Genomic DNA, 72089 nt, shown 5'->3' with positions numbered 1-72089 from the left:
ACAGCAGGAATTTCTCTGTTCCCTTACCTCACACAAGGAGAAAAAACTGTCCTGTTTCTGTCCTGGCTCTGATGGCTCAGGAAACTCAGGATTTATAACCAGAGGCTGGTTTTATGTGGGATTGCAGCCACACTCACACTCTCAGCACGAGTTACCAAAACCCAGCTGATAATTCGTCTTAAAACATGACCCGACATAAGGAGTGCTCTCAGTCTAGAAACAAATGGGAGTTCCCTGAAGGGACCACTGTTTCCACAGAACCAGAGACTCCTAGGTAGACTCTTCCTTTGGACCAGAGCTGACTATAAATGAAAATGAAGAACCGCAACACACTTGAGGAAGAAAGGCAACCTGAGGAAGAGTCAGTCCAAACAGCAGGTGAGAAATGGAGGCTGATGAGCATTTCCCATAGAGGGTGACTGATTAGGAAACAGACTCAAGCATTGCATTTTTTTTGCATTTACAGGAATTATTTACATATGTTATTTAATTTTCATGTGTGTGCCACAGTGCACTTGTGGAGATCAGAAGACTTTTGGGAGCGATTGTTTCTCTTCTGCCACGTGAGACTTGAGGATCCAAGTGCTTAGGAAGCCTAGAGCATTTATCAGAAATAAACAGCTGGCAATGTCTGTTGCAGAAGGACCTACATAGAAGCCTCTAGTCAGCCTGGGCTTGAAATTCAGGAAAGAACCACACATCAAATTGACCCTTGTGCAGCAGGAGGAACTGGACAGGGGAGAGTGAGGAGTCAGGAGAGAGGGCTTGGTGAAAGAAAGGAGGGACTATTTATGTATTATGTATAGTTAGGTGTAAAGGGAAACCTTCCTTGAGAGAAGCCTTCCCGCCAGCCTGGTTCCAGAGCCTCATCAGTCCCAAATAAACACACAGGAGGCTATATTAATTATGAAGCTGTTGGCCTTGCTTGTTTCTTACTGGCTAGCTCTGACCTAAGTATTTACCCCATAATTGTTAATCTAAGTATTTCTCTTACCAGAGAGGTTTCCGGGCTTCCTACCCCATGGTGTTACACCTTGACCTCCTGTGTTTCTCCTGTGTTTCTCCTACCCAGAGTCCTCTTGGATTCCTAGTCCCACCTATCTTGGTTCCCTATTGGCCAACAGTGCTTTATTGACATATACACAGGACTTCCCCCATCAGTTAGGGACCTGAAATAGCCCCAACTTTCTTCTGAGTATTGAGTGTTTAAAGTATGAGTGTAAAGAGTAAGCGGAGGAAATATGGTCCAAGCATGCAGTTACTATTAATTCTGAATGGAGTTCGGCAAACTAAGAATGAAGAGGAATGGAGAAAGGATATTTCATTTTGAATAATCGCTCTTTTCTACATGTACCCAGGTGCTCTGATCCCCAAATACATGACAGCTGTTTTGTGACCCTGGCTGTGCCAGCATGGGCTCCCACACTGCTTCTGAGCACCAAGTGCTAACACGCCCCCCTGGGAGCAGAGGGGAGGGTTGGAGATGGTGGCAGTGAGCTGCCGTGACTGTCCCAGGCTGGTGACAGCAGTACAAGCCAGTTAGGGGAGTGATCTGGAGAAAGGAAGGCAATTGGCACACGGAGCCTCAGGGCTCTTGTTTGAAGATGGAAGACACATCTGGCTTTCCCCGCACTCCCTGAGGTATGTGCACCTCCCTTCTGCTGCTCTCCTGAATGAGTCAGTGAGGACTGGGTTGTAAAATAAGGGGCTGGGTGATGAGCAACCAAATTCCTGAGCCTCTGTTTTGCACTTGTCTTTGCACACTTACCATGGTCCTTGTATCACCGTCACAGAGCAGATATTGACCTCTTGTTCTGCAAATAGGGAGACTGAGGCCCAGAGAAGTCTTAAGACTACTCAGGGAGGTGTCACTCCAAAACCCCGTTCTTTCTTCCTCTCTAAGCAGTTCTGGCGAAGACCCACATGGGAGAGCTCAGTCCTGCTAAGGACAGGAAGGGTTCATGACTTCCCCATCCTTTCCTGAGCATCTTCCCCATCCCTTCCTGAGCATTTGTAGGCTGCTAACTGTTGTTGGGGGGACTGGCTCATGAGGCCTGGACATTCCTGAGAATCTACAGGCGGTTAGTGGTAGCTAGGGGAGGAAAGAGATATTTTCTTCAGTTGCGTGACCACTGGTACGGTCCCCATGCTCCTCTGAACAGCCCCTCCCCACCGTAAAGTTGCTTCTGTAGCAGCCCTAATGAAACTCATGAGCAACACACATCGGGCCAGGTGCGGGGAGAGGATATGGGGGAGGGGGAGGGACAGGAAGGGCTAGCTGAGTAAAAGGAGGGGCTCAAGAGTGGGAGGGGGACAAGAAAGGACAATAATGGGTTAATATGAAGAAAATACATCACACAAATGTCTGAATATACATTATATACATGCCTGAATATACATTATATACACATCTGAAAATGTCTTAATAAGCCCACTATCATATATAACTAATAAATGCTTTTACAAAAAACAGAACAGGAAGAAAAACTGAAAAGGAAGTCCTGCTGCCCTGACTCAGAATCACAAATGGGTAAAATAACAACAGCATAAATCTCTTTCTCAGAAAGTTGCCATGGAAATAGTCACATGTTGGGAGTGGAGACCTGAGGTTTTTCCACTGGGCTATGCGCATTGAGTAGTCACAGTCAGGGAAAGCCAGGGAGCCGAACCCATGTGCTGGGGAGAGCAGAGGGCTGGAGTGAGTGACAACGTCTCAGTAAGGGCAGGCTGGAAGCAGTGTGTGGACACAGACTTCACTCCTGAGCCTCACAGCTGCCTTGCTGAGTTCACTTTCTGCCAGTTGGAGGAAAGTGCCATGAGACACCAGAGATGGGGACAGTAAAGAGAGAGGAGCACTGTCAACCTGATTGGGCCACAGGGTGCACAGATACTTAGTGGAGCATTGCTAATGGCTGTGTCTGCAAGAGTGCCTTGATGTGAGTTACCTGTGAACCCGCAGACAGAGGGGAGTAGATTGCTCCCCCAGCAGGGGCAGACCTCACACAAACCACTGGAAGCCTGTGTTGTGCAAAATGGCAAGGGTAGGGAAATGTTTTCTCTCTGCCCTTCTTTGAGCTGGAATGGGAATGCCCTCCCTTTGGAATAAGACGTGGGATGGAACTTTCGTGCGTTGGACTTCCTGCTTCTTGGGTTAGGATTCGGCCTGGAATTTATCGGCTGTTCTGAGTTTTCAGTTCTGACCTGCAGGTCACCATGCTTCTCAGCCTCTGTAACTCTGGGAGCCAGTTCGTTATAACAAGTCCTGGTGCTGGAGACTGTGGCTCAGCAATGAAGACTGCTAACTGCTCTCACAGAGTACCGGAGCTCAGCTCCCAGCATCGACATCAGGTGACTCCCAAACACCTGTATCTCCAGCTCCAAGGGCTCAGATGTCTCCTTCTTGCCTCTGCAGGCACCCAGACATGTGCACAGATACGCACATAAATAAAATAAATCTTAACAAAAGAAACCCAGTCAACCATCTGTCACCTGTCCTGCAGCCATTTGGCTCTGGCTCTCTGCAGCACCCAGACTGCCCTAGTCCAAGCCTCCTCACCTTGCTGTCTTCTCTGCGCTCTGAAAGTCAATGTGAAAGTTCTGGGTAGGGACAAACCTGAGGCAGACCAAGCAGGAGGAAGGAGAGACTCGGGGGGCTTCGGGGGAAAGTAAATGTTGGCAATTTGGTGACGTAGCAGACGGAGGTGGTGGATGCAGGGCCGGACTCCTTGGCATGTGCCTGTGTGTAGACAACACCATGGACTCAGCAGGGTCCAGCCATACTTACCTAACGCTCTGGTGCTACAGAGCTGGAGTTTTTAGGAAGTTTAAGGGAAGGGGAATTTATTTTCGCATTACACTGGTCCCGACAGAGGGGGTATAGTCTGTGATGCATGTAGGGTTGCATCCCTGAGAGAAACAGAGACTAAGGTGGGAAACGGCAGTAATAGCTGTTGGCGTATCAAGGCTGGGAAGCTGTTCCACCAGATTGATAGGCCTAGCACGAACCTCAGCAGCCAGGAGCTCTGGTTTTTGTGTCTAACAATTCGATGAAGGAAAGATGGAAAGTGTTGATTATACAAACTGCAAAGGTTTCCCTGTGAAACAAGCGCCAGGCCCCCACCAGGCCCGAGGCTGAGTTTCACTTACCCTTTGTAACACAGACCTTTGTCACTAGATCTGACTAAGAAGTTAAGCAACTCTCCCTGGAAGAAATCAGACTTCCCTAAGGCAATAGATGTGAGTCAAGCGTACTGAAGGAGAGAGGGGCGTTAGAGTAGAGGCGGGGAAAGGTTCTGAGTCAGTTCTTACCGCTGTGGGGCTGGGCTCCATCCAATTGCTAAGTACCAAACCAAGCCTCATTCACAATCCCACCTTCCTCCAGGGAGAATTTAGAGGTGGGTGCTCATGAAGCCCCCACTCCTCATGAGTATCTATTGGTAGTAATTAATGGTTGCTGGGGAAGAGAGATGTTTTCCTCAATGGTGTAGCCACTGGTAAGTTACCCGTGTTTTTGTAAATAACCCCTCACGCCTGTCTCCTGCTCCTGCTCCTGTGATTAATTCACTGGGACACATAACACACACACACACACACACACACACACACACACACACACACATACACATACACACACACAGAGAGAGAGAGAGAGAGAGAGAGAATAATAACAAAGTCAAAATTTTAAAAATCCCCTAGTCTTTGTTTAGTCAGAAAGATATGTACTGTGTGGTATACTTCAAATTGTTGGCAAAAATCAAGCCAGTCAGTAGAGAAAACTGAAGGGTCCACAGTCTGAGGGCTCTCTGATGGCTTGTGAAAGTATCTAGACCCTGAAGTTACAGGCGGCCACAAGAGTCCTGACATCAGTGCTAGCCAAGCACAGCCAAGTCAGGGGAGAGTTGCTGGGTGTGTAGGGACAGGTGAAGGTTCAAACACAAATGGTGTCTCTTTGCTATTGACTTGACGACAATTCTAATCTCTATCACCATTAGTAGAAAAAACTGAAAAGGACATTAATCAAGTAAGGGCTAAGCGAGATGGTGTGCCTAACATTCAGGAAGACCAGGGTCAAGTTAAACATTGCCTGGAATAATTGGTTGTGTGTATGTGTGTCTTCGTGTGTCTTGATGTGATATGATACCTGCATATTCATGTCTGAATGGTCTTCAGAAATGAGGTGATTTTCCGGCATATCAATTCTTCCTTTCAAAAACTTAAGAATATTTCAAGGAAAATAGTCATGATTTAGGGAAGATGGCAGGTCACACATCAGGAAAGAGAGGTTTTGGCACCAGGTAGACTTTATGCAAATATGATTTGGGACCAGATGTGGTGTTGCACACCTTTAATCCCAGCCCTTGGGAAGCAGAGGCAAAGCAGAAGACACCGCGTTCCAACCTCACCTACACACACATACACACACACAGCATGCACACCCCTTCACGTGCAGGCATGTTCATATGTACTGCATGCACGCCCTCCCCAGACATGATCACAGTGAGAATAGAGAAAAGTAGAAAGAAAAGAAATTGTCTATTATCGCTCGTGGAAAACCTCCACTAAGGAGTGTAAAAACTACTGTACGGTGTGTCAGGTACAGCAACGCACACCTAAACTCTCAGCACTTGTGTACAGTGGTATGCAAAGCCAGGAAGATTGCCTACGAGCGTGAGCAGCATCGGCTACAGAATGAATCCCATGCCAACCAAGGCTGCACAGTGAGATCCCATGTAAAAACAAACAAACAAGCAAATAAACAAGAAAGCAAGCAAAAAGCTAGAATGGGAGGAAGGATTTTGGCCAAGGAAATAATATTATTTTCTATGATCATTTGTACCATATTTCAGCATTATCTTTAATCCTCAATGTTGCTGGTATTTTCTTGTGATACGATTAACCACTTGACCTGAGCCAAAAGCTTTTGTTACTTCCTTTCAGGTTTTTCACTTCTCGTGTTATTTTCTCTCCTCTCCCTGACTTACAAACGAATAATCTAGAAAGAAAGCATGTCCGCGTAGAAAGGACTTCCCTGACGATCGTAGGCTCTTAGATGAGGACCCTCGCCTCCGTTGTAGGAGTCTTCCTCGATGTAAATTGAGCCGGGTAAACGAGACGCATCCTAAGGTCACCCTCAGTTCTGAAACTCGATGGTTCTAAAGCCTGCAGGGACCAGCACATGACCCTTCTCCAACCTCTGGTGTCAGATTCTGACCCTACTCTCCTTACTCGGTCCCCCACTTCAGCGCTATTGTGAGGTGCCCCGAGTCTTACTCTAAGCTCACTCAGGGAAACCCCTGGACAGCACAGCGAGACTTCCCAAGAATGCCAGCTTGACCCAGGCCTTGGAAGTTGCTTTGTTCCTTTGACTTCTGCCTGGTGGAGACAAAGACGAAAAGCCTATAGTTAAGGGCGCATGTGACCAGTGTGACATTCACTCAGTCTTTACTCCCATCTCTGCTACATCCTTGCTGCGTGGGAGGGAGCACTGGCCGGTGAGCGCCTGAGTCCGCTGCATGAGCTTTCAGACCCCCAGCAGTAAGGCCTAATGCATGTTTGATGCTGGCCGGTGAAGGAAGTTTCCAGCCATTTTCCGATCTCTATAAAATCGATGGCAAAAGCCAGCTTTGGTGACTGGGGCAGCTATAGAAGAAGGTGGGAGAGATATTGCTGTGAGATTCGAGGAGCAGAATAATAAGCTCAGCGGGGCTGTTCCGAGCACCGATGGATGGATGCCTTAGCATCTTGTGTTGCTAACAGAATAGCATGCCCTGGGCAGTTTCTAATGAACACACTGAATGGTTTGTGATTACAGAAGCCAAATCCAATACTGAGATACTCAACACCTAGTGGAGGCCTTCTCGCTGTGTCTAGTGTGGTAGAATACGTCAGGCGGCGGAAGGGCAGATGGAGATGGAAAATTAAAAGGGGTCCACGATCACGCCTCGTTGGGAGCCCACTCCAGCGGTGGCAGTCTTCATCTTCAGCAGGCTCTGCCTCCTGACGCTCGCGCAGGAAGGACTTCCAATGTGCTTATGAGAGCACATTATCGCTGCCATGGGAGGTGGCAGCCTTCGAGGAGACAGTATGATTGAAGGGAAGGCTGCAGAAGTAATTAAAAGGCAGCAGGCGTGGTTAGTCGATGAAGCCAGATGCTGGGGGGAGGGGGAGGCAGAGGTGGAGGAGGGGTGCTTCCTAACTAAAGCAAACACGGGAACATGGGAGGGCTCCCCTCAGGATGAAGCTCAGAGCTCTTAGTGCTGAAGTAGCCATACACAAACAGCATGTTGATACCCTCCTCCAGGTACAGAAAGGGAGCTGGGACTAATCTGAAGGAAGAGCGGTGTGAGTAGACCTAGAACTCACTGCACTTGACTTTTCACTATTGGGGGTTAGTATAACATAAAACTACAGTTTAAAAAAATGTGTATTAGGGACTATAGTGATGCTTAGCTGTCAAGGCCCCTTGCTGTTCTTCCAGAGGACCCAAGTTCAGTTCCCAGGACCCAAGTTCAGTTCCCAGCACCCACATCAGGCAGCTCACAGCAACCACCGGTTATTGTTACTGTTGTTTCAAATAAACTGATGCTGTCTCCCAGCCCCTCTCCCTCTTTGCCTCTCTCCTTCCTTTCTCTTGTAAAAATAAACTTTTAAAAATCATATTAGGAAAGGAGATATTTAAGCCTGGAGTCAACATGGAAGACACGGAAGGGAGTACACACATGCAGTCAGGAAAGGAACCAAGATCACGGACTTCTGTGTGGGAGAGTCACATTTTCCTCACAAAGCTACTAGGGAGACACAGCAAAACCAAACACAGCTCCCACTTAGCACTAGACACGGTTAGGGACATTTCACATTCGTCTGCTTACTCAGTTCTTATAACGGATGCCATGTCAAGAGAACGCTTGCATATTACATATATCAGCCATTTGGGAACTGAAGCTGATTTCCCGGCAGGCTGTGAGACAGAGAGAGGGAAATGGGCTGGCCTTCACAAACCATGAATGCAGAAAAGTCACCACCAGACACTGAGAGACAAAACTGAGAAGAGATGGGAAGTTGCCTGGCCAGCTGACTGGGTTCATTCAATTATTCTCCCTGCATTTATTGCGATGTGTTATGGGGTATGTCCTAGCTCGACCTAGTGACTAGCTGTTTTAAATGGTGCTTATGCTTGCTTAAACTCCCAGCAGTAATGCATCCAATATCTTATTAGCGCTCATCATTTTAACATCTGACACCGAGAGGCTTTGATTTTTGACCTTGTACATCCGTTTTAAAGATTTTTATTTCCTTTCATTTTACCACATGAGTGCCGTGACCACTGGAGCCAGTAGAGAGCGCCATATCTTTTGGAACTGGAGTTACAGATGCCTGCCAGCCCTGTGTGGGTGCTAGAAACCAAACCCGGGACTTCTGCAAGAGCAGCAAGTGCCCTAAATGCTAAACTATCTCTCCAGCTCCCTCATAAATATTTTGATAACCTTTGTTTATATATTTTAATTGTTCCTAGAGATGTCCATTAGTGGATATGCACAGTAATATGGACAGTTGCAGATTTCATGGTGACTAGAAAGCTCAAGATAATTCAGCCTTCTACTGAACGGGCAAACTGCTGGGACCTTCGTACCACGCAATGAGGTATAGCAGAGAATAAGGATGAATTATCACTATACACAATAACATGAATGGGGGAACTGGAGAAATGGCTCAGGGATTAAGAATATATACTGCTCTTGCAGAGGATCCAAGTGTGGTTCCTGACACCATGTCAGGCAGCTCACAATTGCCTGTAGCTCTAACTCCAGGGGGAATCCAATGCCTCCGGCCTCTGAGAGCAACTACATATGCCTCTGCCCATATACACACATACACATAATTAAAAAGTAAAAATAAGTTTATGGAAGAATACAAAAATAACAGGGTAAATAAAGACAGAGCAACAACATCAAAGGATGTTCCAGGACACATTGACCTTATAGTTTAACTCTTATAAGGCTCTCTTGTCAAAACAATAATGCTTAGGGATAAGCAATCTGCTGTTGTTTTAAGCAAAATTTCATCAGTTTTATACGGGTGCTAAAATCAATGTTTTTACAGCAAGAAACAGAAAATCCAAGGTGGAAGATGACTCGGGAGGCGAATGTAAAGAAAGCACACAGGAGTGAAATTATCAGCCGTGTTCTCACTGGGCTGGGCAGAAGAGACGTAGATACTCATCAGAAAATAATTAAACTCAAGGGAATACGTGAAACAAGAGAGTCGTGCATGGGTGACTGCCTAAGCCATTCTGGGACCTGCTGAGCTCCTAGCGAGATGGGTCACCCAAACTCTAGACTCATTCTGAACTAACAGGTGCTCTACCCTCTCAGTGGTGAGAGGCCTCCCATGGGTGCTGGGACCCACACCCAGATCCTCCCGTGGAAAAGCAGCAGGTGCTCTAGACTGCTAAGCCACCCTCCAGTCCCAAGATACAGAACTTATATGATCTTCTTCCGGGCATTAAGGCTGTAATTTCTATAGCCTATTCAGAGGTTGGATGGACATGAGCCCTCACTGAGAGATGTTGGGAAGGTGAAAGACACTTGAGGGTTATGGGTTGGCTCTGATTCTGGCCCTGGCTGCTCTGGTTCCTGATCCGGTCAGATGGGAATAAACGGCCTCAAACTCCCACTGCCACAGCGGGCAGGTTCTGCCCTCACATCCTTCCCACAGATGTGATGTTCTCTGAACCATGCGCCAGCACTAACCCTTCCCCACTCAGGTTGCCCATGGTAGTGTTTGGTTGCAGTCATGAGAAAAGCTGCTCCCATAGTAGGCTCCCATAGTAGGCTCCCTCTCACTTATCTGTCAACTGATCAACATCAGTGTCCCACTGACAGTTTCTGTCACAACCGAAAGGGGCCACATTCCTGGAGAAAACCCTCTTTTCCCCAGTGGACATCAGCTGCATGTGGCTCTCAGTGCTGGGGTCTCGAGTCCCTCTCTCATTCATGCTGGGATGCTGACCCGCTTCGTCTATGCCGGTCTTGGGCAGGCGGTTATGCCTGCTGTGCTTACATGAGTGTGGTGGCCCTGCCATACCCAAAAGACACTGTCACAATAGTCCCTCCCCACCCCGACCTCTGGCCCTTATAGCCTTATAGCCTTTCGCCTCTCTCTCTCTTTCATGATGTTCCCTGAGAGGGGGCATGGTGAAGATGTCCTGTTTGGGACCAAGCATCCCACAGTCATTGCTCATTTGTATTTATTTATTTATTTATTTAAATTAGAAACAAGCTTGCTCAATCCCAGCTCCCTCTCCCTCCCCTCCTCCCCCAACCCCTCACCAGCCCCCCCCAACCGCCTCCACATTTGCTCCTAAGTGGAAAAAAGTGTGAAATAAAATAAAAGGAGTCAGCTAGACTTTAGCCTAGTTTAGGGGACTATATAGGAGAAAGAACAAAAATATCCTTGAGAATTTGTTGAAAATGAAGACCATTTACCTCCCAATTCTCCTCATCACAAATGACTCAACTATTATACACACACACACACACACACACATTACTCTAGGAAAACAACCATCTACCGATACCTGCACAGATGTTTCCAAAGAGTTCTTTTCAGTTGTTTGGGAGATGTTTGTACTTTTTAGGTTTTGACCACTACAGTCATTTCTTTCCTTATGTGTCAGGCCTGTGCAAGAGGTAGGCAATGCAGCCACTCCCAGAACAGGAGTCCTGGAACTAATCCCATCAGGAGGAAGCCAGACAAACAACACATGATCACCTAAACCAGAGTCTGTACACAGCAGGATCTCATCAAATCTAAGTGGTAACTGCCACATCACCCAGCAAGCTATCACCTGTAAGAGCAAGTTGGAAAATGCCCAGATAGCCCCCAAATAGTCTTCCAGGCTATGACGAGAGTGGCACAATGGCTCCCAAAGGCTGATCCGGGGACCAAAGTCTGCTGTACTTGCCTTGCTGCCTGGCTCCCACACTCTGACCCAATTTACAGCCCCCCGCAGCTCTCTCCGGCATACTTTCCCACGTGAAGTTATTTATCTTTCTTAACAGTCAACTCGATTTCTTCCAAGAGAACGCCCCTCCAGCTCTGCTGGTAATCTATCCCTGCACCAAATTGCCGTTGTAATCAAAATTCCTAAAATAGCTTATGTTTTCCTTCTGCAGCTGCTGTCACCTCTGTCTAGAACCTTTCCAAGTCTTCCCATTGCTTTGGAGTTAGCGTCCTCCAGACGGTTGGGAACCCCACTCCATCTGGCTCTCCCTGCTTTTCCAGGCTCATTTTGGGCTCTTGTACCCTAATCCACTACTTTCCTGGAAGGGCGCACCTCCTCATCAGCTCCGAGTGGCTCCTTTTCTCCCTCTGGTCTTTTCTCAACCCACTTCATCAGGCACCTTGAGACTTGGCCAGATTTCTCACCATACGCACACCACATTTTGATTTTTATTTATGTACCTACTTCTTTCATGTCTGCTTCTCCCCATGCTGTAAGTTCTATGGCATATTGCCACCTGATGCACAGTGTCTGACACAGAGTAGGAAATCACTGGATTTTTTTAATTGATTTTTCCTGGAGTTGAAGGTTGGTGATAAGTTTTCTTACATTATTATCTACACCCCTGAAGCCATCTCTCATGCAAGGATTTATTTGTTTTTTAACTTTTGAGATAATCAGGTCCACATGTAGTTCTAATAAATAATACAGAGGGGCTAGAGAAATGGCCATTAAGAGTGCCCACTGCTGTTGCAGAGGACCAGAGTTGGGTTCTGTGATGGCTAATCTGGGTTGTCAACAGACTACATCTGGAATCAACTGAAGCCTAAGATGCTGGGTATGCCTGTGAGGGATTTTCTTATAGTTTTGTTTGTGAGCCTAGCCTTTAACGGCTGAGCCATCTCTCCAGCCTTATGAGGGATGTTCTTAATCAGATTATTTGCAGCAGGAAGACACTACCTAAAATCTGGGCTCCACCTTCTGATGGCAGCCGAGATAGCAGGAACCGGAAGAAGGAAACTTTTCTTCTTGCCTGCTTGTCCCATTCTTACTGGCATCTATCCTGTTGCTGAGACATTCCTTCACCAGTAGTCAGGATTCCAACAAAGACAAAACCAGCAGCTCTCCAGGAATCATCCAGGTCTTCAGTGCCAGGTCAGGACCTCTGAGACATCCAGCTTTGAGAACTGAATAACTACCAGATTGGACTCTTGACCTAGACCATATCTTGTAAGGCAGTCTATACACACACACACAGAGAGAGAGAGAGAGAGAGAGAGAGAGAGAGAGAGAGAGAGAGAGACAGAGACAGAGACAGAGAGACAGAGAGACAGAGACAGAGACAGAGAGAGACAGAGAGACAGAGAGAGACAGAGAGAGACAGAGAGAGAGATTCCCTTGGAGAATTGTGACCAACATAGATTCCCAGTACCTACACTGAAGGGGTTCACAATGGTCCAAAAATCTAGCTCTGTGGGATCTGCTCTCTTCTTCTGGCCTCTGTAGGCACTGCATTCTTATACACAAACTCCCATTTAAACACACACACACACACACACACACACACACACTAAAGAATAATAAAGAATTGGTATACATACCAGTTTTTAGCAGTTGACAACACTTTGCATAACTACAACACAGTTGCACTACCAGAAAACTGATGTAGGTAGACTCTATCAGTCTTACTTACTTAGGTTTAATAGATTTTACTGCGCTCATCATTGCATGTTTGTATCCATTAATTGACAGATTGCTTGCCATACTAGGAACTGAATCTATACGTGCTAGGCAAGTGCTCTAGCATCGAGATGTAGTCCCAGCCTTCTGTTTACTTTGATTTTGAGACAGTCTCACTAAGTTGCCCAGAGTAGCCTTGAACCCAATCCGTAGCACAGGCATGCCTTGAACTTGTAATCCTTGCGCCTCAGCCTCCTGTGTAGTTGAGCTTACAGGCCTATGCCACCCATTCCGTAACTTTGCTTTATGGAGAGATTCATGCACTTCTATATGAGATACACTCAGAAAGAAGGGACCTCAGTTAAGGAGCTGCCTCCATCAGATTGGCCTATGGGAATGTGTGTGGGGCGTCCACTCAGAGGATAAATGAGGAAGATGGTTCAGCCTACTGTGGGCAGCACCATCCCCAGGCAGATGATCTTGGGTTGTATAAGAAAGCTAGCTGAGCTAGGAGCAAGCCACTACACAGCATTCCTCTGTGGCTTCTGCTTTAAGCTTCTCCCTTGAATTCTTGCCTTCACTTCCCTTGATGGTAGACTGCATCCTGGAAGATGAAACAAACCTTTTCTTCTCCAAATTGCTTTTGGCAACAGTGCTTATCTTAGCAACAGAAAATCAAGCCATATCACCATAATCAATGTAAAATGGTTCTAACCTCTTCCACCAGTCCCTCCACCCTACCTATAACTAGCAATATGTCCCAAAATTTATAATTCAAATGATTTTAAGAAAATGTTGCATAAGCTCAATCATATACCATACGAAAGTTTGAAATTTTCTTCCCTGCAGGATTCTCTTGCTATCCACCTAAGTCATTTATATCAATAGTTTTCTCTTTTTTTTTGTTAAGTAGTATTCCAGAGAGTCGATTTGGCACAGTTATCCAATTATTTACTTGTTGTAGGATGTTTGGGTTGTTTCTAGTTATTGCAGATCAATCTGCTATGAAAATCACATGTAGATTTCGTCCATTTTCACTTATCTGGGATAAATGCCTTAAGTGTATTTTCTGGGTCATATGGCAAGCATATGTTTGATTTTCTAAAGAAATCGTTGCACTGTTTCTAGGGTTGTTGTCCCATTTTACATTCTCAGGAGCACTGCCTTGCCAACATTTGTTAATGTCACTAAAGTTTTTTTGGGAAGGGTTCTTTTTCTGTTTTTTTCAAGACAGGGTTTCTCTGTATTGTTTTGGAGGCTGTCCTGAAACTCACTCTGTAGACCAGGCTGGCCTTGAACTCACAGAGATCTGTCTGCCTCTGCCTCCCAAGTGCTGGGATTAAAGGCGTACACCGCCAACGCCCACTGTCACTAAAGTTTTTAAAGCCATTCTGATAGTAGTATAGGATCTTTAAATTATTTCATTTATGTGTGTGAGTATAGGTGTGTATGTGTGAGCGACCCTGGGAGGCCAGAAGGATATCAGATCCATTGGAGCTGGAGTTACATGAAATTGTGAACCACTTGACATGGGCACTGGGAGTTGAACTCAAGTCTGAAAGGGAAGTATCTGCCCTTAACCATTTAGTGGTCTCTCAGCTGCTTGTTGTATCTTTCTGCTGACTTAGCTTGCATTTCTATGATGGTTTACGGTGTTGAACCTCTTTTCACACACTCCTTTGACATCCATTTATCCTATTTGGTGGAAGATCTGTCTATTCTAATTTTCTATTCTAGTTTTTTACTCACCGATTTTTGAGGTTCTTCATGTATGTTAGATACCACCTACCTACCTCCTTTATTTTTAGATGGACACAGGTCAGTGGTGTTTAAAGACGTTTTCAGTTATTCAGCAACCCAGAAAGGAATGGTTGGCACTGTCTCCCAAATCTCTAGGGGTTCTTCTCCACAGCTCACCTCAGTTCTCCCTGACTCAGCAAACTACCTCATTTTAGGTACTAGTTTCCCCAAAGCAAACACTCCTCTTCAGGGTATACAGCCTGTTACGTGGGAACTACCTGTGCTTGCATTCTAAAGGTCCTAGCCTGTGTTAGTCACTGCATCTCCCTACAAAATCAAGAGAAAGTCAGGGTGGTGGGACACGCCACCTAAGTCTCCCTTTAGCACTGAAGGACTCTCTTCCCACAGATGCAGAAAGTGGTACTGTCCACAGTGCCTTCAGTTGTCACTCCTCTTCAAAACTATTTAAAGAGGCTCATCTAGCCCAAATTCAAGTTCCCCTCGCCAGATTAGAATCTGTCTGATGGTGGTTATCATGAAGGTAAAGAATCTAGTCCAGGGGCTTGAGAGATGATATGGTAGGTAAAATGCTTGATGTATAAAGCACTAAGATGTAAATTCATGTTCCCAGCACCCATGTAAAACCAAACATGGCAGCACACATCTGTAACCCAAGGTGTGAGGGTTGGAGACAAGAGATTCTCAGAGATTTCCAGCAGGTCACTCTAGTTGAAATGGTGTGTCCCAGGGTTAGTGAGAAACAATGTCACAAAACAAAGGTGGAGAAAGGTTGATGAAGACACCCTGACATCATCCTGTGGCCTGTGTACATGCATCTATGCACGTACATAGATACACACACACGCATATATACACACAATACACACACATATGCACGTGCACACACACATGCATATACACACATGCACATACATACACACATACACATGCATACACGCACATGCACATGCACACTCACATGCAGCAAAGTCACACCCTCCATGTAGCCTCTCCAAACAGTTCTACCAACACAGAACCAAGTGTTCAAATGTGTAAGTCGGTGTCAGGGATTTCTCACTGAAACCACCACAAAAACCATTCAGTGCTCCACTAGGTAGGAAAACGTGTCTCCTTTTCAGGCTAAATCCTACAGATATATTACAACAACCTGGAAGAGGTCTGATAAAGGAAAGAAGTTGTTGGCCAAAAGAAGCACCAGGAGGATCCCAACACAACAGCGTCAGGGGGGTCTACTGGATACCTTAGAAGTCAGGTGATAGAATTTATCAAAAGGAAGGTCAAGAGCAAAGGATTACAATGGCTAACACAACTCCATAGCACCAGGGAGAAAAGAGATGACATGCAGCAATAAGGCCTTTCAACCTCTCAGAGCAAAGAGAACCAAGTGTGTATAACCAAGATTCTAAAGGCAAGATTTCTCAACATCACGTTCTACCAGATCTAGGCCAGTTTTCAGATACAGACCAGTGGTGGGGTGATCAGTCTTCCTGAAAAGGATTTCTTCAAAACCCTGGCTAGCTGACACTTCCCTGAAACAGTCTGCACACAGGAACTCAGTTAAGCATACCTTGGCAAACACTGAGTCCTGACACGTCAGGGTTGTTGGGTTCAAAGGATTAACAAGGACCCTTTCTTACAGCAGGGACTTACGGCACCTAGCAATACATGTATGCTCAAGACAGTTTCAGGATTGCAATGTGTCTGCAGAGTCCATAGACTCAACCAGTGGTGAGCCTTAATCCTGCCCCAGAATGGAAAACTGAAGAAGATGCATTTGGCAGTTGACCCAGCTTGGATTCCCTGATCTGAGGAAGAAAGTTAATGAAGTGGGGAGCGGGGGATGGAGAGAAGCATCTGAAACTACACAGCAGGGCTAGGAACACATGCGCACACCACCACATCCAGCTTTTTGTGGGTTCTGAGGTCCAAACTCGGGTCCTCACACTTGTACAGCAGGCATTTTATTTGGCGAGCCATTTCCCCACCCTGAAATTTTTCTTGACAGAGCTCTCACCACCTGACTCCATCTTCCACAAGGTTCTTGCTACCGCTCAGCAGATGACAATTGTTTTCCCCAAGGTCACATGCTAAAGTCACATGCTCTCCCCCATAGCAGCCTGCATTCAAAGATGAAGGAAGATGTCATTGAAGAGCACGGTCATCTTATAGGTTTCTGTGTCTTCCAAACAAAGGAAACACTGTGCTTGCGGTATCATGAATACATTTCTGGAATCTGGTCAGCACATTTCTGGAATCTAGAAGGATGGCTCAGTGGTTAAGAGCATTTGTGACTCTTGCAGAGGACCCAAGTTAGGTTCCCAGCATCCAGGGAATCTGATGCCCTCCCTGACATCCTTGGGCACCAGGCATGCACATGGTGCACACATATGGTACATGCAGGCGAAACACTCAAACACATAAAAGAAAAAATCTATAATTCTAAAAAAGAAGGTTAAGATTTAAAAAAGGAATCAGTTTCTAAAAGCTTGAAGATAAATAGCAAAGGGAGGAGTCAGCCTGTGGGGAATCCTAAGGTCTCGGAGTCCGGCTTGGGGAAGGAGTAGGTTGGAGCTAAGGAATTGAATGAGCAAGGCGGTATCAACCTTCCGATCCATGCTCTCTTTTGAGACTCCCCTGACATGTGACACTGTGACACCAGGTATCAAACACCGTTAACTGAACGCCATTTTGTTTTCCCCATTTCATCTGTGATCATATTTTTTCACCAAAAGGGCATTCAGGGTGAAGACAAAAATTTAACCTCTTCTGTTTTTCTTTCTTTTTAAAAAGTATTTATTTTTATTTTTCATTAGGTGTATGTGTCTATGGGAGTATATGCCATGTAATTGTGGGACCCAAGAGGCCAGAAGGGGATCAGATCCCCTGGGGCTAGGGATACAGGCAGTTGTGTACTGACCATTGTGGGTGCTGGGAACCCAACTCCAGGCCTCTTCCAGAGCAGCAGTTAACTCTTAACTACTGAGCCATTTCTAGCCTCTGAAACCTGTTCTCTATAACAGTCGGTGTAGTGCTGGCTCTTATAGCATGTACATTTGCTAATCAGTTGATGTCCAACCCAGATAGTGAGCATAGCTGATAAATCCCAGGTGTGCGGCAAAAGTGGGCGCCCTCTCCACTTCCTTGGTTTTACTGCAGTGCCAGGAATTGAACCTAGAACCTCAAAGATGCTAGCTAGTAGAGTATCTTTGTCCACATTTAAAAAAATTCCGAATTATAAATGTTTTCCTTATGTTATGTAACAACATACACTGTGTAAAACTGAATTCAGACCTTGGGGTTTCTCAGAACCCGTTAATTGTAGAGTTTGCACTAACTCCGGGTATTGAATTTTGGGCTTCTCTTTGCTACCTTTTAGCCTTATTTCATGAAACTGTTCAAATAAACCAAACTTGCTTTTGTTGAAAGAAAAAAAAAAGGAATGCTAGGTAAATATTCCACCACTGAATAAATGTTCAGTGTACACATACCCTTAAGCGCTCAGCCTTACACACACAATAAATAAAAATGTAATTTTAAAAATTCTTGTTTTAGGTGGGTAAGGTGAAATATGCTTGAAATCTTGGCACTTAGGAGGTAGAGGCAGGAAAAGCAGGCACTCAGGGACATATTGAGCTCCAGGCCAGTCCAGGCAACATGCAACCCTTTCTAAATGAACCGAGCAAATAAGAAGTTCCTAGTTTATGAAATCGGGGAATTTGAGGGATAAAAGTCTGGAATTCCCTGTGTTTTCTAGTCACAGACTTTTAAGATATAGCACATTTTTTTTCCTCTTTTAGGTTTGTGAAGCCATGTAGAGTGAAGCCTTTTCCTTGCCAGTTGCTTTGGTTTTTCCCCACCAGTCGCCTGGGCTCTGCCATGTTGTAGTCCCCAAATAACACAAAAGACGCTGTATTAATTATGAAGCTGTTGGCCTTGCTTGTTTTTTACTGGCTAGCTCTGACTTAAGTATTTATCCCATAATTGTTAATCTAAGTATTTCTCTTACTGGAGAAGTTTCAGGGCTTCCTACCCCATGACGTTACATTTTTGACTCTCTGTGTTTCTCCTACCCAGAGTCCTCCTGGACTCCTAGTGCCACCTATCTTGCTTCCCTATTGGCCAACAGTGCTTTATTGACATATACAAAGGACTTCCCCATCAAAGCCAGACTTAATAAAAGTGATTTTACATAAGAACACTCCTTACAAATAAGAAACCATTAGTAAGACCCTGGAAACCAGGAGCCGGCTTTCCTTCCTGTTTTGGACTTTTATTTTGAATGAGAGGACCCACAAAGAGGGGGTGCTAAGCTTTCGCCTTGCTTCCTTCCAATTAGTTTTTACTCTATAAATGGTCGAAGGGCTTGATTAATGTGTGTACTATGTCAGCCTTCAAGCCCAGGAATTGTGCACGTCTGGGACCAGTCAACAGACTGCACAGGTCTGGAACAAACCAGGAAAAATAACAAATGAACAAACAAACAAACTAAAGCCCTCCTGTTTTCTCGTTGAAGGAAACAATCAGAAAGAGGGTGCAGACAGCCATGCCACAGAGAGATTGCATTTATCCGGGGCTATTTTCATGTTCTGTCCAAGTAGCCTAACAGGCGCTTCCCAGATCATAGTCCACTCAAAGCACGGCCTGATGGAGAGGATTACTGTCAGTATTTCAGTTTACATGGTAGAGCCACTCTGGGATGAATGCTGCTTCCTGAGGACTCTCTGGTGGTGTGTCTGTAAGCAATGTAAGAATGAAGGCCAAAGAGAAAACTTGCCAGGCAAAAATGCTTGCTTCGAAGGCACAATAACCGGGGTTAGGTCCCCAGAACCCACATAAGGATAGACAGGGCCCATCCGTAATCCTTCAAAGAGATGAGAGGCTGAATCAGGAGAATTTCTGGAAGCTGTGTACTAGACAGCCTGGGGACCAGAGAACAGGAAAACTAACTCTGTTTCCACGAAATGGACATTGAGAACTGACACTCTAAGTCTTCTAACCTCCACACAGGCACTGTGGCATGCCATGCCTATGCATATGTGCAAGAGCACATACACACACATAAATACACAAACACACATACACACACAAATACACATATACATACATACACACAAATACACAAACACACATACATATACACACAAATACACAAACACATATACACATACATACAAATACACAAACATACATACACACACAAATGCACAAACACACATACACATACATACACACACACAAACACGTATACACACACAACACACATACAAACTCACACACACATACACACAAATGTATAAAAAGTATTCAGATCCATGAGGTGATTACACCTGAGTCTCCAGGCATGCCATGTGAGTCACCATGTGGTTGCCGGGAATTGAACTCAGGACCTCTGGAAGAACAGTCAGTGTTCTTAACCGCTGAGCCATCTCTCCAGCCCCACCAGGCATGCCATGTAAGGAAATCATTTTTTGGGATGATTGAGTGAAACACACCAGTTTGGGAAGAAGCATGAACATCGGGAGTTCTCTAAAGACCCCAGAGTAAAGTATAAGCACCCAGGCTTTGAAAAGATCCCATACTAATTTATGTATGTTTTGTTACACTTCTTGGGTATTCTAAGGAGGCAGCTTCATCTTACCAGGAAGAGAGCTTTGACATAAGGAAACTCTGGGTTTAAAGGCTGCTTTGAACTAGACAGTACTTTAAATTAGACATTTCTTCATTTTGTTATCTGAGATAAAGTCCCCATGTTATAGCCCAGGCTGTCCCGGAACTCACTATAAACCACTCAGCCTCCCAAGCACGGTGATAGCAGCTGTGAGCCACCACACCCCGATTAGGATCTCACCTATTTCATGTTTATGACCCCGATGACTTCTTTTGTCCGTTTAAATTTCTCATTTATAAAAGTGCAATACTAAGTCAAGTGTGCTGACCCATACCACTGATCCTCGCACTTGGAAGGTAGAGGCAGGCTGATCAGGGGTTCAAGGCCAGCTTTGGCTACACGGTGAGATTAGACGGGGTCTCCCGAGTGCCTGGGTAAAACAAAACTGAAACAAAAGATCTGTTACAGGGAAGGACTGTTACAAGGGTTAAGTAAAGGTTTAGGTCACCAGCACAAAGCGTTCCAAATCCCTAACGCAGGAAATGTTAGTTGTTAGAGATGGACCAGCAGTTAGGAGTCCTGGCTGCTCTTCAAGAAGACCTGGCCTGGATTCCCAGCATCCACATGGCAGCTCACAACTATCTGTAACTCCAGTCCCGGAGCATCTGGTACAATCTTCTAATGTCTGAGGCAGCAGGTATGCAAATAAGAACACAGACAGGTAGGAAGAATACCCAATTTTTAAAAAATTGAGAGAGAGCGAGTGTTGGTGTGCATGTCCCATGTAGAGCATGTGAAGGTCAAAGGTCAACTTTGGCAGTAGTTTCTGCTCCAATGCACACTGCAGTCACTGGAGTCTCCGGCCTCCCCTCCCCTCTGAGGAGTGCTGAGATGACAGATGCACACCACCACGTTTGCTGTTTACGTGGGTTCTGGGGCCTGAACTCAGACTTGTGCATTAAGAGCTGTCACCTGTGGAGCTGTCTCCCTGACCCCACGTCTTTCTTAACTGATTAAAAAGGAATCAGTTACCTTAGTGACAGGCTGACATGACACACCGACCAGCAATGCAAAATACCACTGTGCTTTTCACTACGTCCCTCGCTGCTCCTGTTCCCCAGTGCCCTAGCCCATCCAGGGGAAGATTCCAGAGGGAGAATCTTCAACTCCAAAGAGCCCTGAGATTTGAACTCTGCAGGTGACACAGATCCTCTGATCTCCCTAGCTCTCAGAAAAGACTGGACGGAAGTAGACTGGGCGGAACCCGATAGATACATGCCTCACATTCTCTCACATTGCAACCTCATTCTCTGCAAGGGAAGGACCAACGCCTGTGGTCAGAAATGCTGGAATCAGAACTCAAGCCCTTAGATGAACGGGGAAACAGTGTGATCTTCACTTGGAAGACCCGCAAGCAGGTCCATGCAGCCTTGTGTGAGGTAGCCTTGTTCCTTATGCATAGAGAGGAAGATTGCCCTACGGCAGGCACTAAGAGAGCCAGGGTGGGTGGAGACAGAGCCAGGAAGGGTGTGGTTTTATTTGAGCTTCTTTGGGATAGGGAGGCTGGAGTCATACATAACCCTAAATGGGACAACTCTGTCATCCTCTGCAAGGCTCAGGGAAGAGAGGATTAGAACGTATGTCAGAGCCAGAAGCAGGGGAATGTGCCGCAAAACGCCATCGCCTTCATGTGGATACCTGAACAAGAACTGCAGGAGATCAGGCCTGTCGGTATTCACCGCGTGTGTGGGAGGGGCCCATGAGGTCCCACCTTTGCCTACTGGACTAATGGAAGGGAATGGTTGCGGGGGGGGGGGGGGTTTGCTAGCATCATCTGTAGTGGTGTAACCACTGACAGGTTGCCGGTGATCCAGGAAATCATCTTCTACACATGCGCATGCAAGCAACTCTAATTCAGCTGACTGGCTCACACACACAGGAAGACCCAGAAGTAGGAGGGACTCTTGTTGGAAAGAAGAAGGGCTTTAGTGGGGGTGGGGGGAGGGTAAGATGATTAAAGTTCATTATGTACATGTATGAAACTGCCAAAGAGTAAGTCAGAGGTGACCAGCAAGCATGAAGGAGCCCTGCCCTCGCCACCAGGGAAGGTGGACACCAGACACCTGACAGCCATGCCCTCTCCCCCACCCCACTAAATGATTTCTATAGTTTGCATGTTGATTTGAGAGAGAAATGCCAAAATAGTATCGATGATGCCATTGCTTTTTTCTATATTTATCTTTAATTATGTATGTTTGTATGTCCATGTGTGCATATGTCCATGGGAGTGCAAGCTAGAAGGGGCTGTTGGGTATCCTGGAGATGGAGTTACAGATGGTTGTGAGATACCATGTAGATGCTGGGAATCAAACTGTGCTACTCTGGAAGAGCAGCCAGTGCTCTTAGTCACTGAGCTGTCTCTCCAGCCTCATCAACTTGTTAGGTTTTTGAATAAGGCTTTTATTTTTATTTTAATTATGTGTATATGCGAGTATGTTTGTACACATAGGTGCAGTGCCCAAAGAGACCAGAAGAGGGCATTGGATCCCCTGGAGCTGGAGTTACAGGGAGGCGTGAGCTGCCTGAGGTGCTATTGGAAACCAAGCTCAGGTCCTGTGGTAGAGTATGAACTCTGAACCGACGGGCAGTCTCACCAGCTGCGGGCAGTCTCACCAGCTGTCATCTGGCTTTTTAGCACCGTCTAAGTCTTGGCCTCAGGTCCTTCTGTAACCACTGTGGTGTAATTCACAAGTCACACGTGGCCATACAAGCCTTTTCACCGAAAAAATATTCCTGTAGAATCCCAGCTGCTTTCTGTAACTAGCACCTGCTGGAAAAATAAGAAAGACAGACAAAGCCACAAACCCAGCATCAAGAAACACACACAAAAGCCGAGAGAAACAAAACAAGCCCCCATCCCTGACTATTCAAGGCAGAAGGAGAACCGCCCAACTCCTACCTGTGGTGATTGCTTGCTGAAAAATGGAAGTATTTTTCCTCTCGGTCTTTCTTTTGTGACCATATAAATAATGAGGTGGTTGAGCATTTGTTAGTGGGCATGCCCCTGCAGTGAGCTGAGACACAGGCATGTTTCCTGAGGGTATAAGCCAGCCTATCCTTTTTTTTTTCCATCACTGGGGACTGAAGTGATTGATGGCTTTCACTTCCCGCTTACCCTACTTTCCCCCCACTAACTCTCTGAACTTCCTGGGGCTCTGCTGGCAAATTCAAAGGTCAGCCTCCCTCCGCCTTCGGACTTCCATCCAAAGTAAAGTTTCTGTGGTTGTTGCTGCAGCAGCAGAAGCAGCAGCAGCTCTCAAATCTGGGCCCTGTCCTGGCAGCGAGCTGACATTTGACACCTGTCTAGAGCGGGTGACAAGGCAGCAGTATGACCTCACTTTTGCAATTCCCCAAGGGCAGCTTCCTTTAGGGCACAGCAAACTAGGTCACAGGTCCTAGGATGGGCATTTGGCGGGGGCAGGGAAGGGGCGGGGGCGGGGGCGGGGTCAGGCGGGGAAGTATTTACTTGATGACCTGGCAGGGCCATGAGTGGAGGCACGGGAGGCATTTCCCATCCCCAGACACATCCTTAGATCCATGATGCCACATCCTTAGACCCATGATGTGCCCAGGTCGTCGCAGTTGTGCTGACCAGAAACCAGGATGCCTGCTGCCTTCCCGCAAACCACCAACCCCCCTCCCCTGCCCCGAGCGCCCCCCCCCCCCGTCTCTTTTCCATGGTTTCCTCTGCCCATCACAGGGACAGTCTTGCTACCAAGCTCCTCTAAACAAGGTTCCTGTTACTAATTTTGCTCCAAAAGGCACCACAGCAATTGACTTATGCATCCCCAGGGATGCCTGGGCTCTGTCTGGGGTCAGGGTGGGGCTGACTGGATTTCTTTATTAAGGGCGGTGGGAACCCTCTTTTGAGCTTTGAAGCCTTTTATATATATATAACTACAAAGGGACAGGAAGTCTCTTTTTATTCCTCCTAGGCTTGCCATTCTCCTGGGGAATGGAAAATGTACACGCTGCTAGCCCCCCCAACCCTGGGGCCAGGGCTCTGTGGGGTTGTTTTTACATCCCAGCAGAAACATCTGTGTACAGAAGAGCAGCTGGTCTGGTCTGCTGCTGCCAACAGCAGGTTCTCAGAACCAGTGTAAGCGCCTTCCTTAGAGGCAGCCCCAAGGCACTGCTTATGCTTGGAGGAGAGACGCTCCAAAATTGTTAATTGGGGGTTCAAAGGCCCTTCTTCAGGGGCTCTGCAGCACACCGATTAATGCACTGCTGCTCAGAATCTGGGCTCCCTGGCAGGTTGCCCCACAATCCCCGACCCAGTAAGCTGAAGATTGGTGAAGGGGCAGAGAATCTGTATTTATAAGTCCCGAGGCGGGGCACTGACGTCTCTGATTTTAAGACTACACTGGGGTGTATTTTTCCTCTGGCCTGTTGCTGGCTGCAGGGTGTAATACAGATACAGGGCTTGTTACCAGAGAGACAAGGGTCCGGTGGCCTTATTACCTTATTACCCGTGTCTCCTAGAGCAGGCTACTTAACCTTGCTGAGCCCAGGCCCCTCACTTGCGTTGATAATCCTTTCTATGGAGATAATCCATATCATGCCCCTGGGCATGTTTGGTAGATGGCACAGGTTTATAAAATGCTGACTTCTCTCCCCACTCAATCCTTTTCTCTCATTGCCATTTAAAGAGTCAATTCAGGGGCTGGGCAAGATGTCTTAGGGTTCACCACCAAACCTGATGATGGGAGTGCAATCCTTGGGACCCACACAGTGGGAGGAGAGATCTGACTCTCTGATCTCCATGCATGTAAGTATGTGTCCCTTCCCCTCAAATAACGTATACACACACACACACACACACACACACACACACCATGCGTTTTCTTAGAAGGTCAATTCAAGGGGGAAGACCAGGTTAGACAATGTTGGGAAAGCATCAGACTCATGGATCTGTCACTCTGGACGGATGGGTGACTATGGGCATGGGCCCTGGCTACTGGAACTTCTCAGAGTGACTGGAACACGGTGAGTTGCAGCTCTCGGCCTCACAGTACAATCTCCCAGTCACCTAGGACGCGGGGCGGCTTTTCTTCAGCCTGCCCAGGGCTTCCTATCTCCCTCCGGACAGAAGGTCGTGGGCAGTCATTCTGTCTGGCTTCTTGGGTGTTGGTTCCTTTTTCACCATCCATCAGATTAACTCCTGTCCTTGTTTCCTCAGATGTCAATCTGTTTTCCATTTCCTTGGGGAAGCTTTGAAATATGTGGCTGGGTCTGGATGTCATAAATGCTTGTGTTATGGAATTCTGCTCTTTATATGATTATAACTTAATTAATGTAACTATACTTCCTGAATGATAAGCTATCTGATGGCAAATTCCATGTTTAATCTCTTCCCTATACTAGTGTCATAGGCTTTTATTGTCATCTAGCATTCTGGAATAACTTTATTAAATTTTGATCATTCGCTGTAAGTGTATGTGAGATTAGAATATAGCAGGTGCTATAAAGAAGTCATCTACATTAGGATTTCTGGAACTATAGCAAAATAACCGAGGCTAGTAATTAATAAGAAAGACATAGAATTATTTAGATTATAAAAAGTCCTAATAACAACAGTATTATTTCTGGTCAAGACTTTGTTATGCAGCCGGGTGTTGGTAACGCACACCTTTAATCCCAGCACTTGGGAGGCAGAGGCAGGCAGATCTGTGTGAGTTCGAGGTCAGCCTGGTCTACAAGTGCTAGTTCCAGGACAGCCTCCAAAGCCACAGAGAAACCCTGTCTCGAAAAACCAAAAAAAAAAAAAAAAAAAAAAAAAAAAGACTTTGTTATGGGTGACATTGAGGTGGGAATTTGCTGATTCGTGTGTGTGTGTGTGTGTGTGTGTGTGTGTGAGTGTGATGTGGGTAGAGTATTTGTGTGTGTCTGTTGGAGTATCTATGTGTGGGATGTATGTGTGTGTTGTGTGTATGTGTGTGCGTTATTTGTGCATATGTACTGTGTATGTGAAGGTTATGTGTGGGAATATATAGTGTGTGTATGTACTACATGTGTAGATGTCTAGAGTGTGCTTATGTGGGGGTATCTATGTGTGTGTGTGTGTGTGTATGGGGAGTGCATGTGAGAGAAACAGAGAGACAGAGGAAGGGAAAGGAAGTCAGGGTCAGACCTATATGGGGACAATAATGACCCCCCTACTTATCCTGACCTCTTAAGGGTTAAGGATCCCATTATGTCTTAACATTGTTGACCTGGGACTGAGCTCCTAATGCACATGCTCTGGGGACACGTTCAAATCATATCCAATACATAGTACCATCTTTTGACCGAAGTACTGGTAAAGCCATCCAAATGCTGGAAGGAGAGTAGAGAACAGTTCTGGTATCTGGAATACAGCAGTAGTGGTGTAGAGTGGCCTACTGCCCTGCATTTGCCCTGTGGTTGGATTGAAAATTCTTTCCAGGTTAGTAACCACTAAGCTGGCTTCTCTGTCCCTTTTACAGATTGTAAGATTTATAACACACAACATTAGCGGCTCAGTTCTTGTTAGTGAGGGTGGGCTTATAAGTAAGAACGCTGGCAAGCACACCGGTCCACCGGGGCCTGGGATGAAGCACATGACAGGAGCCTTAGGGGTTTTTGTAATGTATTATATCTTTGCTGTAGACCCACAAGGAAGCCCAAGAAGCTATGTGGTTCTCAAGGGTCCCACAGCCTGGCTCACATCACTCACCCTGGTGGACTGTACAGCTCTGGGGAGGACCCCACTTCTCTGCCTAGCAGCTCTGGGGAGGACTCCACTTCTCTGTTCAGCAGCTCTGGGGAAGACTCCATGTCTCTGCCCAGCAGCTCTGGGGAGGACTCCACTTCTCTGGGGAGGACTCCACTTCTCTGCTCACCAGCCCTGGGGAGGACTCCACTTCTCTGGGGAGGACTCCACTTCTCTGCTCACCAGCTCTGGGGAGGACTCCACTTCTCTGGGGAGGACTCCACTTCTCTGCTCACCAGCTCTGGGGAGGACTCCACTTCTCTGGGGAGGACTCCACTTCTCTGCTCACCAGCTCTGGGGAGGACTCCACTTCTCTGGGGAGGACTCCACTTCTCTGCTCACCAGCCCTGGGGAGGACTCCACTTCTCTGGGGAGGACTCCACTTCTCTGCTCACCAGCTCTGGGGAGGACTCCACTTCTCTGGGGAGGACTCCACTTCTCTGCTCACCAGCTCTGGGGAGGACTCCACTTCTCTGCTCACCAGCCCTGGGGAGGACTCCACTTCTCTGCCAAGCAGCATGGGCTCAGACACGCACTGCTTTGACCAGTCAGTCTGAACTGAAGTGGCGTGTGTGGCTTTCAGACAGGAACGTGAAGAGCCGCCATGTCCTTTCCCCGTGTTTTTCTCAATGATCATATTCCATAAGCTATTGGGGACTGATACCTGTTTTCATGATGTAGCTGAATCTGTCATAAGAGCTACACTTGTCCTCCTCTTACTCTTCTTGTTCTTATAAAAATAGAAGAAATAACTGAGGCAGGGTTTCAATCCTGACATGGTTACTCTAGGGACTGTCACCTCTGAACCACATGCTCTCCTTCACCTAACTTAATCAAGTAGAGAGGAAAAAAACTGCCTGGGTACATTGGGGGAACACATGCAAGCCCAGCACTTGGGATACAGAGGCAGGAGGTTATAGAGTTCGAGGTCAGTCTTGGATGCTCCATAGGGAGTTCAAGGCTAGCTTGGGTTATATAAGATTCTGTCTCAAAAATGGATAGGGGAGCTAGGAGATTTTGACTTTGGGTCTTGGTATCCACACTGAGTGGCTCACAACTGCCTGTACCTCCATGAATAACCCCATGCATATTCTCTCTCTCTCTCTCTCTCTCTCTCACACACACACACACACACACACACGTTTGTAGATACACACTCACATTCATAGACATAAATAAAAATTAAGCAAGCCTTTCGAAAATGAAAGACAAGGGATTGGGTGTTAGCTCAGTGGTAGAGAATTTGCCTAGTGAGCACAATGCCCTTGGTTTGGTCCGTAAGAAAAAAAGAAACAAAGACGTCACCTAATCATCTTTAGGATTGCGAATGGGAAACTCGAAGGAACATTCTGAGTTATTTAAAGAATAATTAATCAGCATCTTGCAAAGTGATATGCAAAAAAACTTTGAAGCTTGGATGAGAATTATTATTGTTATTACTATTATTATTGCTATTACTATTGAGATAAAGTCTCACTGTGTAGTTCTGGATGGCCTAGGCCTTACTATGTAGACTTTGCTGGCTTTGAGCTCAAAAGAGATCAACTTGTCATGCCTCCCAAATACTAAGTTGAAGTGTGTTCCATCATGTCCTGTGAGGAAAACTAATTTTAAGAAACTACATTAATAAAATTAATCTCAGGAGCTATAAAGATACAAAACAAAGAACCAGCCACCACAGAAACAGTTGAAGAGACTTATAAAGTCTACTTGCCCACTTTTCTGACTCCTGCTAAAAATGTCAGGTTTCATGGGTGAACAAACCTTTACCTTTGTGTGTTTATGTATGTGTGTTATATATGTGTAAATGTGTGTGTTTATGTGTATATATGTGTTTATTGTGTGTGTATGTATGTGTGTGTGGTGTGTGCATGTGGTGTGTGTTGTGTATGTATGCATGTATGTGTGTGTATGTGTGTGTGTTGTATGTGTGTATGTGATTGGTGTGTGTGTATGAGAGAGAGAGAGAGAGAGAGAGACAGACAGACAGGCAGAGACAGAGACAGAGACAGAGAGAGAGACAGAGAGAGAGAAGCAACACCCGGGACCAGGCTCCTAACTGGAGCACTGACAATGCAGATGCTTTAAAAATGACTTCAGGGGCCTGGGAAAGATAGGAAGGCTTTCTGGATATTTTTAGAAAGCAACATAACATTGTACCAAAATCTCATAAAGATAGCACTGAAAAAAAGAAACCAAATCAACATCCTATCTCCTTTAAGGAGTAACAAATCCTAAATTATTTTTAAAAATAACATGTCAGCAAAATATGAAAACATAGTATGTGAAATCCGCTTTTGAAAGCCAAGCACAGCCCCTTACCAGACACGCTTATGACTGGGCACCACATTAAAGCCGGCCAAAGGAGGACAGTCTGCTGTCTCAGAAAATGACCCAGCAGCACATGTTGGGTAATTTTTGGTCCACTTGACACAAGCTAGCATCATCTGGGAAGAGGGCAGCGTCTGCTGAGAACTTGCCTCCATCAGGCTTGACCTGCAAGCAAGTCTGTGAGGACACTTTCTTGGTTAATGGTGGTGCCACCACGGAGCGTGCGGTCCTGGAACTTGAGCATGAGCCTGGAGAGCAAGCCGGGAAGCAGCACTCTGCCACGGCCTCTGCTTCGGTTCCCGCTTTGGGTTCCTAACCTGAATTCTCTTCATGAAGGAGCATTTGCTGTAAGGTGATAGACACCCTCTCCTCCTCAAGCTGCTTTTAGTCATGGTGTTTACCCCAGCAGCAGAGACAAGGAGGACACAACAGTCAATGAAACCCAGTGACTAGTGTGACACAGCACAGTCCAGCTCTTATAGATGGCTGCTTTCTTTGCCAAAGAACAGCAAATACTATATTTCAAATTTTAGAGTCAGGGCTGGCTTAGGGTGAAAACAAAAGAACCTAGAAGTTAAGGTTCCCTGGGATCAGCGCTATTCTGGTACACTGTGTGCCAAGCACAGGCCAGATAGCACAAAAATAGATACATGCTGTAAGGAAGAAAACTAAAGAAAATAAATTAGAAAAGTATTAAAGTAGCAAGAAATCTCAAATATGTAACAAGTTGTACAAACTAGGAAGGCGCACACAGAGACACACACACAGACACACATACATAGAGACAGTATAAGATAATGAGCACTGAGTTTGTCCCTCTCACTGAAACATTAAACAAGTGCTTGAAACTGCAGGTCTTTTGTTGTTTGTTTGAGACAGTTTCACAATGTAGTACAGGCTGTCCTCTAACTCATGTTATTCCTGCCTCAGTTTCCCAGGTGCTAGGATTCCACCTTGTCATAGAGAAATAACAGTTTCTGAGACAGCGGTCGCTATTCAGTGAAGGACACTGGACTTGAGCGATGGAGATGAGTGTGTGGCTGCCCAGCTTCCTGCTTTTGAAGCTCCCAGCCAATGCCCAGGACTTGGGTTTGAAATGTCTCCCACTGGCGCATGTATTTGAACCCTTGGTCTCCAGCTGGAGGCATGTGCAAAGCCCTAAGTTCAATCCTCATTACTACAGTATAAATAATATTGATAATAGCAATGGACATTCTCATTAGTGGATTTTCCACTTAATGCATTAGACAAAATCTGACTAGGCTTTTTTTGTTTGTTTGTTTGCTTGTTTTTGTATACTTTGTAATCTTCATTCTTATACTTTCCTATGGCTAAGGGAAATTTTGAAATGGGAAAGTTGCCATCCTTAGACAAGGTGAAGTGAGCACAGAAAGATCTTTGTTTAGACTCAGAGGCCATGTTAAGACCACCAGTGAGAGATAACAAGTCATAGAGACAAGGGAATGGGCACTAAGACTGAACTGCATTTGTTAATGCAAGCCCAGCTGGTCACTTCTGTCGTGGAGAGACCGAGTCTCCTCTAATCACAACTTCTTTACATATTTACAGTGGAGGCTGATTCATTTGTATTATTATCAGTTTTCCACAACTTTGCATTCACAGATTGCTAATAACAGCCAACTGTTTTTAAATCTCAGTTGGTTGAAAAGAATTTTAATAGTATTGACACATCTCCAGAGAAACTCAGTGGTAGTGAGACTGTAATTGAGAATGAAAAAGACAGAGGTGTCAAAGCTTAGCCATAGACACTAGTTTTTTCTTTATCTTTTTATTTGTATTTGTGTGTCCGTGTATGTGGGCATATACATGCCATGACATGTATGTGGAGATCAGAGGACAACTTTCAGGAGTCAGTTCTGTTCTTGTACCATGTGGGGTTATGGGAATTTAACTCAGGTCATTAGTCTTGGTGACAAATGCCTTTGCCATCTTATCAGTCCACAGAAATTAGTTCTTGTCCCACAGATGTTTGTAAGACACAAGAGCTAAGGACATTGATTCATACATTGAAATGGTATGTATCCAAATACTCAGCTTACTGTGGGGTTTTCTTCTGTCATCTTATCCCTTTGTTTTGGCCTCTAGGATCTTTTTCTGAAGATATGAGGTTGGTAGAGAACCCTACTGTTAAGTCAAGAATGTCTCTTGACCACATCCCCATTTTTGAGTAATAGTGGTTGAGAATGAAGGAAATTGTTGTAAGGTTTGGAGTTGTTTAACTCACTTTCAATATAGCATCAAAACCTGCCCAGGGGGATGGCTTATCCAGGAAAGCATTTGGTTGTGTCAGTCTGGTGACCTGAGCTGGATTTCTGGAGTCTACAGGAAAATCTGGGTACAGAAAGCCAGACATAGTGGCATGAATCTGTAACCTGGGCACCTGGGTACGCCTACGGTGGGATGGGAAGAGAAGAGCAGAGAATGGCATGGAGCTTAAAGGCTATCTGTGGAGTACATGGCACAGCAACAGAAACCAGAAGCCAGAGAGACTCTGCCTGAAAACAAAGTGTGACAAGAACTGACCTATATACAGGTGTTTGTGAGCACACACACACATACACACACACAGATACATTCACAGACACACACTCACAGGCACACCGACACATACACACTCACTCATAGGCACTCCGACACACACACTATTAAAGCTGATAACAGTTATTATACTAAATAGAAGGATAAGGAGATGACCAATTCCCATTTTACCAGCTCCATGCCCTATCTGCAAAGCTCTCTAAGTTCAGGAAGGAAGAATGTCCTCCACACAGCATCATATGAAACACTTGTCCTTGCTCCCAGTGGTGATTTCCTAAAGAGAACTAAACTCAGAAGATACTCTATGTTTCTTCCCCTAGGTATTCAGAAGATCTCTTTTTAAGTTTTTTTGTTTTTTAAGTTTTTTTTTTTTGAGATAGGGTTTCCTGTAGCCCAAGTTGATCTCAAACTTCTGATCTTACTTCCTCTACTTCCTGAGTGCTAAGATTACAAATAATGTGTCACCAAGTTTGGTCTATGCAGTGCTGGGGATGGAACCTAGAACTCTGTGATGCTAGGCAAGTGCTCTCCCAACCTAGGTGTAGCCTCAGTCCCCAAGTGACATTTTATGCCGCTATTCATTCTATGAAAGAGAGTTTATAATACTGACTTCCAACCAAGCTAAATGAAGAATTCTGTGGATAGCCTTTCTCTTCCTAGTGTTTATGGATGTTCCAGGACTAAAGGATATAGTCAGAGGAAGGGACTCAGCTTTTGTGAAGCATCAAGTTTGCCTCTATGGCTCTTGTTCTTCGGGATGAGGGTATCCCCTGACACCCAATTTTACAAACCAGATACCAAATCGCTGTGATGAGGGTACGTGTGGCAACTATCAGTTGGACTCCGGTGCTGCTTTTTGTTACAACAGGTCTGTATCTCATCTGTGAATCCCCTTTGGAGCTCTTTCTGCTCCCCCTTTTGTCTTCTAGTCTTGTGGTCCACATCCCTTGGAAGGCCACTTTCGCAGTTCTTAGCCCCACTCCCATACTCTCCCTTTGAATTATCTGTGATGCCCAGTGCCTTCTCTTGGGCACTGAACCTCCTTGAAAAATTTCCTGTCTTTTCTGACCGCTCATGATGTGTAGACTTTACTTTCTAGTCATTTGTGGGCTCATGTCTGGCTCTCTCTTTCATGAAGTTCCTAAGTAAGTGATTATACGTCAGATAGGGATGTCTCTTGAGTCCCTTTGAAAGTCTCTGCTACAAGCACAGATCTTGCAAAGAGTAGGTGTCGGTCAACCCTTGTTAAATCCATGCGTGAAACTCTTCCTATGGTTTTTCCAATCTTCTCTTTTCACCATTAAAATGGAAATCACAGAACCTCATATCTTTGAAATCCCTCTGAAAGGGAAATCCACGAGGGTGGGGGGGGAGGTCTGCATTTTTCTTTTACACAAATAGGTAGGGGTTACAGGACAGGCAGAAAGGGAAATATATTATGCAATCTTCTACTGCTGTGATGAAACACCATGACCAAGGCAACTTACAAGAGAAAATGTTTATTAGGGATTACGGTGCCAGAGGATCAGAGTCTATACATGGAAAGAAGGGGGCAGACTGCAGGCAAGTGCAGCAGAGACTGAGGGCTGCATCCCCAGCTGCAAGCAGGAAACAGAGAGAGCACAGGAAAGGTGCCAGGCATTAAAACCTCAGAGCCTTCCCCCAGGCCGCACCTCCTGTACCCCCCAAACAGTGCCACCAACTGGAGACACCGACTGCATTCAAACATGAGTCTGTGGGAGGACTTCTCATCCACACCACCACAGAGAACTACTTCATTCTCTACATGGCTCTTATGGGGGAGGTTGACTCTTCCCACTTCTGCACGCAGTAGGGCTGCCACAAAGAATGTGACCACACTCACTGCCTGCTTTCCCTGTTTGTGCCCCTCTCCCACACCTCACAGAGACATCTTCTTCTTGTGTGCACAGTTTGCTCCTGTCCCTTGCTATAAAATGTGGCCCCATGGGGCTGCATATGTGTGAGGGTCTCAGTGTGAGGCAGGCTCAGTGCTGTGTGTCTTACCCTGAGTTACAGAGCTCCTTCCTTGTCCCCACTCCCCCAATGTCAGAAGTCATGGTATTGAGCACAAGCTAGTAACTCCAGTTTCTTCTTTCCAGAACATTCTGAGTAGTGCAGCTTCAAGCTGGCTTTGCCTTTCCTCCCCATGCCTGCAACGATGACTAGCTTGACAAAGACGCTCCGGGTGCTTTCCCAGCCGGGCTTCTCAGGGTGACTCTGTCAAACCCAGGTCAGCCTCTATAATTGAGACCATCCACTTCATCAACTGTAAGTAGGCTCCCATCATTTCCAGTAAATCTCTTTCCGAAATGCCACTTATGAGACGCATAACTTCCTATCGGTTAAAAAAAAACTTTTTTTGGTCTATTTAGTTCCAGGAACTGAATTTACTTAGAGACGTCATTACCCAACATCATGTCTAAATGTTTTAAATTAAATCTTCCCAATCTGACACGATGGGCTGCAGGACAAAGCCCCAGTTTCCCGTGTAGGGAATGGAAGGTGCCTGTGCAAGCCAGAGTGGGAATATTAGCGACTGAGCCTCAGAGCCTCTACCTCTGGGATCAGCCCCTTCCTCAGCAACAGCTTTGTTAATTAGGGTGAACGACTTGCACTTCCAGATGTCAAACTGTTCATCAAAACGAAAGTTCTGACTTTTTAAAGCCATGCAGTGATGTTGGAATGATTTGGCAGTGAAATGACATTAAGTCTCCGACTTGTATAAGAGGGGAAAGAAAGCCAGGAGTGTCCTACTGATCCTTTGGGGGAACATACATCTTTAAGAAATTATGAGACAGAATAGTTCCTTTAGAAAGCATTAAGGTTTATTTTCCTCTGACATGTCACGGTTTAATATCAGTTATCCACTTTTCTTTGTGCCACCCTCAGAATTCTTTCTGAGAATTAGCTTTAATCTTCTGCTTTGTTTCCAAGTCTGCAGTAGATTAAACTCCTCTGTTTTTTTTTTTTTGAAGGGGGGGGTTCATTTAGGAATGACTAATTAGCCAGCAGAAATTAAATTTAAAATTAAGCTTCTCTGTGTAGATTCTCTCAAGAGTCTGGACGTGTGGGTAATATTCACAGACTCTCTCCTACAGAGCCTTTGCCTCTAAGAGGGTTGTGTTGGCTGCCACATCCGCTCGAAGAGCAGATTGGCATTAAAAATTTGTTCTTTGGTGCCTTCAGGGGTGATGGGGGATGTCCTTCTGTATATATGTCTCTCTTATTGGTTGATGAATAAAGCAGTGTTTGGCCAACAGAGGCAGGAAGGTAGGCGGGGCTAGGAGACGAGGAGAATGCTGGGGACAGAGGCACTGGAAGAGATGTCATGTGGAGACCAGGAGGATAGGACACGCCAGGTGTTCTCTGGTAAGATAAGGTCGTGTAGAAATACATAGATTAGCAGTTGCTGGTTAATAATTAAGACAGAGCTAGCCAATAAGAAGCCCTAGCTGTCGGCCAACAGTTTAATAATTAATGTAAGTCTTTGTGTGCTTATTTGGGGCTGAAGTGTCTGTGGGACCTGGTGGGGCAAGAAAAAAAGCAACACAGGGGGGAGACTGTAAAGTTCTGTAATTTATATTTATTTATTTTTTTAAGATTTATTTATTTATTATGTATACAGTGTTCTATCTGCATGTATACCTGCTGGCCAGAAGAGGGCACCAGATCTCACCATGGATGGTTGTGAGCCACCATGTGGTTGCTGGGAATTGAACTCATGACCTCTGGAAGAGCAGCCAGTGCTCTTAACCCCAGAACCACCTCTCCAGCCCCGTTCTGTAATTTATAATATTGGAAAGAGGGTGAGAAATCTTCCCAGCTAGAGAACAAAGTGATGTAATGCAGAATACTGCTGATAACTGCAGATTCAATGACCACACAGCTCCAGCTATATGCCCGAATGCCTTGATTTCATTTTATTTACTGATTTATTTTGCTTGTGTGTTTGTATAGTGTGTATATGGTATGTGCATTTGTGTATGTGAGTGTATATATTCATGTGTATGAATTCAAGTGCTCACGTGTTACTTCACACGTATGGAGGGCAGAGGACAAGCTCAGTGTTGTTCATTCCTTTTACGCTGTCCTGTGCTGTCCTGCCACTCCACTCTCCGCCCCTTCCTGTTGCATATAGGACCTTCTGGGAATTCTCCTGGCTCTGCCTCCCCTTCACCGTAGAAGACCCAGTGTCAGAGACATGCTGTGTGTGACTGACTTTACATAGCTTCTAGGAATGTGAACCCAGGTCCTCCTGCTTATGTGACAAGTGCTTTTACCCACTGAGCCATTACCCCAACCCATTTCATTTTAAAGCGACATTTACAAGCCTGATTCTGCTATCATGCTATACTCTCAACCATGTGCCCTCCTCTTGATGCAGGCACTGAAATGTATGATCAGGGTCATCGGCTTATTCAGAATGCCACTTCATTGCTCCTTCTTAGGAAGCATTCTAGTCTCTCCATACCATGGTCCATTGTTTTCTGACTTCTGTTTTCTTCCTATCTCTCCTTTTACTTCCCTCGACAGCTTTTGCTTATTGAAAATGCTGATGTTTTTGTTACTTGATGACTGAACACTTTGCAGGATTGTATTCTCAACCCTTCTCTTTCAAATTTCTCTGTAGTTGGATTTTTTTCCCTTGGGCCACTAGCTCCCAGATAACAACATGGAGACTTCTTAATAATGAAAGCTTGGCTTTAGGGTAGGCTTGTCCCACTAGATCTTATAACTTAAATTGATCCATATTTTTTATTAATCTGTGTTCTACCATGTGACTTTTACCTCTCTCCCATTCTATGTGCATCTAACTCCTGCCTAGATTCACCTCCTACTTCTTCTCTCTTTGCCTGGAAACCCCACCTATACCTCCTGCCTAGCTATTTGCTGTTAAACTCCTTATTAAACCAATTACATCAATAAATCTTCACACAGTGTACAAATATCCCACATTCTTCCTCATATCTTTGCATTAATTGAGGCAGACACCATTAAGGACATAGTCCTGCAACTTACTGGAGGGAAAGGCGGCAGTCCCTTTGAAAGACTGCTAGTGTACATTCACAGTCAGTGTTTCTTTTTGTTCTATCTACAGGTCTTTGGACAATCTTAGAGAGAACAGCCAAGGCTCTTGAGTCAATCTGACCCAGGTGACCCATAGTAAATTTGCCTCATTAGAACATGAACTGAGGGCCTCAGAAGCTAAGGCACTTGTTCTTGGAGAGGATCCAGGTTCAGTTCCCACACCTGCATCAAATAGCTCACAATTACCTGTAACTCCAGTTCCAGGGCATCTGTGACCTTCTTCTGGCCCTCTACGGCCACTCATCCATACAATACAATACAGACATGGAGGTACACACACATAAATAAAAATTAATTAAAACTCCAAGTATGAACTGAGCATGCCCAGAAGTGATCCTGTCCATTAGCTTTCCCTTCTGAACATGTGCTCTGTCATCTTAAACTGGGTAGGCTCACAAATAGGGCCACCCCTCCACATATTCTCTAGATAAATATGTATGGGTTCCTGGATAAGCTCCAACCTTCCTTTGTTTGGGGAGAGCATGTCTGCCATTGTCCCTAGTACTCTCCTTATTTGCTGCAAGGAGTTTCTGTAAAGGGGCTTTTCTTTTGTCCTGACCACCCAGTTCCAAATAATCACATAAAGCTTATATTAATTACAAAATATTTGGCCCGTGCCTCAGGCTCATTACTAACTAGCTCCTACAACTTAAATGAACCGATTTCTACTAATCTGTATTTTGCTATGTGGCTTCATGGCTTTAACTTTTCCCCAGCTCGCCTTGTGCCTCTGGCAGCTGTCTGGCGTCCCTCTGACTCTGCCCCTCTTCCTCTCTGTATTTTCAGTGTGACTTTCCCACCTAGCCTTATTCTGCCTTGCTTTACTATTAACCAATGAGAGGAATCCACATTCACAGTGTACAGAAGGATTATTCACAGCAGATTTCCCTTCTCCCTCCTTTTATCTGCATGTTGTGCTCATTGGTTTCATACTTACCAAGAGGAGACCTGGTGAAATTCAGTGACAGACTCATCCCCCTCTCCAGGTTCAACCTACTGTCTCTCAGTCACTGGTCTAAGAAAACAAGGCCTTCCAACCCTTTCCACCAACAGGTATGAGAACAAAAAACAAAAGCTGATGCTCTTTGTTCTGTATGGATTTAGATAAAATGTTTACTTTACACATGAAATACTTAAAAAAAAAAAGCCCATTGGTTCTGCCCTCACCACCCCCAAACCAAGGGTTACCTAAGAAGAAACAAAGCAATACTTAGAAGGGTGATCATTGATAAGAGTACCTCACATTCCTAGCATTCGTTCTTTCTAAACCCTCTTAATTTTTCATCTCAGTTCACCATCTGGGAGAAGAGTTAGGTCAATGTTATTTTGGCCATTTATATGTGAGTTAAGACTTAGGTAAGTTTACTGGTGTGCACAAGGATCCCATGCCAGGAAAGGAGAGGAAATCAGCTCCCAAACCCTTGTTTCAGAACTCTGAGCCCTGGAATCTACTGTTTTCTGGAACATAGGTCAATCATAAACTGAGTCAAAAGGTCTCCCACTCCCTGGCAGTGTAAGGCAATTAAACTATCACAAGGCCATGGGGTAAACAAGCTATCACAAAGGGCTGAAATACATAAGCATGAACAGGCTGACAAAGCATGGGAATAGCTCGCTCAAGGGGGTGCTGTAATCTCTCGTTAGTGGAGGCTTTACCTGGGGAGACAGGTTTGGAGTCCTGAAAACATTCTAACACGAGGAGACAGTTTGACAGCAGGAATCAAAGACCTTAACCAGACATGAGTCACAGTAGTTTCCAGCAAATTACTCAGTATCTCTAAAGTTACTCTCCTTGTCTGTAACTAATAGGATCCGAGGGAGGATTAAACGGAGCTTTGTAAAGTGCCCGGCACAGGGCACATTCAGTAAATATTGCCGGTGATTTCAGAATAACAGTGATAATGTTTTCCCTTGTGACAGGAAATAATGAGCACATAGATTTAGCAACAAAGACATCTTTTGTCTTGCTTTTAAAAGCCACAGTGAAAAGTTGGAACCAACTTTGATGTCCAGCAAGAGGGAATGTAGAATTGGGTCTTCTGGAACATCTAGATGCTAGGTCATTAGCTAACCATGTAAAAGGAAATGAATGTTATTGTCCATCAAGATGGTCATGGATTTTTAAAGTATATTTTTTATTAATTCCTTGAGAATTTCATACAATTGTACTGCATATTTTGACCATATTTCCCCAACTCCTTTCAGATCCCCCTATACATCTCCATTCCTTACCAACTTTGAGTACTATCTAATATATTTGAGTACTATGATATATATATCACCAAATTCAGTTATATCATCCATGTACAGGTGTGGGGCCACACTTTTTTTTTGTTTGTTTTGTTTTTGAGACAGGGTTTCTCTGTATTGTTTTGGAGGCTGTCCTGGAACTCACTCTGTAGACCAGGCTGACTGGCCTTGAACTCACAGAGATCCGCCTGCCTCTGCCTCCCAAGTGCTGGGATTAAAGGTATGTGCCACCAATGCCCAGCCAGGGGCCACACTCTTAAACAAAACGGACTGTCCTGACCCTTATATCTTCAACTGTCCAGAGCTCCTCAGCGAGAATTGGAGGTTCGTGAGCCCCCTCCCTCTCTAATCGAGGATGCTGACTTGGTCTTATGCTGCTCTGAATTCACGAGCACAGTAGTGAGGAAGGGCTGTGCACAGATGTCCTGTTTGTGGCTGAGGATTCCACAAATACTTATTCTCTGTGCTGTTTGGTCATAAGTTTTTAGCTTTCCAAATTATCTATAAAATGTTAAATCCTTATTTTTAAGTTGGTGCTGGTATTTATTTATTGCTGTTGTTAAACACATACATTTTATGTATAGATACAGAGATAACTTTAAAAACCTGGATGGATTTGTAATACTATGTCAACAAAATTGACCTTTCAGGGAAAATTGGGAATTTTTTTTTAACTTTCGACTCTTTCCATTTAATCAATTTGGACAGCAAAGGCAAGCACCATGTAAAATACAATTGTATTCCTTTTTCAGATCTCTGGCTTTCTTGTCTCCTAAGGTTTAATTTATCAAGTCTGTGCTACAGGGTACCATAGACAGATAAAATTCACTAAACCGTTGACTAACAGCATTTTCTGGGTGTTGCCTGTTGCCAAGGCCTTGCTCTGAGCACTTGAAGGGCAGATAAGGCGGACGGACAACAGAGCTCTTCAAGTGTGGGGCTGGAGGAGTGGCTGAGCGCTTTAGAGCACCGACTGCTCTTGCAGGAAACCCGGGTTTGACTCCCAGCACCCACATGGCAGTTTACAGCCGTCTGTAGCTCCAGTTCCGGGAGGTCTGACAGCCTTATCTGGCTCTGTGCACATCAGGCACTCAAGTGGTTCATATACGCATGTGCAAGCAAAACACATACACATAAAGAGTAATCCTCCTCCTCCTCCTCCTCCTCCTCCTCCTCCTCCTCCTCCTCCTCCTCCTCTTCCTCCTCCCCCTTCTCCTCCTCATTTTCATTCTTTTCTAAGGCAGGGTTTCTCTGTATTGTTTTGGAGGCTGTCCCGGGTCTCACTCTGTAGACCAGGCTGGCCTCAAATTCACAGAGATCCGCCTGCCTCTGCCTCCCGCGTGCTGGGATCAAAGGCGTGTGCCACCACTGCCTGGTAAAAGTAGTAATTTTTTTTAAAGGTTAAGTTTGCAGCGAGGCACAAAGGTGTTTGCCTGTAATCTTGAGAGCCTGAGTTCAGCCTGGCCACATAGTGAGGCCCTCTCTTGATTAAAAGAAAATCACGCATTTAGTGAAGTGAACACCACAGACCCAAACACGGGGAGAGGAGAGTGGATCCCACATGCAGTCGAGGCAGGGAATTTCTAGGGCAGCTACCCCCTCTCAACAGCACTCGGTCCCTCTTCCTCCTGAGAACCCCCGCAGACTGAGCTCCAACGCCATCTGTTTGCACAGAGGCTGTGTATCTGGCAAAGTGCACAGTCCGCTCAGAGGTAACCTGCTGTGTCAATACTGGTAATTTGTGCTTCACGGTGAGTCATTTCCAGAAAGCAGATAATCTACCCTTGAAGGGAAAGGGGCTGGGAGTGAAAGTGAGCGAAGAAGACACAGGCGGAGATAGCATTGCAGTGCAGCTTCCTGCTGCCACAAGGCAGAGAGCAGGAGTGTGGGCCGGGGGGCTGGAGCCCAGATGAGCCCCGGACTCTCAAGCCGAGGATAAGCAGAAAGCGGGGTCAGACTTCATGGGCTTTGAAGGGTTTCTAGGTCTGGAAACATTCGCTACTTTCTGCCCTCTCCATTTTCTTTCTCTTTCCTCCGGTTTCTGCTTCTATAGCTCAGAAGCAAACCTACCTTTTGGCCCATTTCAATTTGACCTCTGTCTCACAGCTTGATCCTCCCCACCCCACACCCCATTTCACCACCACCCCACCGCCCCGTTGGGGAAGTTCTCTGGATTCTGATCTCTGCATCATGTGACATTTCTCTACGTTATTCCTGTGCAATGACTCATTTTTACAATGTGGTGGAGCACCGTACCTGTCTGTGGGTCTTGGCTTTGCTTAAAAACATGACACAGACATAGAAAATAATCACTATTTGGCTGTTGAGGTTGCTCAGTCATTAACAACGCTAACTGCTCTTCCAGAGGGTTCTATTCTGAGTTCTAGTTCAAGCCTACAAGGCACTAACCACTGTCTGTACCTCCATTTCCAGGGGGATCCAATGCACGTTCTGGCCTCTGGGAGCACTGTACACAGACAAATGTACAAGCAAACACCTATACACACAAAATAACAACATACAAGATGTTCATTGTTCATGGTGGCACAATTTGGCTTACTTTAAGTGTTTGGTAATTATTTGTCAGCTGACCTGAAGGAATGAATAAGTGAGAGCAAACTTGGTTCCATCTAAACAGATCGCTGACCAGGTAGACCAGATCTCCTGATGCCATGGTGTCCTGTCCCTGCTCTTCTGGATCTCCTGACAGACATTGTGATGCCCTGCCTCCATTCTTCTGGACCTCCTGACATTGTGGTGGTGGTGGTATTGCCAGCGTGTGTGTGTGTGTGTGTGTGTGTGTGTGTGTGTGTGTGTGTGTGTGCGCGCGCGCGCGCTCCTCTTCCCTCTGGGGCACAGAACTTGGACAGAGGTGATGCTCTGGACCTGGGAAGATATTTAGTTAAACAATAACAGTTTCAGCTTGGTGATCTGACTGGCTGGACCAGGTTGATGTTGTAATTCTATAATCCTCTTGTAGATTTCAAAATAACCTTTGATTTCCTGAGGGAAGGGGAGAACCAGGAGAAAGAGAACTATGCATGGATGGTCCAGATACTGGCTGAGTGATCACTGAAGAACGAAGCCCGGGTTCCACAGCATACCCAGTGAAGTCATTTCTCCCCAGCCAGACTCAACAGTCTTTGAAGGCTTCTGAACCCCAGCGGGGAGACAGTTTTGAGCCCCTAACATATCTATTTATAGATTACTAGGTACATGAGAACTGACATTGTAATTGCTGAAGCATATTTTCTCACTTCCTATATGCTAAATAAACTTCACCCACTGTGTGGGTTTTCTAATCCCTTCCTCATCCTTGTATCCACTGTCCTTTCTTGTTTCCCTAGCAACTATACACCAGAACGGAAGGGTAAAAGAGAGCAACAGTAAACAAAGAGAAAGTGGCAGCATGGTGGACTGCGGAGGGGCTAGCTCTCATGCTGACTTCTTAAGTCTTCCTAGTTAGTGTCTCTTCTAGTAGCCAGGGTTGTGCAGTCTCGTCAGACAGAGAGAGTGAACACCCATCATGTCTGCATTTTTAGAAAGCAAGTCCAAAGAAAGAGCAAAGAGCTAAGACAATTCCTAAACCAGGAGATTTGACCTGTTATTTTCTAGGTTGTTCGCATTTGTATCCTATTACTGGCATTGCTTATTCCCTGTATCTTAGGAGTTCCATCAACCCCGGGTACCACTCAGAGAGTAAGTGGCAAATATTATCATCTAAAAGAGCCCGGTTCTAACATCCCACCGCAGAGGGTGGCCTCCAGTCAAAGAGCAGTTTCCCTCGTCTACCCTATTCTAACTCTATCCTGCATGGAGACTTTGCTTCCCTTCTGGGACTTTTATTGGAATGCACCCTGATTCGCTTGTTTTGGTTTTGAGGCAGGGTCTCGCTATTTGGAGAAGGCTGGCTTTGAATTTCTCCCGAAGGCTGGCATTAAAGGTGTGTACCCACATGCCCTGCCTCAAAGAAAAAAGAAAAAACAAAATCTTTCTTCATCCTTTCAATGTCTATTGTATTCATCACTGGTCTGGGTTTTCAAAATACTTAGGCAAAGAGAAGAGGACGCTGTACACTTTCTAGCTGGGGTCTTCACAGGCAGTTGTACGTTTTTTACATTTATTTGGCCAATTGCAAATCTCATTGTTGATTTTGTGATTAAAAAAGCAAACCCCAAGAAGCTATTTGTAAAAATATTATTGCTGGTGTTTATTTGGCTTACCTTCTCTGTGTTTAAAGATTGGTAGGGATGCTCTGAGCTATTTGTTCTTGGCCAGATCCTCAATTCTGGAAGCAGGGCTTTGGCTTGTCAGTTTTCCTTCTTCTCCCTCTGCCAAGTGGCTGGCCCTGTAGAGAATAATTTGTACCCTTTGGCCCCACATATATTAAATACAGATAAAGAGAACATGTCATTGCAATGTTTTCACTGACTCTTGAGGCATTGCAAACTATTAAGAAATGTCTCAAGCAATCTGAATGAACCACACAGTGGTTTCTTAATATCTAGCATTGTTCACTCCAGAAAAATGGAGGTGTGAGCCTCTACAACCTGTGAGTCTTGAGATGGAGCCTCTAAGACAGCTGTTTCTTAGAATTGCTTCCTAGCAGCTTCTCCTCCTTTCCTTTCCTTTCCTTTCCTTTCCTTTCCTTTCCTTTCCTTTCCTTTCCTTTCCTTTCCTTTCCCTTCCCTTCTTTCTCCCTCTCTCTATGTAAGACAGAAGATGGCACCAGATGCCCCTGGAGCAGAGTTATAGATGGTTGTGAGTTACCCTGTGTTGGTGCTGAGAACCAAATACAGGTTCTCTGGACGAGGAAGACTCACTCTTAACTCCTCAGTTGTCTGTACAGACCAACTGGATTTGTTGTTTGTTTTTTTTTGTTTGTTTGTTTTGTTTTGTTTTTTTCTTTTCTTCTAGAGAGGTCTCTGACTGGGTCTGAGGCTTGCTGAGTAGGCTAGGCTAGTTGGCCAGCAAACCTCAGGAATGCAAGCATGTACCACCATATCTGATTTTTGCCTTTCCTCTTCCTCTTCCTCTTCTTCTCCTCCTTCTCCTTCTTTTTTGGCATTGCAGATATGACGAAGCAGAGATTAGAATCATCACAGTTAGTTCCTGCCTTTGTCCTGTGACAAGGGTTCTCCCCAGTCACCACTGCTCCGCTCATGAAGTTCTTACCCCAGTGAAAGGAATGGACATATGCATAATTGTACATCACGGTCGTTTATCTCATTGTAGGGACAGAGTGAGGGGTAATATGTTATCCATTTCCTACATAAAAATAGCTCCATTGAGCTTCAAAGTGTTTCTCTCTCACCCAGAGAGACTACAAATCCTTTACTTTGGAAAGGGAGACAGAAATATCCAGAGAGGATTTCCGGCCACCTGTCCTGCTCAATAGCAATCCCAGAGTGAAGATTTTTCTCTCCTCAGCTATGAGCTAGGCTTTTGGATTTTTTATTTTTTGTTGGGTTTTCTTGTTTGTTTGTTTTGAGACGGTCTCACTATGTAGCTCTGACTGTCCTAGAACTCACTATGTAGACCAGGCTGGGCTTGAACTCATGGAGATTCAACTGCCTCTGGTTTTTGTACTCGTACATATTTTATTGTGTGCTCTGCCTACTGCACTTAACTGTTAAGTGTGAATGAGTCTCTCAGTTCACTTCCCTATAATCCAAGAATTTCCCAAGCAAGAAGGGTACACCATACTCATGGTGGCAATGCCCATTCCCTTTCTGAGCGCCACTAATTTTCCTTCAAATTTCCCAAAGCCTTGCAGATACCACTCTGCCAGTTCAGGTTGTTCAGTGGAGTTGGGACCAATGCCGGCCCCCGCTGAGGTCTTCCTTAATTGACACTGTGCGGTGCTGTCCTACTTCTTGTCTCTTCTATGCAGGTCATTTGTGGTGAGCTTGTAAAGCTTCCCCGGGACGATTGTGGAGCCCTGTGCTCACATCTGTGACCTTTGGAAAGATGCTTGAGCTGCTGGGCCCGAGGCAAGCGTTTGTCTTCGGAGTCTGGTCTTCTCCTTGTGCTAATAGAGGGAGCTGACTGTGCCTTACCGCACACCTGCAGTCATTTCCTTTTCTTTCCCTCTTTGACCAATCACCCGGAGCAATTTACCCACGCCTTTCTTTGTTTTACATTTATCCCCACAACTCTCTCTTTGTTCTTTGTGCCATTTTCATTCAAGTTTTCTCATTAATTAAGAGAAGCCGAAGAATTGATTCACCCACTCGTCTATTTTCAGGGTATATTTCTCTGGGACTAAAGTAAAATTAGGCTATGCTCCCAAGGGTAAACTGGCTGTCAGGGATCCTGTCATTCACCTATTGTCTTGACTGGTTGCTGACAAAATGTGAACTATGACCCTAGGACATGGTTGATTTCGGTTAGTGTTTACTTATAAACTAGTCTATTCTTTATTGGTTGGGCTTCCAGATTCCATAGCCCTCTAATTTCTCTAACAAAGAAACATAAACATTATATGTATTTATGGACTACCATGTGGTGTTTCAGTAATATTTACATAGTTTGACCTCAGCTCTGCACTTAATCCTGTTAGATCCCTAATTAGAGTCGTGGAACTGTCCCTCATTCAGTCATCTTGGTCATCCTGACGGCTATAACAAAACATCTCAGATTCATTCATCTATAAAAAATAGAAACTCAGCTTGGCTCAGCAGACACCAAGGATTCCAAGATGGCCTTGGCAGCACCAGCGAAGGAGAAAGAAACTCGTGCGTGTCGAGCAGGGGAGCGCGCAAACTGGATATGGGTGGGGGATTTCACCCCCAAAGGCACTGCTGAAGCATTCAGAGGCTACAGCTGGAGTGTAAGCACATCAGCGTGATGACAGGGAGCCCTGCTGTCTTTCATGTGTTGTCATTGTAGCAGGAGCAACAATACACACACACTTCTGAAGAGGGGCCGGTGTGGCGGCACGCTGTGCTCCTGAAACACGGCAGTCTGCACGGCTCCCATCTGTGGAGATTTCATTAAGGCTCAATTTCTTCATATCCTGACCTAGGATGATTACCCAGTAAAAGGTGGCAGCTATGTGTGGGAAGGGGAAACAGGAAGAAGGGAATTCAATAGGAGATAATTGTATTGAGGGAATTACACCAGTCTGAGAAAAGCAAATACGTCATGTTTTCTCTTACTTGTGGTTCTAGATTTTATATCAACACATAAAGCTGTGAGTGCATAGGTAACTCAGAAGTAGGTGTGAAATTGTCTAGTGGGACAAAGGGACTAACAGGAGTGGGGGAGATAAAAAGGGGGATAAGGGGAGGCATACACTCAGTATACAATACATACTTGTACAAAAACTTTAACAAATACGTTTGAAAGATAGAGATTTATTTCTCCAAGCTCCAGGAAGTCTGAGGTCAGAATGTTACCAGAAGCAGGGTCTGGTTGTTCTGGCCAATCTTGTTCGCCAGTTTGACACACGGGTAAGAGGGAATGTCAGTTAAGAGTCGCTTCCATCAGGTTGGCCTGTGAACATGTCTATGGGGGCCTTTCCTGACTGATAAGTGATGGAGGAGGGCCGCTGCGGGCAACACAATCCATAGGCAGGCAGACCTGGGCTATAGAAGAAAAGCAGCTGAGCAAACCAGGGGAGCAAGCCAGTAAGCAAAATGCCTCATGGGTCTTAAGTTCCTGCCTCGTGTTCCTCTCTTGTTGATGGTCTACCAGCTGTAAGATGATGTAAACCCTTTCCTCCCCAAGTTGTTTTTGGTCATGGTCTTCATCACTGAAGCCAGAAGCAAATTAGAAGAACAGGAAAGGGCAGTGTCTCACACATGACACCTTCTGTGAGTTCTGCCATGGTAGAAGGGAGTCAGCGGCTAGAGCTGGGTTCCTTGAGGGAATTAGTCTCACTCTTGTGAGCACAGACCTCGTGGCCTAAACTCCCAAACACCTCCTAGTGATTAGACCCCAGCACATGAGGAACACTGATATTGGGACCCACAAATGATGTGTAGCAAACAGGCATGAGGTGTGGCATGTTAGTTGACAGAGCAGATCTTGGCTATTCTGTTGTTACTAAGAGCAGACACTTATACCAACAACATGAATATACACAGTCTCTTCCATGCTCATCTTACATTCATTTATAATATTGTGTAGCATAACTTTTCTGAGTTCCAACTAAATATACCTTGGGCTAGAAAGAGCCTTAAAGTATCTAACTTGAGTCCTGGGCTTACCCTTAGCCTGCATGAAGTCAGACAAACTGCTCACCCTTGTCTTGCAATCTGTTGGAGCTATAATTGGGACACAATAGTTAGAGGGCAATTAGTGATCTGGATAATAAAAGGGATTTTATTAGAAGAGAATTTTCATCTTTTTTTTTGAATTTTCATCTTTTAAAAATATTTATTTTTAGATTTTTTTAAAGTTATGTGTATGTGTGTGTTTTAGCCAGTGTCCTTTTGCTGTGAAGAGACATGACTACGGGAACTCTTTTTTGCTGTTGTTTTGAGACATGGTTTCTCTGTGTAGCTTTGGAGTCTGTCCTGGAACTTGCTCTGTAGTCCAGGCTGACCTCAGACTCACAGAGATCCACCTGCCTCTGCCTCCCAATTGCTGGGATTAAAGACGTGAGTCATCACCACCCAGTGATCATGGCAACTCTTATAAAGGAAAACATTTATTTGGGGCTGACTTATAGTCCAGAGGATTAGGTCATTATTGCCATGGTGGGACTTGGCAGCATACAGACAAACACGGCAGTAACAGAGAGTTCTAAATCTGGATCTACAGGCAACAGGAGAGAGAAACACTGGGCCTGGCTTGAGCATTTCAAACCCAAGCCCACCTCCAGCGACATTCTTCCTCCAACAAGACCACACTTCCTAATCCCTGTCAAGCAGTGCCTCTCCTGTAGGGTCTGTGAGTCACACAAACATTGAGGACAAGGCCACCAAGGTTAGATGAGCAGAGGCAACTTTATTTTCTCACTGTGGGGTACTAGAATTTCTAAATAGTTAGTGCCATGGTAGGTCATGTTCTGACACTGTGACCCTGAACAGAAGACGTAGGTCCTTTTTAAAGCAAAAGTCACCAGTGGGGGAGGGTGTTCAGGGGTGATATAAAAGAATTTTTATAATTTGAGGTTAAGTCCTGGGTGATGGTACATTCCGGGAATTTACAATTGTGATAACATTTTACAATTAGTAGTACAACCTGTGATAACAAGGTGTGTAGGAGGAAGTCTGATGCCGCCATTAAACATGTGACTTACTAAGTCTATGCCGCCACTAAACATGTGACTTACTAGAGGCGCATACAGATGAGGTAATAAAAGGGCGGTTTACCACACCGCTAACCACACCCACTTTAGGCAGGACTAAAGACGTATACGGCTGGACGTAAAGACGTATACGTACGTAGGCGGAACTACGTCACTAGCCAGGCCCACTTTTGGGCATGGCTAGGGGCGTTACGGGGGAAGGCATAAAAGACAGCGCACAGGAAGTCTCGCTCTCTTTTCCTGGAGTTCGGCTTCCGGTCCAGTCGCTAGCTGAGATCTGCTGGGCTTCTCGGGGTTTGGTATCTTGTGAGTAATTTTCTAAATTAAATACTTAGCTTCACTTTCCTTAATTGTGTGTCGCGTATCGTTACAGCGTCCGTAAAGCCAACAGTTTGGTGTCGGAGCGGGATTGGAATCGGGACCCAGGGCTTCTCTCGGCCTGACCAGGCACACGTGGACTCTCCTTTCGCTAAGTTCCTCACCACTTCGCTCGGCAAGGCACGATTCCTGCCGCCAGGAACCAGCACCTTCTACCTGCCGGTAAGGTTAGGTATTCCAAGGTTTCTCTCGCGGCCACGTGCTGTTTTACTGGCGGCCAGCTGACTCCGGCCACGTGCTCTTTCGCTGGCAGCCTGTTGATTTCGGCCTGAATTACTCCATTGGTAACAAACATAACTGCTTTATACAATGTCAACAGCTAATACTATGATGCAGGATGTTAAGAATTTTCTTGGTTTTTGTATGGATGGGATTTTAGAAAGGGTTGAGGACCTACCTGAAAGGTGCTTCCTACCCATGATGGTGATTATTAGCTTCATAATCAATATAATTTTGTTAATGAAATGGCTCAAAAATAGGAATAAACTTATACAGGTCATACAGTCATCGCAGGATAGTTTTGAAATCTTAATACAAAGGATTCAGGAAATGCAAAATTCATTGCAGGAGAGTAAGAAAGGGTTGGTAGAAAATATTCAGGATATTAAAAATGATAATGTAGGTCTGACGAACAGGTTTAAAGAGACGGAACACAAAATTGAATTATTTTCAGGAAAAATGTGTTCCATAGATAAAATTGAAAAATTGGAACATAATGTGGAAACATTTAACGACAAACACGGTTCCATGTTTGATGATTTCGCTAGCAAATTACAAAGACTGGAACATAAAATTGAAATGCTAGCAGAAAAGAATTGTTCCATGTCTGAGAGCAATGGTAAACTAACTGATAGAATATCATTTGTAGAAGGCAGTTTACATGCTATTGAGGTACTTGCTAAGGATGAGAATATTAGAAATTTGGAATCACATGTAAATGATGAATGTAAAAAAATGAAAGATTCCATGACATCCTTAGAAAATCATTTGTCCCAAGAACTTCAAGAGCTCAGAGAAACAATGATGAATAGACTGCAGGATTTAGAAGACACTCAATCTGATACTTCAGAATCAGAAATACAGGCAACAGGTCAGGACAGGAGTTTCCCAAAGCTTCTCAAATGCCGGAATGATTTCCCTAAGGTTGCTGTGCGTTCCCCTATGGTTTTTCCGGTATCTGTAACAGAAAAACCAGCAACGAAAAAACAATCAAATGGTCCCATTGCTTATCACTGGGAGCCTATACAGATGAAGGATCTAAAAAATATTAAGGAGGCCATTGTCATGTATGGTCTTCATTCTCCCTTTGTCAGAGAGCTCCTAACCTCATGGGCTACTGTAAATAAAGTAACCCCAAAAGACTGGGCCCAATTAGCCTCTGCAGTACTCGAAAATTCTTGCCAAATTCAATGGAGAGCTTTGTGGAGGCAAGAAGCAAAAGCAATTGAGATTCAGGAATTGCAGAACGGTCATGAAGTACCCCAAGACAAGATTCTTGGGGAGGGTCCTTACGCTGACACGCAGGTTCAATCTGCATATGATGAGCACATGTTGTCTTTGTGCCGTACAGCTGCTTTAAATGCCTTGGATAAGGTTTGTGAAACAGGAGAGATAATGCAACCCTACACCAAGGTATTACAGGGCCCAAGAGAAAGGTTCACTGAATTTTTAGAGAGATTATCCAGAGCAGTAGAGGTACAGGTAGCGAACCCAGAATCCAGGCGTCTTCTTATAGAATCTTTGGCGTATGAGAACGCGAATCCTCAATGCAGGCAGGTAATTTGGCCATTAAAAATAAGATCAGCGCCATTGGAGGAATGGGTTCTGCATACAGCGAACCTGGAATGTAAAAGTCAGGATACAGGAGCTTGGGTAGGTGAAGCTATTTCTACAGGTTTGAGGAGGCACCAGGATGCCAAATACCCTACCTGTGATGATATAGAGGCATGGGTAGGGAAGGCAATCTCAAAGAATTTAAATAGGCGTAAAGATGCAAAATGCTTTAACTGTGGTAGAATAGGACATCTTAGTAGGAACTGTAGACAACGCATTCCTAGAAATAATGCTTTTACCAGGAATGTATCAAACAGAAGGCCTAAGCCTCCTGGTCTATGCAGGAGGTGTGGGAAGGGGCGCCATTGGACTGATGAATGCTTTTCCACAATAGACAGACAAGGTAGATTTTTACAGCAGGGAAACGGGCTTCCGGGCTCCATGGAGCCCCGAAGAGAAAGATTATCCGGTCATTCCCAGTGACAGTGGAGGACAGCCTCTCCCAGGACAATTAGAAGATCCACTGCCCATTGTAAATAATACGGCACTGGATAATACATTAGCTCCAGAGGATGAATCAATTACATCAGGAGGAGATACAAAACATATATTTTGGCAAACTTCTATACAATATCATAGACCCAAACTTCCGGTTAAGGTAAATAATAGGGTGATTTACGGATTACTGGACACCGGAAGTGACGTCACTATCCTTAATCAGCAGTCCTGGCCACAAAACTGGGCTTTAAAAGAGGTTAATGTTCAATTCTTAGGGATCGGAACCCTATCTGAAGTTAAACAGAGCGTTAGATGGATTGACTTTATTGGGCCAGAAGGACAGAGAGGAAGGTTAAAGCCATACGTTGCAGATATTGCTATAAACCTCTGGGGTCGTGATCTACTCCAGCAATGGAATACGCAGATTAAAATTCCTCCTGTATCAGCTAGGAATTATAGACAAGCTCTTAGTGGTAGTAAGAATATAGTAAGACAGTACAGAAAACAGATGCCAAACGTACAGGCTGTGCAGAAGCAAGATGCTAGTGCCAAACCTACAGAGCAACCAAAAGCTCTACCATTAAAATGGCTGACAGATGAACCCGTCTGGGTGGGTCAATGGCCTATGACATCTGAGAAGTTAGAGGCTTTGGAGAAGTTAGTTCAGGAACAGCTAGATGCTGGACACATTGAGGAATCAACTAGTGCGTGGAATTCGCCTGTTTTTGTTGTCAAGAAGAAGTCTGGTAAGTGGAGAATGGTTACTGATCTTAGAGCCATCAACAAGGTAATTCAGCCTATGGGGTCTCTACAACCTGGGATGCCGTTACCTTCTCTAATTCCTAAGGATTGGCCAATTATAGTTATAGACTTAAAAGATTGTTTCTTCACCATACCGTTACAAGAAAACGACAGAGAAAAGTTTGCCTTCACAGTACCTACCTATAATAATTCCCGTCCGGTACAGAGATTCCAGTGGAAGGTACTACCTCAAGGTATGTTAAACAGTCCAACTTTGTGTCAATATTTTGTGAATAAACCTCTAGAAATAATTCAGTAAAAAATTTCCACATTCGTTAATATATCATTATATGGATGACATATTATTGTCTGATTCAAATAAGGATACTTTGGAAAAGATGTTTGAGGCAGTAAAGGAAATTTTGCCTCGCTGGGGATTACAAATTGCCCCAGAAAAAATACAAAGAGGAGATTCTATTAACTATTTAGGTTATAAAATAGATGCTCAGAAAATTAGACCACAGAAAGTACAGATCAGAAGAGATCGTTACCGGACTCTTAATGATCTTCAAAAACTATTAGGAGAAATCTCTCAATTACAGACGATTATTGGTGTAGAAGGGCATGATTTAAAACACCTGAAAATGGCTTTAAAAGGAGATAAAGACCTAAACAGCCCACGAGTACTATCAGCTGAGGCTGAAAAAGAATTAGAATGGGTAGAAAAGAGAATATTAGAAGCACATGTGGACCGTGTGGATCCAAATCTGGACTGTATTCTGGTTATTTTACCATCTAGAGAATACCCCTCAGGAATATTAATGCAGAGGGACGACATCATTCTAGAATGGGTATTTCTGCCACATAAACAAAATAAAAAATTGAAAACATATATAGAAAAGATATCTGATTTGATATTAAAAGGTAAATTAAGGCTTCGTCAACTGACTGGGAAAGACCCAGCTGAAATTATTGTACCGTTAACGAATGAGGAAATTTCCTCCTTATGGAAGGATAATGAGTATTGGCAAATAGCTTGCAGTGACTTTTTGGGAAGTATTAGTAATAACTATCCCAAAACAGAGAGAATCAAATTCATAAAGAAAACAATTTGGATTCTTCCACGTATCGTGAGGCAAACACCTATTTCTGGAGTTCTTACCTTCTACACGGATGCAAACAAATCAGGTAAGGCAGGGTATAAATCAGGAAATATAAGTAAAGTAGTTCAAAGCCCTTACAACTCCGTACAAAAGGCAGAGTTATATGCCATTCTCATGGTACTTAAAGACTTTACAGAGCCTCTCAATATAGTCACGGATTCTCAGTATGCAGAAAGAGTTGTCCTGCACATTGAGACTGCAGAATTTGTTCCTGATAATACAGAATTAACCTCATTGTTTTTACAATTGCAGGAAATCATCAGAAACAGGACTCATCCTATATATATAACACACATCAGATCCCATACAGGTCTGCCAGGTCCTCTGGCACAAGGCAATGATGAAATTGATCGTTTATTAGTAGGTAATGTGTTGGAAGCTTCAGAATTTCATAAGAAACACCATGTTAACAGCAAAGGTTTAAAGAAGGATTTTTCTATCACCTGGCAACAAGCCAAAGAAATAGTAAGAAATTGTCCCAGTTGCTCATTGTACAATCAAACTCCATTACCAGCAGGTTGTAATCCTAAAGGTGTTCACAGAAATGAACTTTTGCAAATGGATGTATTTCACTTCCCAGAATTTGGCAGTTTGAAATATGTACACCATACTATAGACACATTCTCAGGCTTCCAATGGGCTACTGCCCTCAGCTCTGAAAAAGCTGACTCTGTTATTACACACCTCTTAGAGGTAATGGCTGTTATGGGTATACCTAAAACAATAAAAACTGACAATGGTCCAGCATATGTCTCCAGTAAATTGGAACAATTCTTCAAATATTATAATATAAAACATGTAACTGGTATACCTTACAATCCCACAGGACAAGCAATAATTGAAAGGTCTAACCGAACCTTAAAGGAGATGCTTCATAAACAGCCAGGGAAAACAAAGACACCTAGACACAGGTTACACAATGCTTTACTAACGTTGAATTTTCTTAATGCTGATGAAAAAGGACAAACTGCAGCAGAAAGACACTGGACTACAGAGAAGACTTCTGAACTGAACCAACCGGTGTATTTTAAGGATGTTATGACCTCAGTCTGGAAACCAGGATATGTGTTACGTTGGGGAAGGGGTTATGCTTTTGTTTCCACAGGGGAAGAAAAGGTTTGGGTTCCATCAAAATTAATTAAAATTCGATCAGAACAGAAAACATCTCAGGAGGAGGAAGATAACAGCCCATCTACAAATTCATAGTCCACAATGGGTAAAGTGACCTCCTAAAAGGAAAGAGAAGTGCTTTGTTTTTGTCTTCACAGGTAAACTCAGCAAAGAATACTGGACATATGGATTCCTGTAGAAGAATGAATAGCTACCCTGAGGACCATCAAACACACACTGTGTGGTATCAAAGTCTAAATCTCTCTATATTGCTTTTTCATAGTACACCTTTATCTTTATTTCTTCACATACCTCAATTCCCATTCATTTAACTGAAGCTGGCTTTGGAGTTGGATTGGCTCTCCTACTCTAAACCCTAGCATATTATTTAAATACAATTCCTAATTTCTGTATTATATCAAAGAGCCATTGATATAAGACAGAAGAAATAAAATGAGGGACTGTTTTCTGTGGATTTCTTTTTCTGAACAGTCTAATTTCCTCCAGGTTTTCCATCTTCCCTATTGTCACCTCTTCTGTATGCTTACATGTGAAAGTTAAAATATTTCTTTGTTAACAGTAATGTTCGAGTTTTCCAGAGAACAAGGGATTTCCTGACAGCAATCTTCAACTGCTTCCGAAAGAGAATGAGGATCCACTTCCTTGACTTCACCTGATTCGACTGGAGGCATCTGAATTGCCCCACATCATTGACTCCACCTGACAAGCACTATCCTGAAACTGGCTTGAAACTACATCACTCGACACAACTCCAGACCAAGGAACAGAAATAGCACATCTTTTACAATCTGACCAGAGCTTCAAGATAAGAGCTTCAATCAACACTAGAACCTCAGTCAGGAACTTCAATCAAGCAGCTCCTGCCATACTGAGACTGTCTGATCTACTCAGATTTTGTTATACTAACATTTTCTTTTCACAGGTCCCCATGAGATTATCATCGTCCCATCTCAGCAGGAAGTAGTTTTGAGAATTCCACGCCCCCTCTCCCTACTATTGATATTATAAGATCACACCTGTTAGTGTTAGTTTTCAATTATTTTAGAGTTGGGATTGGAAGGAGGTGTTCATATTTGGGTGTTTCTTTAAGATAAGTTTAGGTTTAGATAGAATAGATGTTTGATACATTTTGTTCATGGACACAAGTTAGTTGTCCTTTTTTAGACTAAAAGGGGAATTGTAGGAGGAAGTCTGATGCCGCCATTAAACATGTGACTTACTAAGTCTATGCCGCCACTAAACATGTGACTTACTAGAGGCGCATACAGATGAGGTAATAAAAGGGCGGTTTACCACACCGCTAACCACACCCACTTTAGGCAGGACTAAAGACGTATACGGCTGGACGTAAAGACGTATACGTACGTAGGCGGAACTACGTCACTAGCCAGGCCCACTTTTGGGCATGGCTAGGGGCGTTACGGGGGAAGGCATAAAAGACAGCGCACAGGAAGTCTCGCTCTCTTTTCCTGGAGTTCGGCTTCCGGTCCAGTCGCTAGCTGAGATCTGCTGGGCTTCTCGGGGTTTGGTATCTTGTGAGTAATTTTCTAAATTAAATACTTAGCTTCACTTTCCTTAATTGTGTGTCGCGTATCGTTACAGCGTCCGTAAAGCCAACAAAGGTGTTTGTATTAGCTTAAACAGGGGGCTTGCTTACACAAGTCTGTGGTTATCTTAACATAGTTCTTGACACAACAGGGGTCTCGTCTTAATTTTTAACCAGCCGTTCATCTTGTAACTGTAGAGAATCTGGGACAAGGGTCATGCAACAGAAGATGCAAGGAGGTGGCTAATGTTTAGGAATTATTGTGATCTCCACACTCCCTAATAACCAAGCATTCAAATATATGAGCCTGTGGGGGACATTTTTATTCAAAGCACACAGCAGGTGTGCCTGGGGTATGCACTTTAGAATGCTGGTGCCCATGGAGGCCAGAAAAGGACTTTGGATTCCCTGGTGCTAGAGATGCAAGCAGTGTGAACCACCCAGCGTGGGTCCTGGGAACCAAACATAGATCTTCTACAGAAATAGTATATGCTCCTGATAACCGAGCCATTTCTCCAGTACCAAATACCTTATCTCACAAAAATGAAAACTCTTAGGACTGGAGAAATGAACATCACCTCTTATGATACTGTAAACTCATTGTTCTCTTTTTGCATGGTTGATAAGAATAGCATTAAATGACCATACATCTCTTATAATTATTTCTGAAAAAAAAGATTTAAGTGGAGGAAAATTGTTCTTTCAGTGATAAAAATTATTTTTATTGAAAAAAAGAAGTCTGAAATAAAATAATCCTAAAGGTTATCTTACCTGAAATGTTCATAGATTTCTAGCAGATCAGTCAGTCATCAGTAAAGTTATTAAGACTACTGACTCAGACCCTAGTGTCTGGGTTCCAAGCTTTGTTGGACCAGTTGGGTGTCAGGGGAATTGCCTGCTATTTCTCGTCTGTAAGATGGAGACAGTAATGATAAGTAATTTGCAAGATGTCAGACAGGATTTATTAACAGTCACCACTTCCTGAGCTGCTACAAGCTTTCTGTTGTTAATCAATTAACTTCAACAGTCCCAAGACAGTTGTTAATGTATGTAAATCCACCCATGCCCAAAAGCCTTCAAAATTTGCTTGAACCTACTGCCACTTAGTGAAGTCGCCTAGTATTACCCAGTCTGTAAAGATTTAGAGGGTGGAGTGAAGACAGCTTGCCTTGAGTTGAAACAGTTTCACAGGAGGGAGGGTATTTCAACAGACCACATTCACAGTAAGTCTTAGGAAGTGAATTCATTTGAATTTGTCAACAAGTGAAGTGAGCTGGAGAGCTGTAGCTTCAGGCTGTAATTAAAGAGTAAATGTGAAACACCAGGAGGCCCGGTGGTGTAAAGAGGCTACAAGAATGCCATAAACACCGACTCACATCCCACATCTTTCAGTGGGACCTAAAAGTGCAAAGAGGGTTATGTTTGTGGCTCCGGGATGTGAATGCAGGGTAACACTCCAAGTGAGGAGAGGCTTGGGATCAAGCAAGCAAAGAGATGAAAGTCCATGGCCAGCTGGAAATCAAGAAAAGGCTGGAAAAACAAACATACCGGAAACGTCTATAATTCTTCTCGAACATACAAAAGAAGTTAGGCCACAGGGCAAAGTGACCCTTGAGTCAGAAAACAGAACAGCGAAAGAGGGTGGGGGAAGCCACTCAGTGACCAAACTGTTTGCATGCAAGCTTGAGGAGCAGATTGGGTCCCCAAAACTTACAGGACGGGGCAGGTGGGGAGACTGCCCACCACCCCAGCATGTGGGAGACAGAGAGAGAATGCGTCCAGGGCAAGAAGTTAGTTAGCTGGTCTAGCTGGAATTGGTGAACTCCAGGTTCAAGTGAGAGATCCTAACTCAATTAAAAAAAGTGGAGCTCAAACGAAGACATCAAACCTTCATCTCCACACACATCCACGAACACGTGTGTTCCCACACATGCATTCGTGTCCACCCACACATCATACACATGTACATATGCACAAAGGAGGGGGGAAGATGAATAGATAGTAGACCACCCCAATTTATGGGGGTGGAAAACTTCACGGCACAGAAATACATAGCTGGGTAGCCAGACTGTCTTAAGAAGCTGTCGGTGGCTCAGGGAAGGAGAAATGTAAACTTGAGTTGATGAATTGCTGGAGGTTATGTTGACATCTTCTTAAGTTGATGACAGGAGACAAACAGCTTCATAAGGAAATGGAGTCACAGTCATGAGATGTCTCATAGATGCAAGAAATTGAACCCTGGTCTTCTGTAAGAGCAGCCAGTGCTCTTAACTGTGGGACCATCACCCTAGCACATTGAGAAGTACTTTACTTTCAAAGTTCACCCTCCAGAGGCACAGGCTCGTTCAAAACATCATCAAGGGCAGGAGAGATGGCTCAGAGGTTAAGCGCTTAGGCTGCTCTTCCAGAGGTACTGAGTTCAATTCCCAGCAACCACATGGTGGCTCACAACCATTTATAATGAGATCTGGTGCCCTCTTCTGGCATGTAGGCATACATGTTAATAGAATACTGCATACTAATCTGTATACTTATAAATAAATCTAGAAAACAAAAACAAAAAGACACAGCAGAAGCAAAAACCTCATCACAGGACCACAGCCTGCCACACTCCTTACACTTCGCCTCAATAAAGGCCTATTTGTTGGGAATTCCCTTTGCCTGGGACCCCATGTTTGACTATTAAAAACATACATGGCATGCTAAAAGGGCCGGGGAGATCACAGTTTGAAGAAATAGAGCAAGTATGAGAACTGGATTCAGATAGAATAGGGGTGTTAGAGTTCATGTTGGGGATTTAAAATTATGCTGATTAATATGATAATCTCCAATTCCAGAAAATCATCCATTGCCCAGAAAAAGATAGGATTTTCAATGTATTTCTCTGTTCATGTACATCTAAGCTGACTCCACTGTTGTGAATAGTGACGTACAGGGGACATCTCTCATGTCTACACTGTGCAAGTTTAGACTCCCTCAGGTATACACAGCCAGATCACAGGAGACTTGTAATTTTTTTTTAGGAAACTCAGTGCTGATTTACATATTGGCTGAATTAATTTACAGGCCCAGAAGAAGCTTGTGGCAGGCTCCCTTTTCCTGTCTTAGAACTTTTTGATAATTGGTTTGTTGTTAGTTGTTTTTCAGTTAAATAGCCTGCTGAATGGGATACGGGAACTAAAGATGTTGTATGTTAGTCTATTTATTTGTGGGTTTTTTTTAGAGCTCATTATATATTCTAACTATTAACCTGTCAGATGTTTAGCTAGCAAAGATTTCCTTCTATTATGTAGGCTGCCCCTTCACTTGGCTGTCTCTGCTGTGAATAATGTTTTGATTTTCTGCAACCGCATTAGTCTATTTTTGGCTTTACTATCAGAATGATTGGAATGATTTATGGTTTTCAGAAAGTTCTTGCCTATGTATACCTACACCATGAAGTGTCCCCCTTCCCATTTTTTTTTCCTCTACCAATTTCAGTTTCAAATATACATCAGAGTCTTACATTCAGTTTGAATTGATTTTTATTCAGGGTAAGAAATTAGGAAACCTAATTTTATCCTTCTATATGTGAATATTCAGTTTTCCTGGCATTGTTTGTAAAGTATCTGACTTTTTTTTAAATAACTTTGTCTAAACTTGGGTGAGCATAGATGCATGGGTTTACTTCTAGGTCCTCTATTTTCTTTCTTTGAATCTTTTTCTGTCATATATTGCATTTACTGATTTGACTATGTTGAACTATCTCTGGAACTAAGCCAACTTTGTCATGGTGACTGTGGTGGTTTGAACAGGAATGACCCACATAGACTCACGTATTTGAATGATTGGCCCATTGAGAGAGACACTATTAGGAGGTGTGGCCTTGTTGGAGTAGGCGTGGTCCTGTTGTAGGAAGTATGTCACTGTGGGTGTGGGCTTTGAGGTCTCATATCCTCAAGCTAAGCCCATGGTGGTACACAGACTCCTTTTGCTGCCTGTGGGTCAAGATATAGAACTCTCAGCTACTTCAGCACCATGTTGGCCTGCACACTGCCATGTTCTGCCATGATAATGAATTAAACCATCTGTGTATCATCTATCTCTCCCTCTACTTGTATCCTAACACAGTTTTGGTATCAGAGTAATGCTGGCTTCATAAAGTAGTTTTAAGAATGTTCTCTCCCTTTCTACTATATGAAGTGGTTGGAGGGTATTGGTCTTAGTTCACCTTCTTTAAAGGTCTTCTAGAACTCATCAGTGAATCCATATAGACTTTGGCTTTTTTTTTTAATTTGAGAGACTATTTATTACTAGTGCAAGCTCCTTTTCCATCATACGTCTGCTTAAGTTGTTTATGTCTTCTTGGTCTAATTTTGGTAGATATACTTATCTAAAAGTTTATCAATTTACTTTAGATTTTCCAATTTACTAGAATATAGATTCTCAAATTACAACCTAATGGTGCTCTCAATTTAATTGGCATCTATTATGATGCCTCCCTTTTCATCTCTAATTTTATGAATTTGGATTTGTTCTGTTTCTGTTGCTTAGTTTGCTGAGGATTTGTCAGCCTTGCTTGCCTTTTCAAAAAACCAACTCTTTGTTTCACTGATTCTTGTATTGTTATTTTCATTTTGTTAGATCATGCCTTGATTTTTATCATTGCCCTCAGTTTTACTGATTTGGAGTTTGGCTTGTTCTTGTTTTTCTAAAGCTTTAGGGTAAATCATTAGATTGTTTTAGATCTCTCTGATTATTTTCAAAATATTTATAGCTCTAAAAGTCACTTTTAGAACTAAGATCATTGTATCTCACAGGTTTTGGTACATTTGGGTTTTCATTTTTATTCTGCTCTAGGAGTTCTTATACTTCCTCTTTTTTCAATGACCCATTCATCATTCAACAGTATGTTATTCAATCTCCATGAGTTCATACATTTTCATTACTGTTGATTTCTAGTTTCATTCCACTGTGATCAAATACATTGTAAGAAACTATTTTGATTTGATTTTATTTTTAAGGACTTGCTTTGTGTCATAAAATGTGGTCCATTCTGGAGAAAGTGACTATGCGCTGCTAAGAAGACTATCTTGTTGAATGAAACATTGCTGTTTTATGAGACTGGGTGTGCAAATATTTGGTGTGAAAATGTTTAAAATGTCCCTGATGGCCGAGTGGAGGTGGTACACGCCTTTAATCCCAGCACTCAGGAGGCAGAGGCAGGATCTCTGAGTTTGAGGCCACCCTCATCGTGGTAGTTTATCCTGTGTCCCAGCTAAGTAAAAGATACAGGAAGAAGAGGTCTAACACCAGAAGAGGAAAGGAACAAAGAAGCAGGAGTGAACACGGCAGTGTAAGATCTGGAAAAGAAGAATAAGGAGAGCACAATATCCTCTCTCTCTCTCTCTCTCTCCTCTCTCTCTCTCCCTCTCTCCCTCTCCCCCCCCTCTCTCCCTCTCTCTCTGTCTGTCTCTCTCTCTGTCTGTCTCTCTCTCTCTGTCTCTCTGTCTCTCCCTCTCTCCCTCTCTCCCTCCCTCCCTCCCTCCCTCCCTCCCTCCCTCCCCCCCTCTCTCTCTCTCTCTCTCTCTCTCTGTCTCTCTCTCTGTCTCTCTCTCTCATGCTCACCAGAAGGTGAGCCCTTACTGAAGGAATCAGGTCACTGGCATGGACTTTGAGAGTTTAAGGCCTCACTCCACTTCAGTGTGTTCCTTGCTTACATCCAAAGATGTGATCTTTCATCTTCCAGCTCCTCCCATCCTGACTGCTTCTTGTGCCATCTGGAACCACAACCCAGAAGAAGCTCTTCCATAAGTGACTCTGGTCATGGTGTTCTGTCACAGTAACAGAAGGGTAGCTAGGACAGTGACTTTGGAGAAGAGACTGGCGGAGAAGGAAGAAAATAAAATATCGTCAGAGCAGCTTGTGCTTGTCTTCAGTTTCAACGCAATATTAATCTATTTGTGTTTGCATGTGTGTATGTGTGTGTGTGTGTGTGTGTGTGTGTGTGTGTGCACGTGCAGGTGTGCTCATCCATATCAGTGCCTATGGACGCAGGACGCTGCACCAAGGCAGGAACTGAAGCAGAGACCTGGAAGGAACATGCCTTACTGAGTTGCTTCCTCTGGCTTACTCAACTGCTTTTCTTATACAACCCAGGACACCTGCCCGTGGGTGGCATCACCCACAGTAGGATGGACCCTCTCATATAAACACAAATCACGAAGTCCCACAGATATGCTCACAGGTAGATCCAATGATACAGCCCTCAGTTCAGGTACCCTCTGGTTAGGTGACTCTAGTTTATGTCAAGTTGCCAAAAAACTGACCAGCATACATATAAACACACAGTCACTTTTCATGCTATTTTGCTGGATAACCTTTCTATTATTCTAGCTGCCTTCTGTGACAAGTAGTAGCTTTCCTAGCAATCCCTTCCACCTCATGTCTTTACAGGTATTTACTAAATGAGGTTCATCTTTCCCAGATGCAAAATTAAAGCTCTACAATGACTCCATGTCCAAGGAACCCAAGAGCCTATTTTCTTATCATCCTGGCATCCATAATAGTCTTCTCCTCCTTGACCTGACTATCCTGTCAGAGTCCACAGGTAGGTATCAAGGCCTGAAGCATGGAGTGAATTTTAACCCATCTTATCTTTTTTCCCTACACCCATGAGGTTCTAAGTTCTGAAATGCAACCAGGTTTTGTCCATCACATAGTGGCTTGTCCCAACTGAAGGACGTTGACGAGAAACTGGTGCTTTGTATCACATGGGGCAGTAATATGTGTGTCTCATCAGAAGCAAAGCAGAGATTCTACACATGGCAGAGGGACTGGACAAAATCTGGAGCCGTTCCTATCTGCTTGCTGAGTCTGCACTAGAATATTCTACCCTTTAATCATTGAAGTTCCCTCCTGGAGAAGGGTCAGAAAGATGTTCAAAGAATGATAAATTTGAAGTAATTAAAACCAAGTATAATGGCAGATGGGTGGAAATACCACACTGTAAACCATTAACTTAGTATGTTAACCAAAATAATAATAAAAGGAATGTAAATTTTGCAAAGCTTTGAATGGATCTCATGAATTAGGTATAGTTCTTAAGAGACAAGAGGATAACCCAGCTGACCCCTAGAGTTTTCCTCAGTCTGAGAGCTGTGCCTTGAGAACAACTGTGCATCTCACATGAAGCTGTAGGAGATGGGAGCTAAGCATCAGGCAGAATGCCTTGTTTTGCTGTTCCCAGCGCCCCACGTTTTCAAGGCTCATGGCCGAAAGTTTGAAGACTGAGAAACAAAGTGAGATGTCTTCAGCTCAGTTTATCCACGTGGACTCTTGATCAGTCCCTACCATCTGTATTGTGAAAGCATTTTCTAGACTAAACTTGGGGAGGTGAGAGAGTAGCCAGAGTTCAGTGTTTGCCTCATCGCTCCATCTAAGGGCTTACCTTAGATAATCAAGGAGCATTGGACCAAGCTGAGGGCTAGCCTCTAACAGTCAAACCTCTTCATTTCAGGTGATCTACCTTGAACATATCATCCCACAGGTCATGTTTCAACAGACCTGGTGACCTTGGAAGCTGATCCTCTGGTACCTCTTCCACGACTTGCAAAGAGTTGCTTGGCAGGCTTCCTCTGGGAACTGAAGATAAATGCAACCAACTCATTGTTCCGAGATTGTGGTTTTAGGATGTTGGGTCAAAGTTGTGGAGTCTGGGGATTTGGGTAGTGTGAAGCAAGAGCTTTAGTCCCAGTCTGTTGCCATTACCTCAGATTATGTGCTGCCAGTGGTCACGTGGTAGGTCTCATGGCGGAATCTCCCAGCCTTTGTTGGTTGGGGGCTTCTTGGAAGGTATATCACTTCTGGGACCCCTTGGGCTCAGAGAGTCTGTTGAAGCTGGCAGCCAGTTGCATCCCAAGTTTCTGAGGATCGGTTACAGAGTGTTCCTGGGTATGCCTTCATTTTGGAGGGCTTTCTCATAATGCTCAGTCCTAAGACAGGCCGTTCACTGGGGAGAACTTGGCAGGACGGGATGTAAATATTTGCCTCTGTCACATTGCTGGAGTCCAGCTTCTTCTGTCCAGGGTTGGGGTTTTGGAGGAGGACTCTTAGGACAACAAAAGCAATAAAATTACTAATGAAATAAGGAAGATGTCTGTAGTGTGCTTTCCCAGGGTTCTGGTGTATACTAGCTGCTTGCCATATTTATGTTATGAAATTCTTTGCAAAGATACAATAGCAGGCTATACTCCACTGTGTTATTATTAACTTCATTTTTCTAACATGACTGATACTTAGGTATGAGAAAGCAGTTGAGGGTCATACAGCACACAATGGCAAAGGGACAAAAGATTTGATCTTACACTGTCTTTCTTTGAGTTGCTCTGTAAATAAAAGGTCTCTCCCAACATTGTACTGCACCCTTAGTTCTGGACTCACCAGCTATGAGTTAGACACAAGATATTTGAGATTTTTTTTTGCATGCAATCAAAAATAAAGGTTGAGGGTGTGTTGGGGGGGATGACACAGGATTAGTTGGAAGACAAAGGGGAAGTACGAATGATGTAAATACAGATTCATGTGTTAAATACTTCCAAAAACAACTCAACTTAAAAAAAATGTGTCTCTGAAAACATTTGAGAAAGTAAAAAAGAAGAAAGAAATGAAAAGAAAGGAAGAAAGAAAGAAGAAAGAAAGGAAAGGAAAAAATGGAAGAAAGAAAAGGAAAGAAAGAAAACCAGGTATGGAGGCTCACGCCTGTAATCTGTCCCTTAGGGTACTAAAGCAAGAGAGTCATGAGTCAGAGGCTTCCCTAACTATACTTAGCATGTATAACCTATTTAGAAATTCCACTAAGGACAGAGAGAAGCAGGCTCTCAAATCTGAAAACATCACAAATGTCTATGAAATAGGTATGAAAGGAGGTCTCACGGTTCTGAAGGCTGCTCTCAGACGGTCCAGGACTGCCAACAGCTCCTTGGGGCTGGAATTCAGAAGGCTTGGAGAGTGCCTTCACATTTGTAATGTCTTTGTTTTTGTTTTAAGACAGGGTTTCAAATGGCCCTGCCCAGCCTGGCTATTTAAGGGAAGATAACCTTGAAATCACGGCCCCTTGTCCTCTGCTTCCCAAGTCCTAGAATTCGAGGCATGTTTCCTCACCCTGGCCTTGAATCGGAGTCTTCTTTAGGATCTTCCCGGCTTTATACTTCTGATCTGGTCACAAGGCAGAAAGAGAAGGTATTGGTTGTGCTTCTGTGAGAGAATGCCAGTTGGAAAGAACACAGTTAGGGAAAGCAAGGACAGGAAGACCAACTCTGTGAACAAGCACTCCGGAAAGAAGCTGTGTCTGCAGAGACAGGCACTGTGAGAATATCAGTGCTGTGGAGAAGCTGGGCGGTGGCCGGTCCAAAGGCTGGTTACCTCATCCTGGGTGCCTATCCTGGCCCACTTCCATGTCAGAACTAACAGTTTGTGGCTAACAGATGGGAACCCTTTAGAATCTATTAACTTAGCAGGCCAGTAGCTTCCACCAACCCCACAGCTAAAAATGCCATCAGACACTATCTCGGGTCGATAACAAAGCTTCCCCAGATGGTTGTGACTGCTTCTTAAATGTGCCCACCAATGGATTTGAACTTCCCTTGATTTATGACTTCTTTGTTCCATAGAACCATGAAACTACTTCCACCTTGGAACATGGAATTTGGAGTAGCCAAAATCTGTGTTCCCCCGTCATGGTGACTAGAAATGGCTCCAGAATAAACTGTCTCCCATCCTCCTTTAGATGATGGCTATGATTTTGGCGGGTGACAACTCTTACTGTGTCAAGACATAACAAATGGGAGCTGAACAGATAGCTCAGTTGGTAAAGTGCTCGCCTTGCAAACACCAGGGCCTGACTTTTGTCCTCAGAACCTTCAAATATTAAAAAATTTGGGCTTGTTAGTAATCTCAGCACCAGGGAAGTAGGGACAGGAGGACCCCTGGGGTCAGACCCTGATTCAAAGGAGATAGACAGAACTGAAGACATGTGGCATTTGAGACTGATCACGGTGGGATGTGCCTTTAATCCCAGTGCTTGTGTGGCAGAGTCATATGAATCTTTGAGTTCAAGGCCAGCCTATAGCAAGTTCAGGACATCAGGGCTACATACCGAGTCCCTGTGTCTTGATTTGGTTTCTGTTGCAGTGATTCAGAGCAGGCTGGGCAAGGGAAGGATCAAGTTCACCTCCCAGTCCGTCACTGAGAGAGGTTGAGTCAGGAACTCAGGGTGGGAACGTGGAGTCAGGAACTGAAGCCCAAGCCATGGAGAATAACTCTTACTGACTTTGCTTCTCCTGGACTACTTGGTTTGCTTTCTTGTACAACCGGAACCACCTGCCAAGGGATTGGCACCACCCACAGTGGGCTGAGTCCTCCCACACCAATTTTTAAATTAAGAAAATTTGCTACTAGCTTGCCTACAGGCCAATCTTATGGAGGTATTTTCTCAGTTGAGGTTCTGTCCTCTCAGATAACTTGTGTCAAGTTGACAAAAAAGATGATCAACACACCCTGACTCAATAAATAAACACACACACACACACACACACACACACACACACACACACACACACACACAGAAAGAGCAGAACAGAACAGATACATAAATGACTTGATGTCCAGCCCTTCAGCAGGCATCCCTGTGTGGGGATAAGCAGAGGTTAGGAGCAGAGGCTACTTTTTTCTTTTACCTTCTTATCTATTTTGCTTATGTTTCATTCCAAGCAGCTTTCACACCAGAGTCTAGACTTCAAGAGGAAGATAATTTTGGCATTTGATTGCCTTTTGTAGTTTGGGTTGTGAAATTTCCTGTGACAGACAGAACAATCCACCCTCTTCAATTTTATGCAGATGTAAACTCAGTTCCACTTAAAAACAATTTTGAGAGCGCCTTTGTTTCCTCTGTGGTAGAAAATTGTGAAAGTTTTTGAGTTAGGAATAAAACCTTACTTTGACTTCAAAAGATATAATTAAGGGTGCAAGGCATAGTATTCTAATTAGCTTTAATTGTCAACTCCACAGAGCTCGGAGCCGAGAGCCTTAACTGAAGAATTGCCTAGATCAGATCTGCCTGTGCACACTCATTGTCTTCATCGTTAATTGATATAGTAGGGTCCAGCTCCCTGTGGGTGGCACCATTTCCTGGGCAGGTGGTCCTGGATGCTGTGAAAAGCTAGATGGATAGAAGCCAGGCTGCAAAACAGCCAGCAGCGTTCTCTGTGGCTCCTGCTGCCCTTCTTTGCCTGTGAGTTCTTTGGTGGAGGTAATACGTTATGGAATAGAGAGCAGGCTGCCTTCCAGTTTCTGCCTTAATTCCTGCTAAGGATGCATTGTGACCTGCAGTACAAGCCAGAAAAACTGGCCGGAGTATTTAATCACAGCAACAGAAGTTAAACTAGAGTGCACGGTAGAAAAACTGGCCGGAGTATTTAATCACAGCAACAGAAGTTAAACTAGAATGCACAGTAGCATGAATAGGTTAAAAAAAAAAAAAAGACGGGTGTTATTAGGCCTCAAATGGCAAAGAAAGACTGTATTAGAGTGTAAGCCATCAGGCCAGAGCCTTCAGGTTGGTGAGCTATGGGTACATGCTTCTCAAATCCCTCTTAGAAATGGTGGAAGGAAATAATAAAGTGTACTGCATGTAGGTAAATGGTGTGTTATTCCACAGACATTTTCCAGTTGATGAGCACTGTCTGCACACACACGTGTACACACACATTCATGTGATGGGCTTGATTATATGAAGTTATTCTCCTAGATTAAATTCTAAGTTTCAAAGGTGCTCCATTGGTCATAGGAGTGTACAAACTAGACATTTACTAAATGTCACCAGACACATAAAAAAACACTTCAAAAAATCTCTTAAGGAGATTATGATCATTTATAGGACACTAACAACACACGCGATTGAACTCTGACCTCCATATGCTTGCACACATGTGCATATAACCGAAGAAGGTATTTCTAATCCAGCCAGGAAACCATCTTCACAGCAGGTCTGGAGGTGAGTGACTATAACCCTAGCTCTCCAGGTAGAAAGACAGGAGTTCAAGGTCATCCTTGGGCTCATAGGGACTTCAGAGCCAGTGTGGGCTATGTGAGATTCTATGTCAAAAAACCAACTGCAACCCCAGTTGATACCTTTACAACCCAACCCTTTTACCGAAGGCCCAGGAAACATGCAAAAGAGGGGTCAGAAAGATTGTAAAGGTGAAACTCGTATGGATGACAGGGAAGCAGCATCCATAAACTCCCAAATATATGGCTGACTAAAAATAAAACACCCGCAAGGGATGACATCACCAGATGACAAAACAGCAAGATGAGGGAAATCTTACAAAGCTCCATTCCTAGATGAAGAATTATAGGACATTAATGACTACCGAGAGAAGGAGAACCATTCTTTTCCAGGGACAAGTTTCCGATAAGTTATTCAGTCCTAAATGGTCAGTCAGCTCTAAACACATATACATATGAGAAACAGTAAATGACCCCAGCAGATTGAATTTACATATAAATATACATATACTCTTTCTCTCTCTTTCTCATGCACACACACACACACACACACATACATACACTTAACAGTAATTAAGAAGAAGAGGTCACAAATTTGCGAGGGAGTTGGGGGGATCTGAGAGGAGTTGCAGGGGTGCCGAGGAAAGGGTAGAAATGCTATAAATACAGTACTCAAAGATTCAAAACAACACCAAGACAACTGAATCAGAACCCAGACCAAACAGTGATGATGGCCAGTGAAGGATGATGACCTAAATGCCTTGGGTGGACTGTAGGCTGTTAGGTTCTGGAAGCTTCTGACAAGAAGACCAACTTATCTCTTTGAATGGCATCTGCCCCTTGGACAGTGCAAGGGAATCTTCTATCCCCAAAGTTCCCCCTTAAGATCCCAAGATCCCCCTTGTCACGTGCGTAGTCTCTGCCTCCTCGAAGACTGAGGCCCTTTGGTGGTTTTGATCAAAAGAATGATTCCGCCTCTTCAGAGGCCTATCTGCTTCCTTTTGTTTCCAAGTCCCCTTCATGAGTCCCAATCTAACAGTCAGCATCTGTTGACCACTGTCACAACCACAGGTGTTCTAGATGCACTATTAAGCCAACCAGCCAATACAACTGTATACAGAGGCCACCATTGTTCCTCATTTATGGAAGAAACTGTGGGTGTTTCCAGAGATTTTCCAGCTCACGGAACTCCAGCGCCTGACTGCCTGGCCACAGAGCCAAAGCCTTTCACCACAGCCCTTTACCGTTTTTTCTGAGGACATATGGCCTTTTGGAGAGCTTTGTATCATATAAAACTGGAAGCCTTCTGTGTCTAACTTTTTTGGAATATTTAATTTAGCCATAGGGTGATTGACCCCACGGCAGTCTTTCTAGAAAGTGGTAGACAGCATCCCCAGAGCTCTGGCTATGGAGGGTGGGTGTGATTGTGCAGACAGTTGATGCCTATGTCTGTGTCTAAGGAGCCTAATCCCTCTGCCTCTAGTAGCTTCCATCTCCAATTTTAAATTGTATCTTCACCAGAGTCATTGGGGGGGGGCTCTCTTCTATCCTCTTGTCTACCAAGAATGAAGTTCCAAGTCAGCCAAAATGAACAATACGCACAAACAGAAGCCCTACACTTTGGGAGTCCCCAGAATGGCAAAGAATTTCTCTGGGTCAGAGATCAGCAATTTCCTTTTTCTCCACACGAAGGAACAGGCGGTAAATATTTTCATCTGTGTGAACCACATGGCCCCCAGCACAAGCACGTGACTACGGAAGATGGGAGCTGGTGAGGGCGTTTCTCTGACATAGCATGGCTGGGTTTGACCTGCAGTTGTGGCTTTCCAACCCTTCCTTCAAAGCCTACCACCGTGGCTTCTTTACCAGGAGCCACAGAGCAGCGTTGTGCTGCTTAAAATTTCCTGTTCACCTCGAAGAAGCTTTTTCTACTATGTGTTCTCATGCTCCAAAAGCTACGAAAACTTCTAGCCCATCCCATCGACATCTTTAGATGGTCCTCCAGTCAAGTGCTTCGTTGGGTTGGGCTTTTGTTCTTCGGATAGGTGAAGAAATGAGTTCATGCAGTTCTGTGGCCAGGCTCCCCACCAGGCTGGGTGTGGGTCGTACTTCTCTCTCACACACATCTACGGAACATACATTTGCGGAAATCCTTTCTTTCTGTAGACACGTAACTTATGCTAAAACAAAACATCAACAGTGGGTTGTCCGCATTGCAATTACAAATTGTTCTTACTAGTGCTCTTTTTGGTGTGTGCATGAGATTGTGGTGGCCAGGGGCCAGTTTCATGTGCTGTTCCTCAGGACAGTCTACCTTTTTATTTTATCTTATGTCTTGGAGAAATGGACTCAGGTGATTCAGAAACCACTGAGTGGACGAAGCTAGTTAGACAGCAAGCCCCAGGGAGATGCCTGCCTCACCTCAGCAGTGCCGGTAGTGGAGTATCTATCATGTCTGCCTTGCTTTTCATGTGGGTTCTGGTGACCTAACCGGTCCTTCAGCCGGCAAAGCTAACTCCCCAGCCCTTCAAACATTGAAAAGTATTTTATGATTTTTTTTTTGTAAAGTGTGACTACTAATATTATCCTCAGGAAAAGTGAAAACAATAAACCCCCTTTCAGGGATTTTCATGTTAGTTTTTTCTATACTAGGAGGAGAAAGGGAAAAGGAATCTTAAGGAGACTTGGGACCTGGAATCTTCCCATACTCCATTTTCTGAGGGAAGCTGGGTGTAAATACTGGAAGCACTTAAAGATAGCATTGTGCTTCCTTTTTGGAATTCCTCAAGGGAAAAGGCATGGCGTGGGAGCAGAAGTGTCAGGCTGACAAGCGACCTTCCCACGTCCTATGTTCAGAAGAGGAAAGATAGCTTTAAATATTTGAATGAAGAAAAGTGAGATTTAAAAATGAGCTCCTCCTGGCTGTGTTTTTGGTTTTGTTTTAAAAAAAAAACTACTAACGAAGTCCCTTTTTCTTAGCCCAGGCTGATTTCAGGCTAATGTGCTAAACCCCAAATCTGCATTTTTCCAGAAGGTTTTGGGAACTAAAAGGGATGGAGGACCTGGGCTCCTCCGTGTAGTTCAACCAACACTCATTCCCTGCTTCCTCATAGCTGACCTCTGTTCACAGCAAAGGCCAGCTATAGACTAACTTGGAAACCCCAGTCTTGGGAACACTGCCTGCTTTCACCTTGGGAAGACTCTATGCCATGGGAACACTACTTACATTTTGGGAGCACTGCCTACATTTTGGGAATACACCCTATCTTTTCAGAACATTGCCTATACTGTGGGAGCATTATTTATCCCTCAGGCTCACCTTCTATCACCTTCTATCCCGTTGGAGTACTTTATATCCCAGGAGCACTACCTATATATTGGAGCACTGACTTGTTGGGGGAAGTCCTGTGCATTTGTCAATAAAGTACTGTTGAGCCTATAGGGAACCAAGATAGGAGGGACTAGGAGTCCAGGAGAACTCTGGGAAGGAGAAACACAGAGAGTTCGAGATGTAACGCCATTGGGGTAGGAAGCCCGGAAACCTCTCCGGTAAGAGACATACTTAGATTAACAATTATGGGGTAATTACTTAAGTCAGAGCTAGCCAGTTAGAAACAAGCAAGGCAAACAGCTTCATAATACAGCCTTCTGTGTGTTTATTTGGGACTCAAGCGGCTCTGGAACCAGGCTGGTGGAACGGCTCCTTCTCAAGGAAAAAGCTTCTCTTAACACTGACTGACCTCTGTAAGCATTGCCTCACACAGTGATCCTCATCCTTGGCTACATATGAGCTTCACTGGGATGTCTACTGAAGACTGGTGATGCCAGAGCCCCAGCCCCAATACCGGCTTCAGACATCAGGGTAGAAACTGAGCGTGATAGTCATCTTTAAAATCAGTCAAGGGGTGCTAGCATGCTTTGGAGGTTAAGAATAGTCCAAAGGCAGAGGATTTCCCAGTCGTGACAGTTCCTTGTGCTGTGGGCTACGACAGGAATGTTTAAGTTAGTCATGGCCAAGGAGGCAGAGCTCAGCCTTGTCTTGGAACAGGATGCTCTCTGAAAGAGTCACACTAGAAGGGACACAAGGGCTAAATCTCAAGGAACAAAGATGGGTAGTTGCTTACCAAGTCAGACAAAGTGGGGTGTGGCCGGGAGCATTCCACCAAAGGATTGAGCCAGGCTAGGGCATGGTGGTGTGAAGGCTCAGGGTGGACTGTGAAGCTGTGTTGGGAGGGATCAGCAGTTTATCTGTCTGCTTGGATTGACAAAACACAACACCACAACTAGAAGGCCCAAGGACTAGAAATTCATTGTGTCATAGTTCAGGAGGTTGGAATTTCTAGCTTGAGGTGTCTGAAAGGCTGGTCCCCTTTGGCAATGATGGTCTTGGTCAGTCTCCAGCACTCTATCCTTTCTGAAACTACAGTTCTGGGTCTCTAGTGACCTGTGGGCATTGCCACTAGAT

General features: G+C 44.4%; 2 long non-coding RNA genes across 3 annotated transcripts; one reads left to right on the top strand and one right to left on the bottom strand.

The window, feature by feature from the left end:
• The first annotated feature begins 55529 nt into the window (after positions 1-55529).
• Positions 55530-63707, top strand: LOC110341287. The gene is made up of 3 exons (XR_005870156.1): positions 55530-55568; positions 62015-62168; positions 63078-63707. It is a non-coding gene; the product is annotated as an uncharacterized LOC110341287 (long non-coding RNA).
• Positions 61137-65104, bottom strand: LOC121133323. 2 transcript variants are annotated; one of them, XR_005870155.1, is made up of 3 exons: positions 64721-65104; positions 63009-63668; positions 61137-61441 (listed from the first exon to the last, which is right to left on the bottom strand). It is a non-coding gene; the product is annotated as an uncharacterized LOC121133323 (long non-coding RNA). The 2 variants fall into 2 exon arrangements; XR_005870154.1 differs by lacking the exon at positions 64721-65104 and adding an exon at positions 64493-64668.
• Between the last annotated feature and the right edge of the window lie 6985 nt (positions 65105-72089).

This window comes from Mesocricetus auratus, unplaced genomic scaffold, assembly GCF_017639785.1.
Source record: "Mesocricetus auratus isolate SY011 unplaced genomic scaffold, BCM_Maur_2.0 Super-Scaffold_100021, whole genome shotgun sequence".
Classification (NCBI taxonomy): domain Eukaryota; kingdom Metazoa; phylum Chordata; class Mammalia; order Rodentia; family Cricetidae; genus Mesocricetus; species Mesocricetus auratus.
Note: the sequence above shows the minus strand (reverse complement) of the source record. Positions and strands in the feature narration are given on the sequence as shown.